Below are 72089 nucleotides of genomic sequence, written 5' to 3' on the forward strand. Positions count from 1 at the left end.
TATCAATGCCAAACACATGTTAATATTCCGATTCTGTCCACCACATGTATCACTATAAATAGTTACATGTTTTTTATTTCTAGCATTAAGTTTTAAATGTTTAAGTAGGCATGATGAAATTTCTTGTGAACCTCTTCCTGCTGTTGTTTCATTCCATACATAAAAATAACCAGAATCTTTTTCAAAATCATGAACTCCAAAGTTGTAACAGTAAAGATTTCTTTTGTAGTACGCATCAGAAACCGTTAAGACTGGGAAGGGTAAGGCTTTCTGCAGATCTATACTACAAGCATAATGTTCTTGGTTTTGTTTAGCCATGTCACGATCAATTTTCATACACTCTCGAGCTAATTCAGCCTTCCTTAGATGAAGCTCATGGTCTCTGTCAATTATTCTTTTGTCTTCTTGACTCAAATCAGGATTTGATATTTTAATTTTATATGTATCGCAAGATTTACAAGTGTCCTTCTTAGGAATGTAGAAGTGAAAGTTGAATTTTGTGTTAAATATGTAGCGGTAATAATGTTCCTTTACTGGATTTCTCTGACTTTCAGTACACTTTTCAACATACAGTTGATACATTTTTCTAAGATTTAATGAGTCACACAAATACCTCCTGTTGGGATTATGTTTCCTCGTGTAATGGCTCTCGTATACCGGGAAAGACTGGATATGCCGTTTAACATAATTTATGTCATCTTCTGACATTTTCCGACTAGGACAGCCATTTAAGCCTCTACGGTCATATCCTGGAGACTTACCGTCATCCGTCTTTTTTAGAGCACGGGCAAGCCTCCCTTCAGAAACATTAAACGTGGCAAGAAAATATTTCTTGCAAACCATTACCGATAGCTCATTTTTTGGTTTCAAAAAATATTTATTTGAAGAACCCCTCATTGCACCTCCTTCCTTTCTTGGCCTCCTTTGCTTGATTGCATTTTTTTGTACCAAACCACATAAAAGCGTGTTCTGCCGTTTGAAATCTCCCATTTTCCAGAACGAATCGAACAAAGACTTCCGATCTTCTAGCGTGATTTTTTCATTGCATTTCATTTTACAGGAACAGGGGCTATCTTCAAAAGATTTTTTCTCAATAATTTTACCTTTCTTTGTAACATAACGCTGTCCAGAATTTCGAGCTTGCTTTGAAATATTTTGTTTGTGATGTAAAGGGTTTCGAATTATTTTCCTACTTTTATTTTTATTAGAGGGGCCCGATACTGGTGTTTCATCTTCTGAACTAGAAGAATATAATACTATCCTTCTACTACGAGGGAAACGATTTTCAAAGTTAGGCCTAGGCCTGTCTTGATCTTGATCTTGGTCAGGATTAAAATCTGGATCCCTGTCTACATCATCAACATCCTCAGACAAATCTGAGTGATCAAAGTCCATTAAAACATCATATCTGTTGTTAAAATTACCTGACATGATGTAAATTATTTAAACATATTATAAAACTACAAAAAATTCCAAAGGTAAACCTAGTTACCATAACCTCAAATTTTAATGTATACTGTAAGTAGTTAAAGTCACTAAAATACCTTCTGTCCTGAGTAATTAATAAAAACTAACACTCCACTTTTATCTATATACTCTTTAAAACATTCACATTGTTTTAAATAACTACTGTGTAGCTCACTTAAGCAAAACTGCAATCCACAGACACAAGTTCAAAATGTAAACAAATACAGACTGTGACTTATGCCACTTTCATTCTCAACAGAACTCATACATCTGTAAGAAGTGAAAGTTTGTGCTGCTCCTGGTGAGTGATTCCTGAACTAATGACTTAAGCCATTTTCATTCTAAACAGTACTGTATCAGAGGATTCCAGAAATGGCCCTAACTCATTTTTTTTAATTTTATGACTTATGCCACTTTCATTCTCACCGGCTCATATATAACTATAACACCATATAAAATTGTTAAAACATTATTGTTACAGTAAACTCCTTGTTTGTACACCTTGGAGCTGGACCCTTGTCTGAACACTGGAAAATTAGTAAACTATTGTAGTATTGTACTATCATTGACTATTGAATAGTCAAAGGTACTATTATACCAAACAATAAACAAATACACGCAATAAAATCCGTTCTTACCGTACTAAACCAATATGTTGTTACTTGTTGGTTCCACTCGCAGAAAACCATCTAAGTTAGAACCAAATGAGAAGGAGTCTACTGTCCGTAAAAGCATAGGTGGAAATGGTAGCGCAGTTTTCAAATGTTAAGCTGTGCATCCATCATGTGCATAGGAAATACCTTTGATTGGATGTTGGCAAATGTTACCATTGATTTGAGTTTATCATTCTTTGACCAATAAATAATAATAAATCTAGCTTTTTTAATATGTTTAGCCAATTCTCTATTGGAAGAAAATATATTGTAGTCATATTAATTCAGATTTGTCTGTGAAAAACCTTGTGTCTAGAAGTAAAATTAATAAATATTATAAATTAAATTGTAAAAACATGTTTTTAACAGTACTATTAATTGCACTGTATTTACTAGAACCATGCTCACCATAGAGAAGTAAAAGAGAAATACCGGCACACTTGAGATTGTTCTTCACACTGAGGTGAAAAACACCTCTTCCATGTGCTATGATATTGCTGGATTATGTTGTTTCATATGTTGCGTTTGGAGAAAGATTGTGCTTAATGTTGTAGGTACCCCTGATTTCTGCTGGCTTGGTTGATTACAGCCTTCGAGGCTTATTTTAATATTTTGAGAAAATTAAATTGCTTTGCTTTTAAGCCTATGTTTAAATCACACCAAACATTTAAAAAAATTTTGGAAAAAAACTCAGGCCTAGAGCGAATGCTAAGCTTAAAATGTCAGTTATATAAAATCATTTGTATCTTAAAATTCAATTGGCATTTTTATCACTGGGAACTATACTCGAGCAACTTAATTACCTATCTGAAATAAGATAGCCTAAGAAATAAAATTATCATCTCAACTCCACAATAATTCTCTATTCTACTATGTATGTGTGTATACTTTAACACAGTCTTAAAGTTAAAAAAAAATCTTGAAAATTAAAAGTTTTATTAATTATTAAAATACAATTCATTTATGAGTTTTAACGTATTATTAGTCATCAGTTCCTTAGATAATTCAGTTTTGAGTGGCAGAGGTGTCATTGAATTATGATTATAAAACATACTCCCAACTAACAGTAATGCTGAAATTGCTACATTATGTTCAAATATCAATCATTAAGATGGGGACTCCACTTAGGTGCGTATTTTAACCCAAATATGAGTGAAGGATGAGTGTAGAATGGTGTGAGATGATCTGTGTAGCTTTGTTACTGACTAAGATCAGCTGTTTCATTAGCCAGGATCATTTATTTAAAGCCCAATGATCAGGAACAGCTTGGTCCAGTTTCGAACCATCAAAAAGCTACTGACTTTTCTCAGGATCGAACCGGCGACCTTTTGATTAGTAGGCGAGCACCATAACCACTCAGCTACCCAGCCAGTTATCATGTTCAATATGCAAAGAAATGCATTTATTTGTTTATTACTTACATAGATGTTTATATTCATATTCTTTATGAGTAGATTTTAATTTATTCTTAGTTTACTTGGTGTAAAATTATAAAATCGTGATTATTGTTTAGTTGTTATGACTTTGTTGTTAACATTCAAAAATATATTGACAAGCACAGGCCTACTGTTTCTATTCTAGAACCCAGAGACATATCTTGAGTGTGTGGTTGTTTTTATGGTATTCGTTGATTGACATAAAGAAGAAAAATATTCCTATTTAGGCTAGATCAAGAATATTTAAGCGGTGAACAATTTATTTTGAATTCAAAAACATGTTTTACACCTTAAAAACTTAACAATTTGTCAGATAACAATTTGTCATATACATATTCGATGAGTTTATTTATTTACTAGCAGAGTACCCGTCATACGTACGGGGTTGGCGTATAATTTTTTAAATCCATGTGTGTAGCCCCTGAGCTGTTGGACATAATGTAAGACTAAATTACTTACGTAATTCCCGTCACAGCTCAATAAAATATGTCTATTCATGACATGTTTCGGAGTTAAAACACCATCGTCAGCTTCAGGTACATGTAGAATTGATCAGTTGTTAACATCGTCAGAAGATAAACACAGTACGAACACGAATAAATACATAAAACAATTAAACATTTAAAAAACAGGCCTGTTCTAACAAAGATGACCGACCGCACAGGTAGCAAGGGACAGACTAGACCAGCTTATGCTTATCAGTTGTGTGAGAGAGAAAGAGATATTAGGCAAGGATCAGCTGTTGTAGGATGGACAGAGTTATTGATGAGTGAATTAAAAATGGTGTGGGAACTGAATTGCAGTTTTTCGTTTAATATAGTCTCACGGGTGCTAACGTTTTTAAAACCTTTGTATATTTCATACTCCTCTAGAGTGTCCATCTTTTCCCTTTTCTGCAAGTGCGTAGAATTTCCAAGCTGTCATCAATATTTCCCAGTGTATGATTGAAGTCTATTAAATGTTGTGCGAAGGTGGATTTTTGTTTGGTTAAGCTGGAAACTGGTCTGTGCTCTTAAAACCATGTTTTGACTACTCACTGTCCCACTGAACAATGAACATTACCAACGTGAAGTAGCTATTATCAAACATATAGCCTTAGCAAATGGTTTTAAAAGTAATATTGTGGATAGACTAATCCAAAAACATAAAAATAAAAACAATATAACTAGAGACAACATTGCCGAAAAACCAAAATACATATGTGTTGATTATTCTCAGACCATACATGATTGTTTGGGAAAAGAATTCAAGAAAAATAACATAAAGTTGACCTTCAACACTAGCAACAGATTAAAAAAACATATTAGCCTCAAAAACGATCGCAAAGGACATACATTGTAAAACTGGCATTTATAAACTGAAATGCGCTGAATGTCCTAGTCTGTATGTTGGCCAAACAGGACGAAGTTTCAAAACAAGGTTTAAAGAGCACAGACCAGTTTCCAGCTTAACCAAACAAAAATCTACCTTCGCACAACATTTAATAGACTTCAATCATACAATGGGAAATATTGATGACAGCTTGGAAATTCTACACACTTGCAGAAAAGGGAAAAAGATGGACACTAGTGATGGGAACTATCCGATAGAAACAAACGATTCATCCGGTTGTTGCGCGCCAATCGATTCATCCGATGGTTACTTAAGTTTTCATCCGGATGAACCATCCATTCTATCACTTCTGGACACTTGCGATTCAGCCGAATAAACTATCTCATCTGTCTGTAAACCACCTGTTCCACGTTTTCATTCAATTGTAAAACTATCCGTGTCGCATTTTCATTTGTTTAACCTACAAATTAGTTATTTGACAACTGAAACTGTTCTTTATAAAATGGCGAAATGAACAATTTTTGGTATAGGCTATGAGTTAATTTTTTTACCTTATCTATCCACACAGGGGTATTAAATGGGTTATTTATTCATCCATTCTCGGGTGAATTATCTGTTCATGCTCAGTACAACAGTAGCGCATTCGCGCATATATTATTAATTACGTAGTTTAAATGATGAAGACTTTATTAATTTGTACAAACAGCCTTGATACCTTTTTCACGTAAAATTAATACGCGAGTAATAAATATCCAATATACCGAGTGGTCATAATTTAAGACACATCAAAGATTAAATAATTGACTCCTTAAATAGTGAATAACAAACCTTAAGAAAATATGAATTATTTATTTTAAATAATTTCAACGAATGAAAAATAAATAAATATATTTATAATAAAAATAAAAAAAACAGAAGAGTAATTTTCTAACTATACATGTTAGTTCTTTAATCATAAAAAATACATATTTATCTATTTATTCATGCACGGGTAAATTCTCCGAAACATGGCGCTGCATACGAACGCCAAATGCCACAATACCAAAACTATCTGATCAGGCGCGCGAACTGATGTTTCCTTCTCTAGTCGGATAGTTATATCTGTCTCCAGAAGCAGCACGGAACGGACACTCCCCACCCCACTACACTAAAAACCATCGGATGAATCATCCATCTGAAGACTATCGGATAAAAGCAAAACCATCGCCTAATGAAGAAATATTGTCAAGACTAAAACTGATGGAAACGCAAAACCAAGATCTCAGAAAACAGCTTAATGATGTCATTGGAGTTGACTATGAATATTCAAGACAAAATCATGAATCAGAAGAAGATTTTTTGGTTAATCCAATGAATCAGAAAACTCAAGAAAGAAACCTTTCCTTGAAGAAAACACATTTTGTTCTGTTAAGATGTAGATCATTCTTCTTGAGACATTCCAAACATGCAATAAGGTTCTTCATACACTCTTCGAGAGTTTCACCGTGACAAATGATATCATCAAAGAAAGTATGCTTCTACCTTTGATAATCCGTTTAACAGTTGTGACAAAATTCGATTAAACTCAGAAGGGGCTGTTTTTATTCCAAAACTGAGACGATTCATGTTGAACATTCCTTTATGGGTTGATATTGTTTGAATCTTACTTCCCTCTTCATCGACTTTTAGATGCAAATAAGCCTTATGAAGATCCAACTTACAGAAGTATCTTGATCCGCGGAGACTATGTAGGACATCATCAATGCGTCGAATGGGGTGGTTAGATGAGACAAGTTTTGAATTAACCCCACACTTGTAATCTACGCATAGTCTGACTCCTCCATCTGGCTTTGGGATAACAACCAATGGTGACCCCCAATCACTTGATGCGACTGGAGTTATGATTCCTTGAGACTCCAGGGTTGTAAGTTCCTTTTCTACTCTCTCTCGTAATGCGAAAGGGACATCACGTTCCCTAGTAAAAACTGGTTCTTCATTATCTCTGAGTTGGAGTTTGACTTCAACATTGGGAACACATCAGATTCTTTCTTCGAAAATTTCTGAGTATTTTTCGAATATATCCTCTAGAGACGGAACTAAATTAACATCAACTGTATTCATCGGTGATAGCTTTCTGTTGTCTACCTCACTGAGTTCAATTCCAAGTCCACGAATCCAAATTCGTCCTAACAAAGCAGAATGACCTGCAGGTACTATAAATAAATCAGCATTTAGTGATTTTGCATTGTAAGAGACTGAGACAGTTACTTTACCTTTAGGTTTTATTATATGATCAGAGTAGGAGCGAAATGAGATAGGAGTTGGTTGAAGTGTCACTTTAAGTCCAAGTTTATCAAAGTCCGTTTCTGAGATTAAGGAAAATCGTGCACCAGAGTCTACTTCAAATGTTTGAGGCTTGTTGTTGATAGTGACTGTAACCATGTATTTGTCTGAGTCTGGTCCTACTATGTAAAGATCTTCTACATCGTTGATTTGTGATTCCATACTCATCTGGGTGATTGGATTCATCTTCTGTGTAGTGAGACAACAGGGTGTTTGTTTTAGAGTTCTTTAGTAGAGACGTTATACACACTTTTGATACGTGGCCTTGTTTTCCACAGGAAGTGCATTTAAGATAATTCCGATTAGTTTTGCATTCATTAGACAGATGGTTTGATCGACCACATTTGAAACAAAGTCCATCAATACCCAAAGCTTTGTAGTCAACGTGTCTTTATAAGCTTTTGTTACGGAAATGTTGTGATTGAGATCTATTGGAAACGCGGTCATCATATTTGGGAGTCTTAAATTGCTTGAAACTTTGATATTCCTTTGTCTTACACCTTGAATGCCTATCAATTTTGTGTGTATCTACATTTTCACTTGATGATTGTGTGACAGGATTACAAATTTTATTTGATTCATAGCGGGAAGCTTCTAGGGCAATTGCTTTTTTGAGTAGTGTGTCAAAACTGTTGAGATTAGTGTCTTGTAGAAGTTGTTCACGTATCCAATTGTCTTTTAGTCCTCTAATAAATTGAGGGCGGAGAAATTCATCAGCAATTGAAATTTTACTTTCACATTCATTGCAAGAAGTGTAAAAATTACAATCATTCAGGTTACTTTTCAGGACTGTGACAAATTCAGAGATAGATTGATGCAACTGTTGTGAAACACTGAGGAAATAGTGTTGTGCAACAATATGAGATACTGTAGGTGACTACATCACTGTGAACTGTTCGATTAACTTTGAAAAATTTAAGTCTTTTACAGGATTGTCTGGGCCTAAAAGAGTTGTCAGATTATTGTAATGTTCCTTACCAATAGATGAGCACAGGAGTTGAGCTTTCATCTTGTCTTCTTTAATGTTCTTCAAATTGCAATAATTTTCAAAACGTTCCAAATATGATTTGAATTTATCATTATTTAAATCAAAATGTTCAAAAGGATTGATCTGAGGAGTTGAAGTTTTATTACCTAGAGCTGCAGCCAAAACATTCATGAGTCTTTCAATTTGTTCTTCATTCATTTTAAGTTGAAATGTTTAACAAAATAAAATATCTTGAAAGTAATAGAATAAAACAAGAATTGATAACAGTTTTTTACCAAATCGTCGCCAACTGAGATGACTTTCGAGTGGAAATATTAGAATATAAAAAGACAGAATGTTAAAATAGAAGTAACTGTGTTATATTAAAGATCAGAATAGAATAGTAAACAGCATTTGATAATACACATTTTGGTTGCTATGGTAACAACTACATATGTTCATAACATTAACCTTATGAGTACTTATATTCAAATGGAATTAAAGAATCTTAACAGCTGGTTCAACTAAACAATTTGATTCTGTGATGTTCAAAAGCATTAAAAAGTTAATAGGTTTACCAACAGGGTGCAGCACTATTATTTTTTAAATTTATAACAACAGCTAATTTGCAACCAAAAGGTGAGTGAGCGTAGTGAACGAACTTCAACTTGGAGGCGAGTAGCGTAGCGAACAAGCTAAACCTGAAGACAACGAGCTCCAATCTAAAGGTGAGTAAGCATGGCAAACGAACTTGAACCAGGACGTGATTGAACGATGCGAACGAGCCCATCTTGAAAATGAACGAGCATTTGAGTGACATAAAAACACATTAGGACAGAACGACATCCGTCGGGCCAGCTAGTTACTTATAAAAGTTAACAACTTGTGATTTTTCAACGTAGGGAATCAATTGAACTTAGTAGTTGATTTCGAAACTCTCTGTTTCAGAAATCTTTTGTCTTGTGTCTTGTTGTACAATAACGAAGAGAAATGCTTGGTGAATGTTGGAATCATCGCCTGATACAGGAGCAATCACTGTAGGGGCCAACAATGTTACCATAGAGTAAGTGTTAAGAAGATTCAGTGGAAACACTGTAATTTTTGTTTAAAACATATTTCTGTTAAAACAACCCAAATTAAGCATAGGTAAAACTACTCCATACTTTTGTCAATGAATATAGTGATCGGTTATCAACCAGTTCCTTTAAAATTCTGAGACTTTGCAATTTGCTTCGATCCATTTTTTTAAATCTTGGAATTTCAGAATGTATGAGTATTAACCATGTAAATCACAGTGTGTATACTGTAGCCGAGTCACGAGATGGCCCCTGGAACCTGGCCTAGCAAATTTTTGAAGGCATTACCTAGCCGGCAAACCATTGGAAACATACGCTCAAAAGGTTTTTAAATACTTAGCCAGGAAAATAAATAATTCACAAATTTTTAAAAATATGCATATATTTGAATTATAACAAACAACTTTTTACTAATTCTTTCTTGGAGTATCGTTATTAATTTATTAAAAACTAATACTGTTTTGTGTGTTAATTCGTTAATTTTCAATTACAATTTTCAAACAAACGTTAGGTAATTAAGTAGTGTATAGTACACATTTTAAAAATAAACAAATACATTTTGTTAATAAATACTGTATTATTTACAAACACATTTTTCTTCTTGAAGTTGTTGAGACATATTATAAGAAACAATTTAAATTAATAAACCATGTGACAAATAAAAATTCAAAACTAATTACGGATTAAAATATACACTTTAAAAATAAACTAGGGATGGACGAGATTGGATTTTTAGTTTGAGACGAGACGAGACGAGATTTTTTATTTCTCTTAAAATTTCGAGACGGGATTTCCCTTCTCATACACAACGGGAAATGCACGTTCAAAATTTTTACCTGATTTTGTAACATTGTTAGATGACTGTTTAAATACAAAAATAATAATAATAGGCAAGAATATTTACAATCTTTTATTAAAAAACATCAGCATAACATTTTTCACGTCTAACTTATTAAAAATGCCTACGATTAGGAAATATAGTGATATCAGTTAGGATAGAGTTCAACTTATCCTAAAATAAAATAAATCATAAAATAAAAGCAATATTAATTTTTATAAAATAGTTACTTGTTTTGACTTTTTATAGTAATAAAACATTGATCACATTGCTTACACTTAACAAAACTTCTCAAATGTTATTAAAGTAATATTATTAAAATAATTAAAGTAGTATTTACATTTAAAGAATTAATTAAATAAGAACGCCTTCGCAAAGGTAACGAAACTACAACACGCTCCTGTATTGCAGGTATTGCATTGACTTTCTGCAGGCGTTTTATTTTATTTTATTTTATTTTTTTTTTATTCTCGTCTCGATAAAAATTTCGGCCAAAAAGAAATCTCGTCTCGTGTAACGAGATTTAAAATTTCCCGAAAATTTCCCGAAATTTCGAGACTTGACCATCCCTAAAAACAAATACATTTTGCTAATAAATACTGTATTACTGTATTTACAAACTTTATTATTTACAAACTATTATTATTTACTTTATTATTTACAAACCACTATTTACAAACACCTTTATCTTCTTGAATTTGGAAAGACATTTATGACTAAAACACTTCAAATTAATAAACCGTTTAGCGAATCAAAATTAAAAATTATTTACAGAGAACAAGAAATAACTAGTCAAACAACCAAACAAGTCAAATATCAATTTACACTGAACATATATTATATCATAATTATAATTTATGGAAATTTGAAAAATAAGCGTATTTTTGCATTATTATTTAAATATACCTTTTAAAATTCTTTTTGAAGATATTTATATTAAAAACCAATATTGTTTTAGCACTTTAATTTAAAAATTGACTATGACTCTATTTATTTAAATAATAATAAAATACTAACTTTATTACTAGGTACCTACTTAACATTTGTGTAAAAGTCCAGAAAACGACTTAACAGGAAGTTGGCAGAGGCTGGGCCAGGTCAGACTCGTCTTCTTCATCTAAGGAATCAGAGCTTGAATCACTCCCACTTGCTGAACTTGCAGACTCGTCGCTATCTTCACCAAGTCGTATGATCAGTTCATCGACCGCATCCTCCATTATTCCATCTTTTGTCCAGTAATCTTTTTCAATATGTTGAACATGATCGCAGTTTTTTTCCCAATCTGAAGGAGTGACGCTATTCAATGCTTCAGTTGTCATTTGTTGAAGAGCGGTCAAGGACATGTTACCTGTAGTGTTTCTTGAGAGCACGTGTTGTTTTACTTTTGCCCAAATAAACTCAATAGCGTTAAGGTCACACATATAAGTCGGAAGTCTCAGTACATTGTGCCCGCATTCCTTAAACAGCTTATCTATTTTGTACACTTTTTCTTTAGGCTTCAGACGACTAATTGCTTCCATCAAGTTTGCTTTACGAGTGTTTTTTTCTTCGTACACTTCTCCATGCCTTTGAAGCCATTCAATCATAGCTGATTTGGTGGGTACCTTGTCTTCTTGTTGTCCATGATACGGTGCATTGTCGATTACAATGACAGAGTTTTCTGGTAGATTTGGAATGACTTGGGTTTTTATCCACTCTTCAAAATTTGTTGAATTCATCTGCCCGTGGTAGTCTCCGCTGCTGGTATTGGCCTTGTAGATAAGCCGACCTCCCTCTAAAAATCCATCCTTAGACCCGATATCAACTATTATCAATCTATTAGCGGAGTTTAATTCTGGTACAACACCATCAACCTTATCATTCTGCCAACACTTTTTATAGGTCAAATTACTGTCAACCCATGTTTCATCTAAATAAAATATTTTCATTCCCTGTTCTCTGTACTTTTATATTTGTTGAAGATATTTACACCTCCAGTTCACTATATCTTCTCTTTCCACTAAAATCTTCCTTTTGGACTTACACTTCTTCCACTTGAATCCCATTTCTTTAAGAATTCGACGGAGAGTCCATTCGCCCCATTTGAATTGTATTCTCTCTCTCAAGACTGGTAAAATCTTGCCACAAGTTGGGAAGATCTTTTTATTTACGTAAAAGTCTCTTACAACATCTAAAATAACCCGCCTATCAAATTCGTCAACAACGGCATTACGGCAATCAGGTCGTTTTAGTTTTTTACCTGGAGTGCTTAGTGTTTTTCCGGGCGTAGTCGATTTCCCTTCTCTCCTAATTCTTTTGATAGTCCTTTCAGAAACTTTGCAATATTTCGCAGAACGCTCAGTCGCTTTATTTATTGGTGATAGTAAAGTCTTTTCCTGTGCTTCCTGGTCACAACACTCGATAACACGGCGAATAAGTTCTCTTTCGCTGCTGTGCACAGTTGAACCGTTTCTTCTTACGTCCATTTTACACTTTCACTGTCAAGTTAACACCACTGAAACGATAACTTCAAACACTAACTAAAACAAGCGGTCGACTGGAACATACCGATAACCGATTGAAACAAAGGTTGACACAGTACTGAACCAAAACACTATACGGTCCAAGGGCTGCATGACTCATAGGGTAGTTTGGCGTCAATACTGCATGACTCATATTTTTGACCGGGCTTCATGGGAAATAGTTTGGACAGTTTTCTGACGAGTTGTAAATAACAACACATTTCAGATTAAATTATGTACTTTGCGTACAGTTTTAATGTTATTCTCCCAGTGGACAGGGGAATAATTTGTATTATTCTGGAAAATTTAACTGGCAAACATTCCTAAAAAGTCTATTTTCCACTATAAATCATCTAAAAAGAACATTCTTCTGCTTTCAAATCAACAATAAAACCCCTCAAACAATATAATTGAAAGTGTCAACAAGTAATCGTTCATAGGCCGAACTTATAAAGCCTATCTAGTCCCAAAATGTTTGAGTTATTTATAAAGTTAGTTTTTAACTCAGTAAAAATTTTTTAATAATTTAAAACACATAAATAATTGAAAAATGCACGCTTAATCGGTCCATTCTGAAAAAAAGTTAAATATTAAACAGCCTTTCTAATAACTGTTTATTCAATGCAATGTAAACTATTTTTATTTTTATAGTCAGATAAAGAAAGATTTTAATAACCATTTCTTTACATAATCTGCTAAAAAGTCCCGTTGAATGTTAAACGATATTTTTTTTAATTATAAAAATAAGTTGTCCCTTTAACTTGATAAAAACATAAAAATAAACAATCGTTTGCTTTCGGTTTTAGCATGCCTGCTGTCCAAAACCAGTAAAACGCCTTCAACTTTCCGCACACTTTACTCAACTCCGCATTGTATGTTGGGCCAACCGGGGGGCCATCTCGTGACTCGCCTACAGTACTACAGTGTACAATTTCTTTGTTTTGACTTAACGTCATTGGGAACCAATATAGAAAGTTTAATGTTTTTAGCCTCCGGATCACTGGTATAGTTATAAATAATGGTTTAAATACCTTATACTGTCAAGGTGATCCTTTGAAGTCGAAAGGCTACTGCAGTTTCGTTTCCCATAGGAATTTCATCAGGCTGACAAGGACATAAAATTTCGTTCCAGAGGAAGTCGTTGAAGTTGAAATCCATTGATATCACACATTTAATTACACACAAACGAAAAGACGAACCATAAATAAACATTTTAAAAACGCCGGTACCGGGAAACACGGAGGGCAGGTCTAGACTGAAGCATTATCTCAAAGTGTATTTCCTCCCCCTCCTCCTTCCTTCTTACAAGCTGACCATTGTTTTGGCTGCGACCTACCTATTCTTATTGCCATTTCGTAAATTACTAGCTGTACCCGCGGGCTTTGCCCCGTTTAACTTCATACTTGAGCTCGTTCGCATGGCTCAATCACGTCCTGGTTGAAGTTCGTTCGCTACGCTCACTCACCTTTAGGTTGGAGCTCGTTCGCTGCGCTCACACGTCCTGGTTGAAGTTCGTTCGCTACGCTCACTCACCTTTACGGTTGGAGCTCGTTCGCTGCGCTCACTTGTCTTCAGGTTAGCTCGTTCGCTACGCTACCTCGCCTCCGTGTTGAAGTTCGTTCGCTACGCTCACTCACCTTTTGGTTTCAAATTAGCTGTTGTCAAATATTAAAAAAATAATAGTGCTGCACTCTGTTGGTAATCCTTGTAACTTTAATGCTATTGAACATCATAGAACAGAACCAACTTGTTTAATTGAAACAGCTGTTATGATTCATTAATTCCATTTAAATATGAGTACTCATTAGGTTAACATGGGAAACTCCAGAGCCACTGGGGCGGAGCCCGAGAGTCCGATCAGAATAAAAACCACTTAGTTTTCCTATTTAATGCCTAAAGAATTAGTGTACCAAATTTCAGCCTCCTAGGTAAGTGGGAAGTGGGAGAATTAGTGATGAGTGAGTGAGTGAGTCAGTCAGTCAGTCAGTGAGGGCTTTAGTCGAGTAAATCCGTACGAGAACCCTAAAAAAATTGCTTTAAATTGTTTTATTGGTTATTTTGACTTAGAATTGTGTGTATTTTCCAGGAAAAAAAGTCTAATGAAATCGGGGTCTCGGAAGTCCAAAATTCAAGATGGCGTCCAAGATTTTGGTCAAATGTGTCCGTTAGCACAATAACTCAAGCAAAAATGATTGGAATTCGATGAAATTTGGTAAAAACATGTAAACCTACATTTATTTGAACGAGTTCGCGAACCAGCATGATCGGGCCATGGGAACAGGGGTTTATGGGGGGTTTTATGAGGTATAAATTGGTTTTCCCCATTTTTGACCCTAAAAACGTAAAATTTTGTAATTTATTACGAAACCATTTTAGGGCTCAGAAAAAAACAACTTAGTACATTGAAGCGTTGTCATGGGCCTAATACCTAGTTACGGAGAAAATTCAAAAAAAAAAATAAATTTAAAATTCCTATGTTATTCTTACGGAGAATAAGAAAACTTGTTGTAGTTAGCCTGTATATGAATATATTTTTATCAAATTTGGAAAATGCATTTGTTTTATACAAATCTATTTAACATTTTACTAAAAACACTTTTTTACCCTCCCTGTAACAAGCAAACCGAAGTACTAGTTAAAGTAGTACTATTTAAATAGGGAATAAATGTGATATTTTAGTGTAAATTCAATCAGGCAAATCGAAATTCGCTTAGGGTGCAGGTTTGCTGCGGCGGGGTTATTTTAATTTATGACTATTTTTTGCTTGAAAAATCCAATAATAGGTCTTAAAATAAAGATCACAAGCTTGCTAAAATTCAACATACATATTTTATTTACTTAAATAAATATCTATAAATTTTTAGCCCGAAAGGATTTTTTAGATAAGAATAGGCTTGTATTAATCGGGAATCTGAGCTATCATAAAGCCACATTTCAGCCCAATCCAACCAGTAGTTAATGTGTGATTGAACTTCAAACAAACAAACTGTCACATTTATAATATTAGTAATAGTATAATGTAGTCACACTTTCTCGTGGTTAGTAGTAGAGCATTATACAAATAATGATTCATAATTGTCATCAAGTTGTACACTGTTATGATCACTTTACGAACTGTCACATTGTTCTCCAAGCTGGTAAAGTCCACAAGCTGTAGTACAAGGTAACCCATACTTTGTTGCAGGAGCATTGCAAATTCTTGCAGCCAGTAGAATAGTTGCAGTTAACAAATCTTAAAAGAATCTCTGGAGCGACACATTAATATTTGGGTCATCGAGTCGTTTTATTGTTTTTTTTTCCAGCAGAGCATCTCAACATTATTTTTTTGACATTAATTGAAAAAAAAAAACTCTTCAAATGAATAATAGTTCTTTTCTTTTTTTAGCAGTCACTAGATTTGTGAAATAATTTTGGTTTATTTTACTTTTTAATGTGGTAGGAAAATGATTCAAAAATTTTGACCCCATGAAGGTTTCCTTTTTTTAGTTTTTTTCATAGAAGCTGAGATTGATAAATTTATAAAAAAATTATTTCTAGTTCCATATGAATGGACATTTTGTCTAATTTCCAAATTTTGTTTCAAAATTCAGGGACAAATTCATAGATATATTTCTGACTTACTACCGCGAAATGGGGAGATGCCTTCATAATAATTAATAATAATTTTTGTGGCCCTTTGGTGAGATTGATGGTGTGAAAACTGATTATTGATTCTGTGGTGATGTGATGTATTGATTGTAATTAAGTGAAATGTGTTGGCAATTGGCTGTTGTGGGTAACATGTTGCAATTAAGAAAGTGCTGTACTCTACTACCATCCTGAAATGACAATTAAATTGGGAACGTTGTTGGGGAACCAGAGGGCGGAAATCTTTACCCAGACCAGAAGCAGGCCAAGCCAGCTTTGATTACTTATTTTTAACTATTTAAAAGAACTATAGCTAACCTTCCAAACTAAACTGGTAGATAGTGTAAATGGTAATGAATAAAAAACAGGTAAATATCACTCCCTAACTCATTACTGAATCAATTTGGACTCATAAGGCGATTCCTGAAAGAATTGATACTTAAGCCTTCAACGTGGTGATTTTTGCATGTCTAGGAATGATTACCTCGTTAAGCGAGGTAATCATATAATTTGGAATTTACATTTCTGCGAATGGGGCGAAAGCCTGCCGGCTTCCCCTTAAATAATTAAACTAGCCTATCATCCTGGTCTTAGCTCTACTTAATAATTAATTATAGACTCATCCTGATAAAACGAAGGCATGTCGATCTCAGTAAACGGACAATCAGAAAATCCAACGAAGGGGACGGAGGCCGGCGACAGACAAGACCGAGGAAAACTCGATTTCGTAGCTCCTTGACGTTTCTCGAAAAAAGGCAAGCGGCAGACCGAAGGAGGCGCGCCGATCGCAAGGCCAGCGATTTAGTTGTGTGGCACTATATAAAATAGTGGCGCTGAGCGTCACAACCACCCCCCCTCAAGGTTTTTTTTTTTTTTTTTTTTTTTTTGTTAGGGAAGGAAAGTAGAGGTGTGTAGTGTTTCAAAAAGGAAGGTTGTCGCTCGAGTTGCTTCTCCGCATCATAATTTCTGGGTCCTCAGATACCTTTCCCGGTTTGGTTCAAAAGGAAGCCGAGAAATCGATGGGTGAAACAGAAAACCCCAAACCAGTCCGGCTCGACTTGGGACCTTGGGCACCTTTTTTTTTTTGGGGGATGTGAATGTTTTTGTGATTGGTTGAGCCAAATACGACAGAGATCGGGATCCACCCCCCCTGCAAAAATGAGGAAGGAATGTGGGTTACGACAGCCATGCTATCCTGTTTGGGAAAACATTTGAGCTAGAATTGCATTTTGGAAACGATAAGGTTGGCAACTGCACGCACAAATTTTTTTTTTTTTTATTATTTTTTTTTTTAATTTTTTTTTTTTTTTAGTATGCACTGTTTTGATTTTGTTTCTTGAAAGGGGAAGGTTTGGGAACACTGACTGTTCTGCTTGTTTTTGTTAGGGTTGGAGAAGGCACTCGCAGTTTGGGTTGGTTTGTTCCAGGCTGGCGGTTGTAGAGGATGAGTTGGCGCAGCTTGTGTGGCATAGACTGTTGGTAGTCTGCTTGACGCTTCGCCGCAGTGACTGCTTCGTGGCTTTGTGGGTGGTGTCTTGGAGTAGACGGGTTGTGATGTCACTTCAGGAGTTCTGCGGTCTGCAGGCACTATTGGCCAAGGCGAAGCTGCTAGCAGTGCTAACCAGGATGAAGCTGCTGGAGGCTGAGTCTGGGTTGATTCACCAGTGCTGCGCACTCTTCTCCTTCCTGTCCACTGTTCCATTCACAGGTTGTGTCCACAGCAAGTCCATTTTGCCGGATTTGCTTTCGAGGCAATCGCACTGTTGTGTTACACTGGGACTTACTTCTTTTTGAGGGATACCCCCTTTTAAAAAAAATATTGTTACTAATATTCTCAAGGTGCTTTTAATAAATTCATATATATATATATTTTTTTTTTTTGATTGTGCAGCTGCTATACTGTAAAAAAACTGAGGTTTTAAGTATTACCGAGAATATAAAAATAAAAAAGGGTAACTGTCGTGTTACTTGAGGGTGGTGAAGGGTAAGTAGCAGGGCGGTGGACCGATCACTGACGGAGTTGGCTGTGATCTGTCAGGGGCGTTGTGGATTTGACCCACGATAGGTGCCGGGTAACCAAGGCTGGACTGGTGTGGGTCGCGTAAACCGATTTTTGTCTGTGCTTTTGTGTTTGGAAGGTGTTGGTAATTGGCTGTTGTGGGTAACATGTTGCAATTAAGAAAGTGCTGTACTCTACTACCATCCTGAAATGACAATTAAATTGGGAACGTTGTTGGGGAACCAGAGGGCGGAAATCTTTACCCAGACCAGAAGCAGGCCAAGCCAGCTTTGATTACTTATTTTTAACTATTTAAAAGAACTATAGCTAACCTTCCAAACTAAACTGGTAGATAGTGTAAATGGTAATGAATAAAAAACAGGTAAATATCACTCCCTAACTCATTACTGAATCAATTTGGACTCATAAGGCGATTCCTGAAAGAATTGATACTTAAGCCTTCAACGTGGTGATTTTTGCATGTCTAGGAATGATTACCTCGTTAAGCGAGGTAATCATATAATTTGGAATTTACATTTCTGCGAATGGGGCGAAAGCCTGCCGGCTTCCCCTTAAATAATTAAACTAGCCTATCATCCTGGTCTTAGCTCTACTTAATAATTAATTATAGACTCATCCTGATAAAACGAAGGCATGTCGATCTCAGTAAACGGACAATCAGAAAATCCAACGAAGGGGACGGAGGCCGGCGACAGACAAGACCGAGGAAAACTCGATTTCGTAGCTCCTTGACGTTTCTCGAAAAAAGGCAAGCGGCAGACCGAAGGAGGCGCGCCGATCGCAAGGCCAGCGATTTAGTTGTGTGGCACTATATAAAATAGTGGCGCTGAGCGTCACATTTTAAGTTTCAAATATTTGACTTTTTATAAATGGTTTTTTATTTTAGTCTAAATTAGGGGCTATGGCCCCTACGGGCCACTAGTTATAGTGCATATTTATTGATCTGACAGTCAAAATGTGTAGTTTTGAAAATTAATCTTTTATAGTGAACATTATACATGTTATTTTTGTAATTAACTATTTGTGTTTTACTACTAAACTACAATTGAACGAGCGAAAGCGAATCCTGTTGAGTTTAAAAACAGCTGATTAACAACAGTATTACCAAAATATACCTGTTAACATTATACATATAATTTTTTTTATAAACTACTTGTGAACTATTACAAAATAAAAGAATTGAATGAGCGTAAAAAACAGTATTGAAACAAATTCTATTACTTGACTCAACACAGAATTCGCTTATGACAAATATGTGTGTGTTTGTATCTGTGGAGACGATACAGGCCACGATGAATTTTCCAAGCGTACCAATTAACAATTAAGATATGGTAATTTTCAGAATTCCCATAAGAATTACATAGTTTTTTTTATAATTATTCCACCACCACTTAAGATAATTTAATGATTAAAAATGCTAAATTGCATATATTTTTAAGGATTTACAACATGGGTATAGCATAGACTAAGGATAAAAAGTTTTGTTCCCTATAGTGACCAATATTGAAATGAGTTATTTACTACTTAACACTTAAGACAGATTTTTACCTATTTTCAACCCCATACAACACGTTTACTGTATATTATTTATATTAAATCATGAATAGCTTGTAGATAATACAGTTTCAAAGGTTTGTACCAAATTCGGTCTAAATTGGAGGTTCAGAAGAAAATGTTCAGGGAAAATAATAAGGTTTATTATTTTTTTTAATTTTTGGACGCCATATTGGAAAAACCCAATTTCCGGGACTCCGATTTTATTAGACTTTTAGTATGTAATTTGAGCCGTGACTATTTCCACCGGGCGAATGTCACGACTCATGATCAATGGTTCAAGTGTTTTTTTTTATAGTAGGCTAGTTCAGTGTTTCTCACTCCACGACCCCGAACAAGGCTGTGGGTTTTGTTCTTATTACTCCCACCGCCGACGATTCAGAGGCTCCGAGACTTTCGTTAGCGCTGCATCGGCATAAATTTTGCATCGTCTTTCATCTTAATTTTGTAGTATGTTTGCGTTGTATTTTTGCCTTTTCCTTACTTGTGTGAAGATATTCTCTACTATGCAGTAAATTAAGAGCGCCCAGCGCGCTTGATGGGGCCCGTGAGGAGGAACATGGAGTACCGGTAGTCTGCATCAGCCTTGGCGGAGTGGGAATTACAACTCTTGGCCACCCCTGGATCTTGGCCCCCCTCTTCCGTCATGCCTGCTTCCCCTCCGGTGCTGCTCGCCCAGAAACATGAACTAGTACCGCAAATTCCGCAAGTTTTAGGCCTAATTAATTATTGCTAACCACCGTCCTGGACTTGGAGATTTCGTTACCTATTTGTTAATTTGTGCACAGAGATTTATTAATTGTTTTTCTTTTTAAATTTTAAATTCTTTAGCCTAGGCTACTTGTTGATCTTTTTTAAATTTTATAATTTTATTAAATATTCTATTGAATTCTAATTTGGGGCCCCTAAAGTTTCTATAGTTACCAGATGAAATGAATTTATTAAAAGAGTCATTATATATATCATGTTGTAATTTGTTAATTTAAAGTTTTTTGAAAGGTAAAAGCTAGTAAGATTTATTTTTGAAATTTAGCCTATTTGAAAATGATTAATGAAATAATTGTAAGTTAGTAGGGTAAACGGGTATCAAAATTTTTAAAGTTTAATTGAGAGTATTTAATTCATGTATTATTGTTAATTATTGTTGTTGATGTTATTGTTGTGTTATTTTTTTAAAATGGTTAATTACAGCTCGTTTCTCTCAAATGGCGTGTTGTTCTTGAGCCTCCATCCATGGTTCTCATTTTGTTATGTAAAGTTTTGTGAGCCGCTCCTCGGGCCTGCGCATAGATCACGCTTCCTTTTCGTTAGTCTGGGTGCAGGCGCGAGGGCATGGTTCATCTGGTAGCAGAGCGTGGTTAGTGGGTTGCGTCCTGGGTGCCTTGTCGTGAAACTTGGTTTCACGACTCGGATACTTAGAGATGCGATCACTGTCCGCGTTCTGTTTTTTGTTTTGTTTTGAAGAGCCGTGGATGGATTGGTTTCTTGGAAATGTTCTGGCCTGGCAGTTTTGGAAAAAGGTCTTGTTGTTGTTGTGGTGGGGCGTAAACACATTTTTATTAGGAGCTCGCCCTTTGGCCGAGGCACCGGGTGGAATCGGTGGTAATGACTTGCATCCTTCGGGAGCAAGAGTGTCAAAAGCATGGTCATGTGTCAAAAAAAAAAAAATAAAAATAAAAAAAGGTTTGTGTGTACCCCCCATCACACAAGTGTTAGGTGTTGTCTAGTGTATGTATCGGTGTATGTTTGTGTGTGTGTACGTTCGTGGATCATTTGTTGTTGTTTTTTCTTGCGGTACTTGCGGTATGAATGGGCAGGTTCTTCTTTTGGGCCCCATCAGGTGCGTAGGCATCAACGTCCAGAAGCCTTAGGAATTAAATTTCTGTGTTTGTTTTGTGAAAAAATTTTGTTGGCTGTTATTTTGAGTCAAGTGCTGGTTGAGACTCGGTATGGCGTCAATTGTGCCGGAATATTTGAGGAAGCCGGAGCTGGTGTACGAGGTGCGGTCCCGGGGGGAGACTCCTGGAACTGATGTACGCACTTTGCGTACACAGTTCAGACAAATTGCTAGCATGCCTCAAGCTTGGGTTGAGTCGCTCAGTTTGGATGAGGAACTGGAGGCATGTAAAGAGAGGATGGAAGAGCTAAGTGGGGAAATTGATAGTTGGAGTAGTTTGCCTATGGGCTCAGCTAAGAGTTCGGCTATCACACAGCTGACGCACTGGCGTAAGCGTCTGCTCTTGGTTTCAGGGCAACCTGAAATCCAAGATGAGGACAAGAGCTGGGTGGAAGCCAGAATTCTTGAGCTGGAAGGAATTTTGGAGAGTATTAAGGCAGGAAAGTCTGTCAAGGAGAAAGTTGAAATTTTTGAAGACAACCGTTCTTCGGAAACTTCAAACGAAGTGCCAAAGTCTGTTGTTGAAGTTGTGGCTCCAGTGGGTACCCCCCAGGCTCCGCCTACGCCAAGTGCACTGCTCCAGTTGCCTGCAAATGTTCAAATGTCAAATGCAAATGTCACACCGTCCCCCTCTCACACGTCCACCTTGGCTGCGGCTACGCTGAATGTCCAGTCCCCATCTCCCTTTCCTTCTCAAGTTCATAGTTCCCCTTCCATCTCTAACTCCTTTGGCAAACTTCCCCATCCCCTTGCCTCTGTCCTGAGTGGTTTCCGGCCGGTGGACGGGTTAGATGTGAATGGTCTTTGTTTTTTTCTGGAAAGTGTTTTGCGCATGCGTGAATACCCTGGCATGTCAGACGCAACTTTGATGGAACTCATTGCTCCATACTGTCTGAAACCGTTGGGGGACAGATTGCTTGATTGTTTGCGCAGAGGCGTCACCTTTGATGTTTTCCATAAAGAAGTTTTGGAGCTTTTCATGCCCCGTCGGGTCATGGAGAAGCTGAAAGTTGAGAGAGTTTTTCGTCCTCAGCAGCCAGCCGAGTCTCTCAGCCAGTACGTGGGGGACATTCGCACGGTGGAAAGGGTCTTGCGTTTGGGGATCAGTGAGCTTGAGCTCATTGACATTGTGCTTCAGGGGTTGAAGCCTGAGGAACGCTCCCGTCTGGTTTTTGCACCACGGCCTTCTTCTTTTGCGGATCTGGACAGACTTTCCATCCTTTCGAGATCTGTCCAGGACGCTGATTTTCAGAGAGACCAAGCGGCGGGGCATCTTCCCCTAGCTGGTCATCATGCTGTCGTAGCACCCGTGGGAGTGTTGGGTCCTGAACCGCCGCAGTGGCAGAGGCAACCTGTTGTTTGTTTTGGTTGTGGGCAACCAGGTCACATTCGGCGGCATTGCCGTCAAGGTGGAAATTTTGGACGTGGTCCAAAAAACTAGTTTGCTCACAGGAGGAAAAATTGCCCAATCCTTCCTGTGAGGTTGTTGGTGATAATGTAAAGGGCAATAATTTGAATGTTTTTTCAAGTAAGTCAAAGTCTAAGTTAAAGTCAGTTAATGTTTCTGTTGCCTCCCCTTCTGGGAGTGTTGTGCCTGTGACCGAGCCTCTGCTGCGGGGGATTGCGGGCCTTGCTACCATGGGCGTGAAAGCGGCGCGCTCAACTTGCCCACGTCTCAACATCTTCATAGGTTCCACGGTGCAGAAGGCCCTAGTGGATTCTGGGTCAGCCCGTTGCCTCATTTCCTTGTCCCTTTTTGAAAACCTTGAATCGTCTGGGCTTATCAAGCAAGTTGAGCGAAAAACCCCTATCTGCTGGACTGCGTCAAATTCACCCCTTCCCATCATCTATGAAGCCCGTTTCAAGTTCAAAATTGAACATTTTTCTTGGGTTTGGAGTTTTTGGGTGGCTAAGGACCTTTGTTTCCCTGTCATTTTAGGAGCGGATTTTATCAAGCACACTGGCCTAATTTTGGATTTAGGCAGAGGTCAGTGTTTTTTCCGATTTGCGAGGCGGGTATTAATATCTTTTGCTGATGAAATTGGTGGTGGTGCTGCGGTAGTCGAGCCTGAGATACCCAGCAAGCCAACAATTGATCCGTTAGGGCATCTGACTACTTGCGAGGCTGAAGCCATCAGAACCTTGTGTTCTCGTTTCCCAGATGTGCTGACGCCAAAGCTTGGAGTCACTAACCTGTTGGAGTACGAGATTCGTCTAACAGATACCCGTCCCGTTCGCTCTCACCCATACAAATTAGCTCCACCCAAAATGGAAACTCTCAGAAAAATCATTGACGAACTTCTGGAAAATGGTGTCATTGAACCTTCCCGTTCGAGCTACGCTAGTCCAGCCTTTCTCGTCCCAAAACCCAATGGCAAGTCCCGAATGGTTTTGGACTATCGCAAATTGAATGCGCAAATTGAAATCGACTCTGTGCCTCTCCCCGATTTGCATTCTGCGTTTGATTGGTTCGGTAAGGCCAAGTATTTTTCTGTTTTTGATCTGAATCAGGCCTATCATCAGATTCCTTTGAAACCTGAGTCTCGACCTCTCACTGCTTTCTGCGTTCCGTGGAATTTGTATCAGTTCACAAGAGTTCCGATGGGTCTTGCTGTGGGGGCCCAGACTCTCACCAGACTCCTTGATTCCATCTTTCATGATGTCAAGTTCAAGTTTGTGTTCAATTACCTCGACGATCTCTTGGTGTACAGTGAGAGCTTCGAAGATCACCTGATTCATCTTGAAGAAGTCATGAGTAGATTGAATAGGGCTGGCCTTACCGTGAATCCTGACAAGGTTAGTTTTGCAAAGCCGGAAATTTCGTTCCTTGGTCATCTTATCTCTCATAGAGGCGTCTGCATCGACCCCGCTAGAACCCAGGCTATCAGGGAGTTTCCTCCTCCCAGAGATGTCAAGGGTATTGCTAGGTTCATCGGCATGGTAGGTTTTTACCGACGCTTCATACCCAATGTTGCTGAATTGGCGGCTCCTCTCAATGAGCTTCGGAAGAAGGGCGCCAAGTTTGTCTGGGGTGAAGCGCAGCAGACGTCTTTTGATCTTCTCAAGGAGGCTATCATGCAGCCCCCTGTTTTGGCGATGCCGGATTTCAATCAAAACTTTGTCTTGCAAACAGATGCTTCCTCCGTCGCAATTGCGGCTGTGTTGTCACAAGAGGTGGATGGTGTTAGGCAGCCAATTGCGTACGCCTCACGCACTTTGAGTCCCTGCGAAAAGAAAAGCTCTTCGGTGTATGAACTCGAGTGTTTGGCTGTCGTGTTTGGAGTCAATAAATTCAGACGCTTTTTGGAGCACAAGGAGTTTTTATTGGAAACCGACAACCAGGCACTCTCGTGGCTTCTTGCACATCCACGCCAGCTTGGGAAAATTGGTCGTTGGGTTGTCCAAATATCGTCCCTTAAGTTCCAAGTGCAACACGTTCGAGGCACTCAGAATGTGATTGCTGACACACTATCTAGGATGTACCATTCACCCGACGATCATCCTTCTGACCAAGAGCAACCGGGTTGTGCCGTGCTCTTGGAGTTTCCACTCGCCTTTTCTGATTTCATTCCCCATCAGCTGAAGGATCCTGAGCTGGCAAAGATCATTGGTGAGCTTCAAAATGGGGGAGCCCACCCCCCATATTTTCTGTCCCAGGGTGCCCTTTGCTGTCGCGCTCGGCAGCGAGGTAAACCTAAAGTTGTGCTGCCTAGTCTTCTAATCCCTATGGTCTTTGAGTATTTTCATTCGTCTCCTGTGGGTGGGCATCTAGGTATCCACAAGACCATTGCAAAGGTTAGGGAAATGTTCATCTGGAAGGGTATGGATCGGGATCTTGCTGCTAGGGTGCGTTCTTGTCAAACGTGCTCACTGAGCAAGCCCGCTCAAAACTCTAAGTTTGGTTTGTTGTCATCTGAGGTGGCGGAAAGACCTTTGGAGAAGGTTTTCATTGACTATGTAGGGCCTCTCCCGCGTAGCAAGTCAGGAAATAAGTTCCTACTTGTTTGTGTGGATGCCTTCTCCAAGTTTTGTTGGCTTTTCCCCTTAAGGAATGCCACTGCACAGCTCACCGTGCAGGTACTTCGAACTCACCTTTTCCAACATTTTGGAATACCCGCCACCATTGTTTCCGACAACGGAACACAGTTTGTTTCCCATCTGTTCAAAAGAATGTGCTTTGGGCACGGAATCCGCCATGTGACTACTTCCCCTTACTATCCACAGCCTTCTCATGCTGAAAGGTTCAATCGCAATCTTCGCTCCGCTCTCATAGCTTTCCATGCCGACAAGCAGACCACCTGGGATCAGGAACTCCCTTGGCTTCAGTTTGCTTTCAATACTGCTCACCATGAGAGTCACAAGGCGGTCCCTTTCGAGCTGTTTCTAGGCTATCCGCCTAACAACCCGTTAGCGAATGTGTGGGGAATTGGCGACCTTCTGCCACCTCCTGGTGCGGCTGATGTCAAGGCAACTTGGCAAGCGGCCAGGAGAAACTTGATCAGAGCTAGGGAATTGGTCCGGAGGAAGCACAATCGTGGTAGAGTAGACAACCCTTTCCAGGTGGGGGATTTGGTGTTTTGTAAAGCTCATCCAGCCAGTTCGGCTGTGGACAAGAGAGCTGCAAAGTTGTGTCATCGGTGGTCAGGTCCCCACCGCATCCTGAGGTTTTTGACACCTGTCACGGCGGAGCTTGGAGATCCGCGGACTGGAAAAGTTTTCCGGAGGGCGCACATTTCTCATCTCAAGCCCTTCCGCGGAACTCTTCCGTAGGCAATTTTCTTTCCTCTTGTGTCTGGGTGGGAAGTGCACTGGGCCAGAGAACCTGATCACTTCTCCTGTCCCCTGTGTTCTGCGAAGGAATTTCCCTCACAAAATTTTCCAGCTCTGGCCAGAGCAAACCCTGGGGGTGAGTTTTCCCCTCAGTTTGGAAGTCCCTTGGCGTTCCCCACCACAGACACTTGAGTTGTCTTTCAGGTCATTCTCTTTTCAGGAAGTGGGGGAGAGGCTTGTTTGTTTGTCCCTTTTGGAGAGGAGTGTCCTCTTTTGGGGAGGGAGGTTGAGCCGTGACTATTTCCACCGGGCGAATGTCACGACTCATGATCAATGGTTCAAGTGTTTTTTTTTATAGTAGGCTAGTTCAGTGTTTCTCACTCCACGACCCCGAACAAGGCTGTGGGTTTTGTTCTTATTACTCCCACCGCCGACGATTCAGAGGCTCCGAGACTTTCGTTAGCGCTGCATCGGCATAAATTTTGCATCGTCTTTCATCTTAATTTTGTAGTATGTTTGCGTTGTATTTTTGCCTTTTCCTTACTTGTGTGAAGATATTCTCTACTATGCAGTAAATTAAGAGCGCCCAGCGCGCTTGATGGGGCCCGTGAGGAGGAACATGGAGTACCGGTAGTCTGCATCAGCCTTGGCGGAGTGGGAATTACAACTCTTGGCCACCCCTGGATCTTGGCCCCCCTCTTCCGTCATGCCTGCTTCCCCTCCGGTGCTGCTCGCCCAGAAACATGAACTAGTACCGCAAATTCCGCAAGTTTTAGGCCTAATTAATTATTGCTAACCACCGTCCTGGACTTGGAGATTTCGTTACCTATTTGTTAATTTGTGCACAGAGATTTATTAATTGTTTTTCTTTTTAAATTTTAAATTCTTTAGCCTAGGCTACTTGTTGATCTTTTTTAAATTTTATAATTTTATTAAATATTCTATTGAATTCTAATTTGGGGCCCCTAAAGTTTCTATAGTTACCAGATGAAATGAATTTATTAAAAGAGTCATTATATATATCATGTTGTAATTTGTTAATTTAAAGTTTTTTGAAAGGTAAAAGCTAGTAAGATTTATTTTTGAAATTTAGCCTATTTGAAAATGATTAATGAAATAATTGTAAGTTAGTAGGGTAAACGGGTATCAAAATTTTTAAAGTTTAATTGAGAGTATTTAATTCATGTATTATTGTTAATTATTGTTGTTGATGTTATTGTTGTGTCATTTTTTTAAAATGGTTAATTACAGCTCGTTTCTCTCAAATGGCGTGTTGTTCTTGAGCCTCCATCCATGGTTCTCATTTTGTTATGTAAGGTTTTGTGAGCCGCTCCTCGGGCCTGCGCATAGATCACGCTTCCTTTTCGTTAGTCTGGGTGCAGGCGCGAGGGCATGGTTCAAATTTGACATACTTTTTGGAAATAAAAACCATCAAAAAACCTTTTAGAGCAATTTTTTTAAGGTTAAGGGTTTTTTTTCATATCTTGACTAGACTACTTTGCCTTTTATATATATAGATACTAGCTGTAACCCGCGGGCTTTGCCCCGTTTATTTTCTTAATTTTCAAGATTATCTCGTTCGCATGGCTCAATCACGTCCTGGTTGAAGTTTGTTCGCTACGCTCACTCACCTTCAGTTTGGAGCTCGTTCGCTGCGCTCACTTGCCTTCAGGTTAGCTCGTTCGCTACGCTCACTCGCCTCCAGGTTGAAGTTCGTTCGCTACGCTCACTCACCTTTTGGTTGCAAATTAGATGTTGTCATAAATGTAAAAGAAATAATAGTGCTGCACCCTGTTGGTAATCCTATTATTTAAGCTGTTAAGATTCAATAATTCCATTTCCAAAAGGATTTTTGAAATAAGAATATGCCTATATGTTAATCGGGAATGTGAGCTATCATCATGCCAAATTTCAGCCCAATCCGACCAGTATTTTTTGCGTTCACTTGTCACAAACATACATCCAAACTTTCTCATTTATAATATTAGTAGGATTGGATTTGAAACCTCTTTGTTCATTGAGGACATTGTGTGGTTTTTGGCGTCTTTTCGTTTGTGTGCAATTAAATGTGTGACATTGATGGATTTTAACTTCAACAACTTCCACTGGAACAAAATGTGATATCCTTGTCAGTTTGATGAAGTTCCCATCGGGAACGAAACTGCAGTAGCCTATATAGACTACAAAGGATCACTTTGACAGTATAAGGTATTTAAACCATTATTTATTAATGTAGAAAGATGATTAGTAAAATAATTCAATATTTTGATATGTTTATATCGAAAAAAAAATATTTATAAATCTATATATTAATTTGAAACTGTTTTTCTTTGTGACAGCTATTTTGAGAGAACGGCTGGGCGTAGAAACTCGGTAGAGGTGTCTAAAGAAAGGTCCTGGTCTGTAGATGAGCCATCAAGAGAGAAACATGGAGAATTCCCTCGGGGCTCTGCCCCAGTGGCCTTTAAATTCCCATACCATGTTATTCTTATGGGGGAAAACGAGGTTTTTGTCACAGCTAATTTGAGAGAAAGGCTGGGCGTAGAAACTTGGTAGGGGTGTCTAAAGAAAGGTATTGGTCTGTAGGTGAGCCATCAAAATAGAAACGAGGTAAATTTCCTTGGGGCTCTGCCCCAGAGGCCTTTAAAGTTCACTCTGCAATTTTGTTTACATTTCGACCATATGGATAATTTTACACTAATTTTAATGAACCAGCTGTTAATATTAAAATTGTATTCAAAGGTCTACTGAAACTGTCAAAATTAAATGTTTACATTATTATTTATGATTTTAAATGGATTCTCCACCGCATGGCAAGTTTTTTATAGTTTCAACAAAATGATGAATTTATGATACGTTTTAAATGTTTTGTTCAAAAATCTATGCTTTATTGCTCTTAGAAAATTTTAAATTATGAAATAAGTGTCAGATATTAATTTCAAAGGAACATATAACTATTTCTTATCGGGTTAGCTTATATATTGTAAGGTTGGCACTTGCTTTATTTCCTACTTTCAATCACCAATTATTTTTAAATTCAAGAAAGAACACCTGAGATTCATTTATTGGTATAAAAGTTTTGATAATCGGGTTGAAAATTGTGTCATAGATGAGTACGTTGAGGATGAGAGCTGTGTTCAAGTTTTGGAATAGACTAACTACGGAGTCTATGGTTTTGGTAAAGTAGGTGAACTAATGTCAATTCAAGGTATTTAAAAAAAAAATGTGTACACAGTTTTTACTTTGATGTACACATGTAGCTAGGTCGAACAACGCATCTAAACCTCACTACATACAAAACATTCGGAAACACAACAGTGTCATCACCCATTTTCATAATTTGTTACCAAGGCTGGACTAGGTTATGGATTTGGTTCCGCAAATGTTCAAGATTTGTGATAAAATTTCCTACAATTATGGTTCATTCAAATCCACGAAATACATGCACAGCTTTATGTGATCTATATGGCCAAGGCAAAATTACCCCATAAGTTAATGAATTATCAAGTAAGAACAGGATGATTAAATACATGGGTCGATGTGGCAAGAGAAGGAATTAAAATTGCTGACATCGAAGTAAGAATGTTACTGCTTTCTGGAGAATCAAATATTTTTATCAAACAAAAAAAAACTGATTTAATATGCTGATAGAATTCTGTATTTTTATGACCAAAGATGAATATTACTTATAAATCCGGATACAATCTGAATGATTTTCCTAAAGCAGATGGAATTAGTGGTTAGTAATAAATATTGACTCTTTCCGTAACATGATAGACTAATTATATGAACTCATTCTCCCATATAGTGAAAGTGGCTTTGGTATGAAACAAACTCATGAACAAACAATTATAAGACTCCTAAAAAACCTTTAGGGCAACCTAAAGCCGATGGTAGGAAATATTGTGTTAAACGAATTCATCAATCACGTTTTTTAGGGAGCACAATCGTCATACTTATTATTGCTTATCTTCCCTTCATTTAACTAAGATTTTAATGACTTCACTCTATCCATCGCAGTTAGCTGAATTTACATAAAACCTCAAGATTAACCGTCGATTTCGACGGGGTTCCACTAGTTATTAAATAAATTATTTATTACCTATTTAATATAAATTATTTATTATCTATATACTTATTTAATACGCAAGCAGGTTTTTTGTGACAATTACTCCTCCAAAACTACTGAACCGATTGACATGTTTTTGGTGTCATTGGAAAGAGCGTAACGTGAAGTTGTGCAGGAAACCTTCTTTTTAAGGAAATAATTAGAGAGTGAGGCCCTGGGGCCCTTCAAAGTTTCGTATTTCTCCATAAGGATAACATGGGAGATACTTTTTATTTACAGAAACATATGTTTGTTACTTGAAAATAGTCAAAGTCTACTACATAATAATTGCTGTGTATTATGACTGTTAATGTATACTACATTTCAATCAAGGATTGTGTACCTTAAAGTTTACTCATAATGGATCTCACTACTTTATTTTAATGCTAAATATAGTAAAATTTAGTTGAGAATAAGTTACCATGATTTAGAAAACTTTACTATAATAATTTATGTATTTAAAATCACAAGTCTTTGACTTTAATAATTCATTTGAAACTTAACAACTGATCGACAAATCAAACAAAAAATCTACTTCATGTGAATAATGTTTTTACACAAACATAGTTTCTTTTAACCAGTAACTTGATGCTTTTTTACTTGTGGGTGTATTTTGAGTTAACAGTTTTGAAAGCACCAAGCCAAAAATTTTCATTGCAAAAACTAACAGTATTTAATGAATTACTACATGAACATGGTAATTAATTGTCAGTATGCCAAGGGGAAGAAGAGTGAGTCCTCGAAAACAGACGAAGGCGGAGACACCCATCTAGAAAATCCAACTGAGTTTTTAAATATAGAGGTCAGTGGATTGCCAAGACACAGATTATACTAATAAAAGGGGGCAGTGGTTTTATTGATATTAATGCATCAAAAAGGGCCTCATTAATGGCACAAGGCTTCATGTGATCAGAACGGTTAACAAAAATGTAAAGTGGAATGTAGGCTAAGTCCTAACTGGAACAAGTGAGTAGGGACATATTTTGATTTTGAGGATAAAAATTTGCCCGTCTGAAACAAACTTAGCTTTTAATTTTAAAAAGGCTAATTTTTGGAAAGATGCTAATATCTGTTATCTTTGGCATTTGCAGCAAAAACACTTTAACTAAAGAGCAGCACTGTTCTTAGCCAGACCAATTTCGGTCATGAACAACTATATATATATATTTATGTTGTTTTAAGTAAGGCTCCTTTTAATAGGATATGCATATTCATTACAGAAAATTCTGACCAGGATAATATTCCTGAAGGTAACTTTAAGACTAACATCGTAGTATTCATGGAAGTGCTTTTGTGATAAAAATATTGTTTTTAGTGTTTATTTTTAAAAGTGTTTTCTTCAAGCAGCATTTTATGACCCTCAGAATATGCTACATAGGCCTATTGGTTTGATATGATAAAATGTTTTGTTAAATGTGTTGTAAATGTGTAAAAAAATAACTACCCTATAGGCCTAACATACTTAACCTTGAACACTTTAGCCTATTAATTTACTAAATATAATACACATACAGCTAGAAAATGGCTGGACTGCTTCCCTTCTAAGGCTTTATTATTACTATATTTAATTTTCGACGTCGAGTCAATTTATACACGATGAATTTGTTTTCTAAATTCATATGTTTTTTGCGGGGCATTGAGCCGCACAGGTTCACTAGTTTATTTATAATTTAATATAAAAAACAATCAAATAACAAGTTCTACAAAACTTACAAAGTCACTGGGCATAAAAAAAAACATTTTAAAACATTATTAAGTGACATGCTACCTCCTCAGGGGGGGGGGGGGCCTAGGAGTCAGAAGTAAATCTTAAATGTAAGCATAGGTTGAAATGCTCATCAAATTAAAGCTCTTTATTGGTAAAATACAGTGCCGCAAACTCGAACTCAAACGAACAACCGAGTCAAAAATTACATCTATTCAAAGATGCATTGCATTTGTAATCGGCTATGCTATCACAACCTACCTCCTTAGGGAGTCGCCCACTAGAAGTCCAGCCGGAAGAAAATGGATGTATAGGTTGATGTGCACATCAAATTAAAGGTCTTAATTAGGAGAATACAATGCCACAAATCAGAGCTAGAACAACAGAGTAAGAAATGGCAGCTAATGAAAGATTCAAAATGGCAGATTCAAGATATCTTTTAACGGGTTCCATTTTTGACTCGAATGTCCGTTTTAGTTCAAATTTGTGGCATTGTATTCTTCTAGTAAAGACCTTAAATTCATTGTGCATAACTTATGTTTACATTTAAGACTGACTCCTAGCATGAGGAAGTGGCACATCAATGAATGTGTTTAAATTATTTTAATGCCCAGTAACTCTATCAAGTTTGAAGCTCTACCTTTATTACTTTTTGAAATATTTAACTGTTCCGGGACTTTTCACCAACCCTGTATCGACATCTAAAGGTAGACAATAAACACAACAATAATATCTAACAAAATCATGTAATGCAATAAATGCGAGAATATAATAAATGTAACATACAAAACCTGACTAATTTACATAGATAGAGCTAGCTTATCAGACCAATCACATTCTACTTTCCAGCAGCAAAGTGTTGAACCTTCTCTAGCATTCCAATGTAAGAACTGTGCTCATAGGCAGTAGCAAAGTCAGAAACTTTCTCCATCAACTCATTTGTGACTCCCTTTTCTTCCAAAAGATTCATGAACAAATCGTAGAGATACTGAAACAGAAGATGGGACACCGATAATCCTCGTTGATTATAATGCTAAAGTGTAACTTATTAAAAATAAAATCCAAAATACTCTCAACACAGCAAACCCACAGACTAAGCAAATTTCCATTTGTCCGATTTATCATTCCAAAGGAAGTCGTTAAAGTTAAAATCCATCAATCTAACATATTTAATTACACACAAATGGTCGTGATTGGACCTGGAAATGCCCCAATATGACTTAATCAAAGCTTGGCTGGACAATCGATGGCCCTACTGGGAAAGAGCAATATCAAAGTAGAATCAATCAAGAATATGTGATGTTCAAAAGCAATATGAAAAAGGAAATGGATGAAATTAATTCAATGATCAAAAAAACCTATGAACAGGACTTCATTGACTATCCAAGCAACAATATTTCAAAAAGTGAAGAAGAGGTCAGATCAGAAGTGATGGAAGGAAAATGTCTAGAACTGCAAAATTTTGAATTCCTAGGACTTGTATTGGACAAAAAAAAATTTAAATTGGATCCTTCATATTGAACATCTTGGCCGTAAGATTTCAACAGGGATTATTGCTCTGAAAAATTTCAAAATTATGTCCTTTGGAAACATTAAAAATAATTTACTTTGCTTTAATTCACTCCAACGTCTCTTTTGGTATAATTTTATATGGAACATCGCAAGAAAATTTGGAACAAATATTATCATTTCAAAAACAAGCACTTCACATCATATTAAACAATCAAGATTGGAGAACTTCAGTGAAAGAACTATTTTCAAAACTTTGTGTTCTTAATGTTTTTGTCAATATTTTGCCCAATATATCTTTGATTTGATCTTGTTTGTAAAGAATAATTTACAAAAATTTGAGACCTTTTGGTTTATGCCACAGCTATGGGACAAGGCACAGACATAAAATCAGTTTTTCAAATCACAACTCATTAATGGGATTAAGTTTTATAACCTTTCTACCTGATAATATTTTACAAATAAGAGACAAAAATACATTTAAAATACAAATAAAAACTTTTATGTTATCTAAGCTTGTCTATTCCCTAGATGAATTTGTTGGTTGACTGTGTTGTAAATTTGCTTGACCAGTTTTTGTATTTTTATTTAGCCTTTTGATATATGGTTAGTTTTAAAAATATAATTAAATTGTATAATGCGATTCTGGTGCAACATGTTGTACTCTTGAATAAAGATTATATGACTATGACTATGACTATAACCGGGTCTTGGATAATCAAGAGTGTACTGCATCGTAATTTCTTTTGCTTAATATAGGCATTTCACATATTCCCTATATTTATTGTTTACTATTTACTATTAAATATTTAGGATTCTAATTTATACTTATAAGCCCCTTCGCAAGGATGTCAGGGTTAGTATATGAACTCACCCCATCTAACACCTCTCCAGACACAGCATAGTTGCTATCCTGCCACTCTCCCTCGTAGCAAGTCACTTCATCGATGCCAAAAATATCATCAGCTGCAACACCGTCAAATATAATCATTAGCTTATTACAATATTGTTAAAACTACTGCATTGTGCTTTCAGTGGTGCCGCGGGTATTGTTTTTGGTCAGGCTCCCCTCAATCCTGACTGTCAAAAGCCATTTAAGGGTATGCCCTTCCCAATATGAAACAAACACTGTTGCCGTTTCATGTAAATATATATCAATTTAAAATTATGCAGCTTTATTTTAAACATTTGATTAGTATCATACAAAATCTAGATTAATATCTGTGTTTTTTGCGGCAAAATTGTGATAGTTTCCTGAAATCATGATTTTTCAATGACGCAAAACAAAAAAAATCAGTGTTTTCAGGTGATTTTTTTGGCTAATATTCAAAAGTTCAAATAAATAGTTAATGTAATAAATAGCCCAAATATATTATGGAAAACGTTTTTATACTGAACAAATTATTAATACATCTTTTTTACAATTACACAAAACCATAACATACAAAAGGTAAAACGTTTTTAAACTGAACAAATTATTAATACATCTTTTTAACAATTACACAAAACCATAACATACAAAAGGTAAAACGTTTTTATACTGAACAAATTATTAATACATCTTTTTAACAATTACACAAAACCATAACATACAAAAGGTAAAACGTTTTTATACTGAACAAATTATTAATACATCTTTTTAACAATTACACAAAACCATAACATACAAAAGGTAAAACATTTTTATACTGAACAAATTATTAATACATCTTTTTAACAATTACACAAAACCATAACATACAAAAGGTAAAACGTTTTTATACTGAACAAATTATTAATACATACTTTTAACAATTACACAAAACCATAACATACAAAAGGTAAACAAGACAATTAATATTTTGTCATGTGATGATGTAAAGACAAGATGAGAAATATTACTTCTCTAACACCACCCCTTAATGTTTATCAACTTGATCCAGTCCAATTAATTGCACTAACTCTTGATGTTGTGGGCCAGGAACACCTTATGTCAAAATATCTGCTGGCATTTCTGCTGTTGGCTTATACTTCAGAATAATGTCCCCTTGTTCCACACCTTCTCTTATGAAATGATTTTGTATGTCAATATGCTTTGTTCTGCGATTCAACATGCGGTTTACTAATGGTTTTTAGGCGGATTGGTTATCATTGTAAATTACAATCGCATCCTTTTTTCCTAAGAGTTCCTTCAACAGACTTCGCAGAAATGTAGCTTCTTTTGCTCCATCACTAAGTGCCATATACTCTGCTTCTGTACTTGACAATGCCACTGTGCGTTGTTTCCTGCTCTCCCAGCTTATAGGTCCATTTGTTAACTTGAAAATATATCCTGTATCCTGTATATCCTGAGAACGCCTGTCTTCTTTGTCGTTAGCCCAGTCCGCATCAACGTATGCTTCTATCTCAAGACTCCCTGATTTTTTGTACACAATACCCCTTTCAATAGTTTCTTTTAGGTATCTCAAGATACGTTTTGCTGCCTTCCACTTCAAACTCCCGTAACAGCGTAACTTTTCTTATTGAGGACAAAATTTTATTGTCAATATCTGCCAAATAAGTATCCATTTTTTCACACTGAGTCTGTACTTGTGCTAAAATCTTCTCTTCAAAGAAACTAACCGGTTCCGCTGGCTCGTGATTGCTGTACTAACTGCGTGGTTCCTCCTACCAGTGGTGGCAACTCGCAGGTGTTACAGTCTTCACCTTCTAACTTAAGGTCCAAACGAAGGTGCCTCTCCAAGTCACCTCCGCCTCCCGAAGCCGTTAGCCTTCGTCCCTCCAGAGCTTTCCCCTGCATTGCTGTTGAATCATCTTCTAGTTTTGTCATTTCTTATGTCAATCCTGTCACGGTCGCCAATTGTCGTCGTCACTGCTACGCGATTTACGATTAATAGTGATATCACGGACAATTTCGGTAGTGATTTAAATTCAGAAATGACAAAATTCTAGATAAATTTTAACAGATAATCACGCTAACAACTTTAGTAACCAACTTAGAACACTATTTAGTTCAAAACAGCTAAAGTTTAGCTTCAGCTGTTCTCTCTGCAGGCAGATGATATTGCACAACACAATACAATCTACATTTTAAGTAGGGATGGACGAGATTGGATTTTTAGTTCGAGACGAGACGAGACGAGATTTTTTATTTCTCATAAAATTTCGAGACGAGATCGAGACGGGATTTCCCTTCTCATACACAACGGGAAATGCACGTTCAAAATTTTTACCTGATTTTGTAACATTGTTAGATGACTGTTTAAATACAAAAATAATGATAATAGGCAAGAATATTTACAATCTTTTATTAAAAAACATCAGCATAACATTTTTTTATTAATCACGCCTAACTTATTAAAAATGCCTACGATTAGGAAACATAGTGATATCAGTTAGGATAGAGTTCAACTTATCCTAAAATAAAATAAATCATAAAATAAAAGCAATATTAATTTTTATAAAATAGTTAGGTACTTGTTTTGACTTTTTATAGTAATAAAACATTCCTCACACTGCTTACACTTAACAAAACTTCTCAAATGTTATTAAAGTAATATTATTAAAATAGTTAAAGTAATATTTACATTTAAAGAATTAATTAAATAAGAACGCCTTCGCAAAGGAAACGCAACTACAACACACTCCTGTATTGCGGGTATTGCATTGACTTTCTGCAGGCGTTTTTAATTTTTTTTTTTTTTTTTTTTTTTTTTTATTCTCGTCTCGATAAAAATCTCGGCCAAAACAAAATCTCGTCTCGTGTAACGAGATTTAAAATTTCCCGAAAATTTCCCGAAATTTCGAGACTTGACCATCCCTAATTTTAAGTCAAGATGTCAGACAGTCAGAATTCAGTCTCAAACAACCGAAGCGCGAGTGTCCTCAACACAAAATTATACTAAAAAATATCTGTATCAATAAGTCAGACCTTTAAATGTGTAATTTTTATTTTTAGAATAAAATAAATAACCTAAACTTGTTTAAATGTTTAGTTTCATCGCTGCATTACGTATCATTAGACAAATTCGATTCAATTACAACATCGTTGAAGTCAGAGGGTTAGGCTTGCACTTGCCTATTGCACCAAAAAGTAGATCCGTATTATATCTGTACTATCTACCTAGTTTAAGAGTTTAAGTGCTACTATAACATGAGTATTGATTGAAAAACACCATACGCATAGTCCATGTCGATTTTGTAATATTAAAATGAATGGTGAATGTTGACTATCTAAGATAAATCAAAGTATGTAACAAGAGTTCTCATTGGTCGAGAGGCCACGCTGCACTGTCATGTCAGCCAATCGACGTTCGTGTTTCAATGGAGCAAATGACAATTGCTTTGATGTCGTTATTTGTGTGTGAGTCTATTATTGTGGGAAGGGTTTAGATAAGATACATTGATAAATATCGAGAACCGTTATGTAGGACGTGTTTGTTTAAAAAGAGTATAAAATTGGGTTAAAGTTTAAAACCGTGTGATTTTCTTTTGTCTTACAAAGACCTAGATTTGACGTTCAATTATATTAGTAAACTAAATCTTGACTTATGGCTTTATACAGGGTGAGTTTTAAATGAGTTCCCCCCCTACTTTTTTCTACATTTCTTAAGATATCAACTCCGGACCACGTCAGATCATTGTAGAGTAGTAAGTACTTCATTTTGACTGGGTAAAAATTTTTGGCCGCCATCTTGGATCCGCCATTTTGGATACAAAGTTTTTTTCAAATGTAAAGGTAGGGTTGTGACCCATTATTCCAAACTAAAATTTTACGCTGATTACAATGCTGCAAATAGTTTTAGAAAATCTTTATCCGTTCAAAGGTTATAAGGACTTTTTATAACTTTATTGTTAGCCCATTTTAACATTGTGCATTTACAAACTAAGACCATAATCTCGAAATAGTGCTAGATAAAGATAAGTATACACCACCATTCATTGTCGACCTATTTTCACTTGGTTATAACGGATGTATTTTTTTCGGCCGCCATCTTGGATCTGCCATTTTGAAATGTGACAAATTAATTTAAATGTGAAGGTGGTGTTGTGACCCATCATTTTCAACAACTTTTTTATGCTGAACTCAATGCCGCAATACGTTTTTGGATATCAAGCTTTCTTGATGAGATATTAAAATTATCTTATTTAAAATTTCAATAATTCAAAAACCAAACATGCAAATAAAAGACTGTTTGCGGCATTGAGTTCAGCATAAAAAACTAGTTCAAAATGATGGGTCACAACACCACCTTCATATTTAAATTAATTTGTCACATTTCAAAATGGCAGATCCAAGATGGCGGCCAAAAATTTATACCCAGTCAAAATGAAGTACTTACTACTCTACAATGATCTGACGTGGTCCGGAGTTGATATCTTAAGAAATGTAGAAAAAAGTAGGGGAGGAACTCATTTAAAACTCACCCTGTATAATATTTTAATAAAACATCAATTTTTCCGATTATATATCAATATGAATATTTTTGGCTCCAAACATCAATTGTTCCAATCGATCGTTGTAGCATAGGACTAACCAACACAGGCAGTAGGCTATGTTTTATATTATGGTTGTAGTTACGTCGTTTCATCGCAGGGGTATTCAATGAACATTTCCATTTCCATTTCGTTTTGTCACAAGAGCCAAAGCGCCCGGACTGCAAACCCGGTACCTGTAATTAAACACACCCGGGCCCCATGATGTAGGCCGAAGCATACGCACCGACCTTTGGCACACCATGGGAGGATGACTTAAGGTCATCAGGCTCACCGGCTGCCGAAGCACCCCTTTGGAGAGAGGGTTGCCCCTCAATCCTAACCAGGGATACCGGCTACTTGTTTAAGCATCACTCCACCTGGGTTCCCCCAGGTACAAAACCCAGAAGGACCATAGTGGAATGCCCTGACACATTTAGTGCAAGCAACACTCAGGACCTATCCAATCCCTGACAGGCAGAACCCGCCATCAAAGCCAGGAAGAAGGGGACCACCAGCAAGCTGATGGGGGAACCCCAACCACCTATTTACACCACTACCCGATCGAGGCCTTACCCAGTTGCTGGGAAACTAGAGGTGACCAAGGCGATAGATCCCTGAACACCCCCAGCGGGCTTGAACCCAGCACCCGATCTACTTCGTTTGCCCATCAAGCCCAACATCACTGCCAGGCCATCAGGGTTTCCCAAAAGGAGGCAGGAATAGAAGTGGGTCCCACCCGGATAAACCTATCCACCAAAGGTGGCGACACCCTTTGCTCAATTGAGGTTCCAGGGAGAACCCCCCACACTCTAGATAACCATACCTTCCAGTCTCAGAGACAGGGATTGGCTGATGGAGTGCGCCCAGCCGTTGCCCTCACACTGCGGAAAGTTACGTTCCCCTAGAGTGTCTCCGTGAGCTTACGGGTACTTGCCCGATTTCACCTCCAGGAAAGGCTACTTCCAAAGTCGAGGATTTGCCCCACAGAATGCTGGTCGGGCAGAGCAAGCAGGCCGAAGCCCAAAGAACCATAGTCACAGGTAGATGGGAGATTGATGGCGCACTTCCAGCTCTCCGAGAGCTAAACACCCCACCAACCTGGATGGAGGAGTGTCACTGGAGGCTCCCCCTAAGGGGCTGGCGCTTACCAGACGTCCATGGCTATTGCCTACTTGAAATGCCGATATGCAGTCTTAATTTCTTCATATGAACAAGAATCAAGGTTCTTCGGGATGAAATAATTTTGAATCTTCTGGAGTGGTTCACTTCCCACATAAGCCAATTGTAAGTATTTTCTCGCTTCCTTACTACGCTCATCTGAACCTCCCTTTCACCCAACAAACTGGTTGAAAATGTTTAATATACTCTTCTGCTGTTTCTTCACTTTTGTATTTCTCAACAAACAAACTTCTCCATTTTCCTCTCCAACTCTTCATCAACTTCCTTATCACTCTTCAGCTAGACATCCTCGTCGCCAGTGTAGTATAATCACAAAAAATAAAACAAACTAGTTACAGAAAGAACGTGCCAGGCGAGAAATAAAAGTAACGCTCAAAAAATGCCGATGATTTTTCCCGAAGGTCGCGCTAAAAATGCCGAACGCGATCTGGCGATTTTTAGGTAAAAATTTCGTAAAAATCGAATTTTGGATATTTCGACCAACGAAAATCGATGTATCGCATCTAGTAACTTTCGACTCAATGTTAATATATGGGTTAAAAGAATCCGAGTATTCATTCGGTTGTTATGACAACTGTTCGATCATTACGTTGGCACTTTTGGCTCGTTCTAAAAACGTCCGGTCGGCCGGACATCGGCACTTTTGGCTCGTTTTAGAAACGTCCGGTTCCCCGGACATTGGCACTCAAAGGGTTAATCTTCAAGCCAACCCAACACTAACTCAAATCATCACAACAAAAACAGAAACAAACATAAACCACATGCTTTCAACGAGACAATAAAATCAAGACTATTAAACATGTGATCCAATATCACAGTTTTCTTCCAACAATTTTTCATAATACTTGTGATAAATAGTTGAATAGTTAACTTACAATAGTTGTCGTCCTGATGCTCATCCTGTCCACTAGTATTTACAAATGAGCAAGTGAAGCCCATAGTCTTTTTCCCTCTCTTAATGTCAACCTCAAACTGTGGCTTGGACCTAAGCTCGATCTCTGGTTTATCCATGTTGGGAGTCATTTCCGGTTCCATGTCAGTATCAACACTGTGGTTTACATTGAAATTGATTTCTATCCTGTAACCAAAGTAAATAACGGTGTATTACTTTAAGTATTGTAATATATTTTTAAAAGTTTTATAAATAACTTTAAGTATTGTAATATATTTTCAAAAGTTTTATAAATAGATATTAGCTTACACTTTATATAGCTTATTATGATCCAAGGTTTTTTTAAAGGGTTTTCTATTCAAATTTAAATAAGTAAATAAATAATCCGTAGCCTACTTACGTTTCTTCACCAGTTGATTTGGTTAAGGTGACCTCAGATCCCTCAAGAGTAACTTTAAACCCGCAAACTTCTGAGGGGATTGTTTTAGTTTTTTGAAGCTTCTTTTCAGCAGCAATTTCTTCATTTAAGAACTCCACCAACTCTTTCTCAGCTGGAACGAAATTGTAAGGTTAAAATAATTGACCTCATCGTTAGAGAGCAAAAGGAGCTCTTTAAGCTTTAAAAGTTAGGCTGAATAAAGATGGTCAATGAGAGAAAAGAGAGATGAATAAGCTCTCGGGTCAACTAATGCTTCAGTTATCATCATAACTTCAGATGAAAGAACCAACACCAACATTAGAAATGGCCTTTCGCATGCTGTGTTTATCACAAGTCTCCTAGAGAAGCTACCTATCGCTGTCAAAACTTCTAGTACCGGTATACATAACATCCAACAACACACTTCTAGCGGATAGACGCACTAAAACAAATCATTCTAGTAAAAGGTCATTTAATTTACAGAGAATAGTTAAGTAGTGTAATCCACTAGATTCAAATCAGAAAAACTGTTGTTAAAACAGTTGTTACCTAGGTTGCTAGGATAACAAAAAAATAAACAAATGATTAAAGTAAATACAGAACACATGGTTATTGTGTTAGACAGTTTAGTGGCACCACATTAGCCCCCTGCGGAGTCTGGAAGACCGGGCACTTTAAATTTCACAGTACGACCAGATCGGGTCACGTAAGGCTTGGGTTGGCTTGAGAGTAGGGTCTTGAGTGGGAACACTGTGGAGGGTGGATTTCTGGAATGTTTATTATGGATGGGTGTATGTGTTGAAGGAGTAAGATCTTGCAATAGATACGCGGGCTTTACTCTGTCCAACGTCACCTTCACACGTTTACCACGATGGATTATAGTCATAGTTTTATCATCACGAGATACCACGGGAAACGGTCCAGTATAAGGTGGTTGTAGTGATCGTCTAACAGAGTCATCTCGCAAAAATATGTGAGTACACCGTTTTAACTCCTGTCGACGTAAGCGAACTACATAGTCAGCCGGGTCCTCCTCACGAGTTGTGTCTTGAGGGAGGTCTAGAAGTTCTCCAGGTAGACGGAGTTGGTGGCCAAAAACTAATTCGGCAGTAGATGCCTGAAGGTCTTCACGATATGCGCTGCGAATGCCGAGTAGTACGATGGGAAGTGCTTCAAGCCATGTTGAATCATTGTGGCACATGAGAGCTGCCTTAAACTGCCGATGGAATCTCTCGACTAAACCATTAGCACAAGGGTGATAGCCGCAAGTTCTGATTCGCTCTACACCGAAGGTCTTTCCAAGGGCACGAAATAATGCTGACTCAAATTGGCGTCCTTGATCAGTTGTGATGCGCAAGGGTGAGCCGTAACGGGAAAACCAGCACATCACCAGAGCCTCAGCTACTTCTTCTGCGGTGATGGTTTTCAATGGATGAACTTCTGGCCATCTGGTGTAGCGGTCGATAGCTGTTAGGCAATATTTGTATGGTCCGGATGGTGGAAGTGGTCCAATGATGTCAATGTGAACATGATCAAATCTTGATGATGGGAGTGAAAATGATCCATGGGGTGTAAATACATGACGGGAGATCTTAGCACGTTGACATTTCTCACAGGCTCGGGCCCAGTTTCGACAGTTTTGTTGAATTCGGGGCCAAACAAAGCGATTAGAAACAAGTTTTGCCGAAGCTTTGATGCCAGGGTGACTTAGATTGTGTATAGAATTAAAAACTGAGCGTCTAAGGGGCTCAGGGACAAAGGGTCGTTGTACTGAAGTTGTTGTGTCACAGTATACATCAAGGTCTGTTCCAGGAATTTTGACAAGCTTCAAATTAAGAGATGTCTCTCCCTTAAGGATCTCTTGTAGCTCAAGGTCAGAGTCTTGATGATGTGCCAAAGTTTTGGCATCTACAATGCTGGGAGCCGTAGTTGACAATGAATCCACACGAGAAAATGCGTCAGCTACTAGGTTGGCCGATCCAGAAACATGTCTTATGTCTGTAGTGAATTGTGAAATGAATGTTAGTTGGTTTTGCTGAACAGGAGGTAGTTTTTCACGTTTTTGACTGAAGGCAAATGTTATTGGCTTGTGGTCTGTGAAAACTATGCAATGATTTGCCTCAAGGTAGTGACGAAAGTGACGAATGGCGGCATATACAGCGAAAAGCTCACGGTAACAGGCTGGCCAAAGGGATTGTTTTGGTGTCAGTTTCTGTGAAAAGAAAGAGAGAGGTTCCCATGTTTTATTGTCAACCATCTGCTGGAGAGCAGCTCCTACATGGGTACTCGAGGCATCACAGAACAATGCGAGAGGGGCCTTGTGGTCAGGGTGAACAAGCAAGGTAGCATTGGAGAGATGTTCTTTGCAGGATAGGAATGCAGCATCCAATTCAGGAGTCCAATTTACAGGTTGGTTTCCACGTAGAGATGAGAGGGCATCATGGAGAGCTGCTTGTTGCTTGGCTGCTGAAGGAATGAATCTGCGGTAGAAATTCAACATGCCGAGAAAACGACGCAAACCTTTTGCAGTAGAGGGACGGGTGAATTGTTGCAGAGCCTCAACACGTTCAGGAAGTGGTCGAGTACCAGCAGACGATACCTCATATCCTAGGAAGGTAACCTTTGGAGCTTTCAAAACAGTCTTATTTACGTTAACGAGTATGCCATAATCAGAAAACCGATTGAATAGAGTTCGTAGATGGGCTTCATGTTCAGTCTCATCCTTAGAGAAAACTAAGACGTCATCTATATAAGGAAAGCAGAAGTCTAAACCAAAAACTACTTCATCGATGAAACGCTGAAAAGTTTGTCCTGCGTTGCGGAGGCCAAAGGACATGAAGGGGAATTCAAACAATCCAAAGGGGGTTGTAATGGCTGTCTTCGGAATGTCTTCAGGGTTGACAGGGATTTGTGTGTAGGCCTTCACTAGGTCGATCACAGAGAAATACTTGCAACCTCTGAGAGAATGGGTGAAATCGTGGATATGTCTAACAGGATATCTGTCAGGAATAGTCCTAGCGTTGAGAGCACGGTAGTCTCCACAGGGGCGCCATCCATCAGGTTTCTTAGGGACCATGTGAAGGGGTGATGACCAAGGTCCATCAGATCGACGTGCAGTACCATCGGTGAGCATGGCATCAAACTCGGCTTTGGCTATAACAAGCCGATCAGGAGCGAGTCGACGTGGACGAGATGAAACTGGGGGGCCAGGGGTCGTTTTGATGAAATGCAAGGTTGAATGGAGCACTTTTCTTGGTGTACCAGAGGGTCGGGTAATCATGGGAAATTCTGCCAGTATTGATGAAGTTGGAGAATTGGGTGTGATAGTTTTTATGCTGAAATGAGGGATTGAGGTACATTGACAAAGAACAGAAAGGTTTGTTACACTGTCAATCAACCGTTGATTACGACAGTCAGGAAGCAATCCAAAGTGTGCTAAAAAGTCAGAGCCTATAATCGCTGTATTAACATCAGCAATGACAAAATTCCATGTAAAAGCTCGTCTTAGCCCTAAGTTTAATGTTAATGTCATCATACCGTAGGTGTGAATGGCAGAGTTGTTTGCTGCACGAAGTTCATATTCTATATGCTTTTGGTTCTTACAAACGAATGATTTAGGGAGGCAGCATATGTCGGATCCAGTGTCAATCAAAAATGTTGTATTAGTTGTACGGTCGACGATTTGTAGGCGGCGCCCTCCAGCTTGGCAGTCAGCTGACGCCATCACGGGCTGCCTTTGGAGTTTGTCGGAGAAGTGAAATTGCATGGTGGAATGCACTTCTCAGCTTGATAGCCAAAACGCTTGTGGTACCAGCATAGATTGGTTTGCTCTGTAGTGTCAGAGGAGCTACCTGCGTGATAACGACTACTAGACAAATTCCTCTGACGTGACCTAGGTCGCCTGTCACGTAGGGAATCAACATCTTTACGCATATTTTTCATTTGCAACTCCAAAGCAGATAATTTTGATAAAACTTCAGTTAATTTTGGGTCATCAGAAAATGAAGATTTAGGATTTGGTGAATTAACGGCATTCAAAGATGTAGGCATACTAGTGAGAGAATGGCAAAAAGATGCGTTAGGTTGGACTGCTAGAATTTTGTTGGCAGTAATTGCAAGTGTGTCAGTTTGGGCACTTGTTTGGACTTGCAAAATACTTTGTACATGAGCAGGAAGTCTCTGCATCCAAATAGTTTTCAGTAAACTATCTTGTATAGTAGTCGAACCTACTAGTGATCGAAGGTGGCGTAGGAACTGAGAAGGAGTTTTGTCACCTAGTTCCTCCTCCATCAATAGCTGACGAATGCGTTGCTCCTCAGATAGAGACAACCGTCTGATTATTTCAGACTTAAGAGTAGAGTAAGGAGTTTCAACAGGTGGATCTATTATAAGATCCTCCACTTCATTAGCATAGCGCTCATCAAGATGTGAAATTACATACGAGTATTTAGTTGTTTCACTCGTGATGTGAGCCAGTGTAAACTGAGCCTCAACTTGGGCAAACCAGAGCTTTGGTTTCTCTTTCCAGAATGGTGGAAGTTTTATGCTTACCCGGTGGATGTGATGATCTTCATGTCATTCGTCGGAATGGGCTGTATGATCTGGCTGATGCTGTGGTAGAACTGGTGGAAGATCAGGTAGGTTGGCTTCTTGAGGATGTACAGAAATGTGATTTTGTTCTTGTCTTCCATTCAAATCTTGAAGTTGTCTTTGTAGGTTGGCATTCTCACTCTCTAATTGAACTAGGCGCTCCAAAAGTTCTTGGTCCATGGCGTAAAACGATAATTTGGAGAAAGGTGAAAAATAAATGAAGTTTTGGTAGAAGGTTAAAATTTAGTGTAGGAAAAACATTAATTTAGTATGAAATAATTTACTTGTTAGTCGGGGTCACCATTTCTAGCGGATAGACGCACTAAAACAAATCATTCTAGTAAAAGGTCATTTAATTTACAGAGAATAGTTAAGTAGTGTAATCCACTAGATTCAAATCAGAAAAACTGTTGTTAAAACAGTTGTTACCTAGGTTGCTAGGATAACAAAAAAATAAACAAATGATTAAAGTAAATACAGAACACATGGTTATTGTGTTAGACAGTTTAGTGGCACCACACACTGATACAATCAGAACTACAACAGCAGTTCACAAAGATGTTAAAGTTTACAGTCAACTACAAGAGTGTGATATAATATTTTGTAAAAACTGTAAAAATTATTATTTTATACAAAATAAAGATATTTTGATTTGATTTGATATGTGAAAAAGAATTTGAGTGTTGTATTACAGAGTAAAAGCATAATAGTTTAAAACTTTTACTAGTAGCAATATATCGATCCCCTTCTGTAAAAATTAATCTCTTTTTAGAGAAGCTTGACTCTTTATTAAATTTATTAGTGAAACATTTTAAAAATATTGTAATTGTTGGAGACAAAAATAACAATGTATTGGACACTACTTACAGGAAAATGCTAAATGACATACTACAGGTATATAGCATGAGATACCTTATAAACTTTCCTACTTGTGTTACATATATGTCAGAATCATCTCTAGATAATATATTGACAAATGTTTTAGATTATAAGATGAATGTTACTGAAGTGAATACCCAGATATCTGATCACGTTGGATTACCGGTAATGTTGCAGATTAGTTGCCTAAATAATAAGTTCACAAACCAAAATGCTTTGAGTCCAAATAAAATAACTGTAAAAGAAGTAAGAGACTTTAGTGAAAAACATTTACACATGTTTATTAAATTATTAGATCATGAAAACTGGATAAATGTTATGGAGAAATTCTACACTTTTTATAGAATTTTTATGTTTTATTTTAATACATGTTTTCCCTAAGTTTAAAAAACGATACAAACAATCAATATTTGGATTACAGAAGATTTGAAGAATGAAAAATCTAAAATTGTAAACATGAGTAAAATTGGCACGTAACACAAAAAATAAAATTTTATTTGATAAAGCCAAAAGTCTGAATAAGGCTTTTAGAAATATTATATTATAAATATTGATAAACTGAATAAACTGTCAAGTTGTTTACAGTACCTTAACCTCTCTTTTAGCACAGAAAACATACTACTGCTTTTCGGTACCATTCGGTGCGAAGAAAGTTTGTTTGAGATTTGATTATTGTACTGTTCAATTGTGCATTAGATAATGACCAAATGGAAATGCACATTTAATAGTGAGTTACAAGCGAAATATCCGTTTATTTAAACTTAAGTTTGAGAGGAACAAAAGTGATGTGACCCCCCATTTGTAAATTCGCGTCCTTCGCTCAGTTCCCGCTGTTTACGTGCACTTGGTGAAGCTATCCACTTTTGAGGAGATTTCTAAGTGTAGGCCTAAAGATATGTTCCGTCCAATGAACTTACAAATAGGTTAAATATAATACAAACTCAATCAAAAACCAATTTATGTTTTACAAATTATTATGTCTAGATTGCATAAAAACGCTAGTTTACAGCTATTATTTTTCAAAATTTTTCCCTGGACCCCCCCTTTCGGCTGAAGGGTATTCCATACCCCCAAACCCCCCGGAATAGGGTGTCCCTCTTCGTACTCCAAAATATATGGTCACGGTACCTATGACAGAACCTTTGAAGCAGGCTTTCTCTGCTATCTGTTTCCAAGCGTACCGTATGAGGATTTTATTTCTAGACGTTTCCTTCCAGGAGAGTCTGTTGATGTCAACACATCTGATTTGAATAGGTTGGCCAAATTGATAGATTTTTCACTTTCTGACGAGTGGATCAAGATTTATTTTGTTCACGGACTACCCAGAGAAGTTCAAAATCAGTGGAAGGCGGCAAGTTGTTTGCAGGACATGGAGGTGTCGAAAGAGTGAAAAATCTAGTGAATGGAAGTTAATCCAATGTCCTCCACTCAGATAAAAGTGGCCGTGAACAAAAGACAGGATAGAAGAAAATGTTTTATCTGTGACTCGGAAGGCCATCTAGCAAGATCATGCCCACAAAGAAAGCTGAGGATCACTTAGAATGTTATTTGATTCCGCTGTCGAGAGGTAAGACATTATGCGCCAGAGTCTTTAAACAGGCTGAAAAAAAACTAACCTTTGTTCTCCACTTGAAACTATCAATCCAAACTCTGCTCATTATTATTCACCATGACAACCAAAATATCCAAAACGTAAACATAAATCCGAACTGTTTGATTTCCGGACTGTCAGACTTGGCAAAACCATATTGGTGAAGTTGTAAAAAAATTAAATAAATAAAGCACATTTTATTTTCATTATTTTATCTAAATCTGTTGACATATCCACTCTCATGATGGTTTATTACGGTTATGTCTATCACTTGTTTAATTAAGGTGTGATCTTCTGGGGAAATTCAGATAGGAGAAAATAAGTTTTTAAAATGCAGAAGAGAATTATCCGTATTATTTTTGGACTTAAAGGAAAAAAATCCTGTAAGAATATTTTTTAAAATCACAAAATTCTTACTTTCCCCAGTATATACATATAGGCCTATAATTTGATTTTGTACATAAGACAAAATTTATCAAATTTTCCAAATAACTCTGATCTTCACAACTATAACACAAGACAAAAGAATAGCCTTACATACCCTAGACATAACACCTCCACCATTGAACATTCTCCATATTACTCTGGTATAAAATTGTATAATAGCCTGCCTAGCACCATAAAGGTTTTGACAGATTTTAAAAGATTTAAAACCAGTTTATTCAAATTGTTGTCAGATAAATGCTGATACAAGATTGGGGACTTTTTCAATTAGCTATTAGTATGCAAATCAATAGTTAGTTGTAATGGTTGAACAGTAAGTAGTTGTAGGGGAGAAAGTATAGCCTATACATATAGATTATAGCTCTTAATTAATTAGTGCTGTAAATATGCCAAATGCATAGTTATGTTTATTCTTGACTTGAAACAATTCATGTATAGAAATGTACTGTTTGAATAAAGGATTTATTGATTTGATTTGATTTGATTTGTCAGCTTGCGACATAAATTTTGCGACGACAAACGTAGAATGGTAACGTAGGAAATTAATTACTTAAGGTGCAATGTCCCTGAAGCGACTCTTGCGATAGTAGCTGAGCGACAGTAGCTGAGCGATAGTAGCTCAGCGATAGGAGCTAACCATGTCATTGTCCCTGAAGCGATTGTTCTAGAGCGATTTTGTTCATTTTGCATTTTTTCGAGTGAATTGGTGCCATGGGTGCCATGACACCAGCTAATTTTAAAACGTTTTTATTAGCTCACTTTCTTGTCCGGTACAAACTTTGCAATCAATAACTAACTTCCCGATGAGCTAGAGAATTGAAACATGAAACATAGCTCACAAATGGATGACAATGCAATATTATATCATTTAATTTTCATATTTCCCTTGGGCTAAGCTCCATGGGCTTCCGAATTTTTCATGTTTACATTTTGGAAGAATGTAGGCCTAAATAAATATATCAATTGAAGCCAGCTGTAAATAATAAAATTATTTCTAAAATTAGTAGAATATAATTATAAATAAAAATAATTTTTAACAATAATACGTTTTAAACACACTCAAAAGTAAAAATAATTTATAAATATGTGGAGAGAATAAATACTTGTAAGATTTAAAACGAAAAACGTAGGGAGCATGCAATGGATAATAATAGTTCAATAGGTGAAGATAATTCTAAATTATCATGCGCCCCACATTTTAAATCTTCAAGTATTTATTCAATACCGTACTTATTCTGTACTAACAGCTTTTCATCTTCTTCAGGGGTAGAAAACAGTTTTGTATTCTTTGAAGACATTACGACCAATAAACAAGTCTACGCACAACACAAATCGCTCAGCGACTGCGACTCTGACTCCCCTCAGAGCAGACCCGCTACAGTCGCTGTGTTCAGCCGCTAGCCGCTCCAGTCGCAGTCGCGTCAAGGACAATGGTCCCATTTGAAACAACGCTAACCAGTGCTCAACTACTATCGCTGAGCTACTATCGCTCAGCTACTATCGCAAGAGTCGCTTCAGGGACAATGCACCTTTAAGGGGAGGCGGAATCCCTATCTCTGTAATGCTAACGTAATGTACCTTTTTGGATAAACTATATGGCCTATCTCTCTGAAATTATCAGTTCTTTGTATACCTTTGATGAATGTACTGAGTTTTTTTTCAAGTTTCTAAACTGATAAATAGCTTAGATAAAAAAAATTTTTGGAGGTACTAAAAATGTTTCAAATTTCTTGTGATATATATATATATTATTTTTTTTACCAAGTAGGATTGAATTAGCCCTAAAAAAACTCAGTGTGTTTAACACTATAACATACATGTTGTTTAAAAATTTTAACTCCCTATCCCTAGTAGTTCCTGAGAAAAGTACATATCATGACAAAAATAACGATATGCGGAAAACGGCGTATAACTTAGGCCTTAGGCCTAGGGGTATATAAAATATGCGATATGCGTTATTTTGCCTACCTTAAACATTTTAGCCCCATATTTTCCTCCAATAGCTTTTCCAGTTTTCTTTCTTTCTTTCAAAGCTATTGCTGTCCCCATCACCAAGGTAACTTACCTACATATTTAATAAAAAAATATACAAATATTTCTAAACTAAAATCTCATTTCAAAAGAAGTCATTCCTCGCCTATGGATTTGTTCCAGATTTTTTTTATATGGGTAAAATATTTTTAGCACCAAAGTGTTATATATCATTCTGTCCTGGAAGAAAAGCTCTATAATTTGGAGAAATAATAAAAAAAATACAAAAAAAAATATTTACCTTACCGCTTCCCCTTAACGGTACAAAATCCCAGGAATCGCACGAGTCAGGTTGCAGGGATTTTCTCAGGAGTCGATAGTGATTAGGATAGCCTCAGTCTTAATAGCCTCAGTTATCAGAGCTCGGAACAAACCTAGCGGATTACCAGACACCACACTTTTAATCACTGCTCTAGTCAGGGAAGTTGGTGGGGAATCGATAATTTTGCCGGTACTCTGTGGGCTATAACTACTTTGCACGCTACTAACTACTTAATTAGGCAAACAGTAATTTAAGTAGTCACCCTGCTTACCTACAGGGTTAAGGTACACGTGATAACCTGAAACAGACAAAGGTTAGCTTAAGGTAGACCTAGCCTAAGTCCCACAGTCTAAATTTGCGAAAAGAAAAAAACAATAAGCTGGCTTAAGTTGCCTGTGAGAAACAAAACGAGAAAATAGGAACGAAAATAAAACTGCTGCTTGAGCTTAAAAACAAAACTAAAACTTGCACTTACTCACTTGGTCAACTTAAGCAAACATCTGCAAAACTAGACCCACAGAAACCTGTCTGCTAGGGCAAACTTAGGGACTTCAACGAACTTTAAAAGAGATTTAAAACTTAAAAGAAAGCCCCCATATTTGGTTAAGAAGTTACGTTAATTTAGAATAAATAAGTCACCAACACTAGTTGGTTAATATAACGTATGACTAGGTCTGAGAGTCAGGCCTAGCTTTCAAGTTGATCGACAAAGTTTTGCCGAAACCAAACTGGCGGAGAAATATTCAAAAAACCTAAGTTGTTTATTACACAACTTACCAGTCGACGAAATATAAATATATATATATATATTTACAACAATTTTTGCACACTCACTTTGCACCACAAAACTTGTTAATCTAACTGGCGAGACAACGTAATACGGCATGAACTTCTACTCTTCAAAAAATTATTCTTCAACGCGAATCAAAAGCCAGTACGAGAATAAGCTATAAACTTCACCTACATCCCAATTCGAGACGAGGTTAAATCACTCGCTGATTGGTCAACGAGCCACAGAAAACAGAAAAAAAACTGGCAGCGAAGGCAGGCACGAGACGCTGATCCAAGACGCGAAATCACTGAAAAGGTGGCTTGTCCTCGCTTTTTTCCCCCCGAAGCCTGTCCCAGACGTAGAACAACCAAACAACCATACACTGACGTCGTCTGCGGTCTTGGATTTAGAGGTTAGGTATGATGTCAGTTTAGTGTTGCGACTAGGCCTCCACAACAGCTTACCTCTAGCTTTTTAAGTTTCATGCTAGTGACGAGGTAATAACAAACCGTTATTTTACCCCCTACACATTTGGCCCGTTACAAGCTGATAGTTCACAACTACCCTCAACTAGGTACACCTCAAGGGCGTGTGGTGGTGGTAAAAACGAGGAGATTTAAGCTGGCGGCCCCCACTACAGTAAATAAAAGTTTACGGGCTAGCAAAATTGTATACCGGCACAAATATTTTAACAAAAATGGTACGCGTCATACACATAAAAAAATTATGTCACTCTGGTCAAAAAGTAAAAACGTTTTTATTAATATTTAAATGGAACTGGCAAAAAACTTCCAAACCAGTTGTTACGGCTATTTGTAGGCCTATTGACATTCAAGCCAGAGTGACGTCATTCGCTTAGGCCTATGTTTATTATTCCATACTGTTTCTGTTCAACATTCGTGCCACAATGTCAAAATATTCAAGTATATGGTACAAGAAAGCATAAAATTTGCATCTTGCTTGTCATATCTCACTAAAAATAACGAATAACGTAAACAAAACGCTCTCTGTCTGCTAGACTCGGTTCAGCTTTGGTAATGAACATGGATAACTTCGGACTGGCGGACATACGCGAATTGAAAGACTAGGAGCAATGAAACAGAAGATAAAATAAGTACGTTGCTGGTCAAAGTGAAACTAAGGAATAGAAAAATCGTTAAATGTACTATAGTTGCATTTTTCAGTCATTACATAACAATTTGCAAACACAAACATTTATTTTATTCCAAAAGTGCCCTTATGCAATCTATATATTTAATACGCGACATGAAACTTTGTGAACAATAAGGCTTTTTTGTTTTAAGATTTAACCCCATATATTGTATACCAAAATGTCCGTTTAGGTGTGTAGATGTGCAAACTGGCTTTAGATTTTCAAAATATATCTTTTTAAGGGTGTGGGCTGCCCTCAAAGTTCCTTCCATAAGGATAACATTGTGATTGATTTGAATGTTATTGTATTCTAAAACAGATGTCAATACATTAGTAAAAAAAATCCCAGCTGTTTTGTTTAGTTTTGAAAAATTCTCAGCAGCATTCACTTGGCGAGATGGCATTAAAATGTCAGAAATGTGGTGCGCTACATTTTAAAGAAGAACAAAGAGGACGAGGCGAAGGATTTTCATCCTGCTGCCATAAAGAAAAGTGAATCTACCACCATACCGAGAAATCTATTATATCCAGAGCCTACTTAATAGAGCAAATCAATTGAGCAGAAACTACAAAGAGAACATTAGATCGTACAACTCTGCGCTCGCAATGGTCAGCACTCAAGCTAAAATTGAAGAACATAATTGTGGAGGGCCTTTCATGTATAACGTGCACGACACTATTTATCACTCAATTGGCACCTTTCAACCGTCAGAAGGGGAGCATCCCACATGTGCCCAAATTTATATCTACGGTCGTCGAAACCGCTGTTCAAGAAATAATGCTAAACAAAGCTAATGTCTCTTGCAGCACTGAACTCATGGACATTTTGACTCAACATTTGGTTGATATTAATCCATACGCGCAAGTTTTCAGCACGATAAGCTTCGTCCTGCAAAATACTCCTACTGAACAGCAAAAAGAACTTAGAATGCGTATAGCCAACGATCGAGCTCAAGACCAACGCCGCAACTTCTAAAGACGTTGCTATAATATCCTAATTTATTATTCGTGCGAATTCGCACGGGTTCAACGAGTGTATTTTAATGGAGAGTAAAAAAAGGGGAGATTTATCACTTTTTGTAGAAATCCCCCGGATCTAAATTTTGAACGTCAAAATCCGGTATACTCGGGGGAAATCCGGGGATATGGCAACCCTACCACGGGGGCGTGTGTTGTGAACTATCAGCTGAAGAATAGTTTGGTTTTTATAATGTTTACGTTTTGGATATTTTGGTTGTCATGGTGAATAATAATGAGCAGAGTTTGGATTGATGGTTTCAAGCTTTAAAGAAAAAAGGTTTGTTTTTTTGTTGAGATTTTCAATAAAATATAAGTGGGCCTAAATTGTAGAAAGCACTGAAGAGTTTTATTTTCTTACACTAGTAAATAAATAACCATATATTTAGGCCTAGGGTAGGCCTACTTCAATATTTAACTTAAATGGGCCTATCAGTTTTGATTTGGCAGAAAACCAGAACCAGTATGTAGCTTTAAGCACTTTGCGATTTATAACAACTTTTCAAACCTAGTTTTAAGGTCAAATGGCATTTGCCAAAATTGTAAAAATTTATGCAGTTGTTTTCAAAAGGTTTCTTACTATATAGGCTAACTTGGACCTAACTTACCATTGTTTTCTCAGGAAACTCTACCAACCAAGCGCCTGGAGACTAGGCCCCATGGTGGAAGTAAATAAGGTGTGCTACTGCGCATCGTAGCCGGCTGCAGGCGGTGCGGGGGAGGGGTATCGTGACGTCACCTTGGGGGCAAACATGCCTCGCGACCATAATCGAGCAGTGACGTCGATCTAATAAAATTGTAATTTTTAATAGTAAGAACTGATAAAAATTCCTGAAACTTTGCATAGTCTTGGACTATTAACATAGGATGCTTATGATTTAAATTTTATTAATTTATTTGAATTAAAAACCGAACCACCGATCAAACTTCAAAATTTTTCATAATAAAAAAAGTTAGTCGGCTACCAAATCACGTATTATTTGGTCAGGTTTATGAGACCTGCGGGAAAGTTTTAGGGAAAGGTTCTAATTTAACTGTAGTATCGGTTGGATTTCGATAAAAGAATTACTTTTTTAGCTACGAAAAATTATATCAATCGGCAACGGAGCGCACGCTCAGCCGATGCCACCGTTTATTGGATAATAAGGCCACACATTTATTATCCAAAACACTGTAGCTACATGTTATAAGGATATACTTTGTATTCTACATATCAAATTAAATATGTAATATTAACAAGTTTTACATTAAAATGCGTTGCTACATCTTCGTTTTTATACAAATTAACTCTCTTTGATAACAGTGGCCATACAATTTGTAGGATCGGAAATGAATAACATTTCCTTAACCAAAAACATAGTTTATTACATTTTGCAATCTTATAAAAATATTTACGACCTGAAAGTAAACATCTAAAAAATTAAACATTTCATCACCTCTGGATTTTTTAAACTTTTTTAAGTTTCTTTAGAAATTTTTTTTTTTCGCCACTAGCAAAATTACATTGTCTTAGCCTCCTGTTGATTTGTTGAGGAAAACTAAAATATCGCACGTTTGGTTGCGTTTTCTTATTTTTCGAACTATTACAACAACCGTACACTGCACAATGGGGCATTTTTGTAGAAAGATGTGTGCCCTATGGAAAACTGACATCTACTGCAACTCGCGGTGAACACAGAAACAAAAACAAAACAACACATGGTCATCCCCCGCACCCGAGCCAAAGTTGCGACATAGATAACAACCCCAGTGAAATAGGATCCTAGCTGTCGAACTGGAATATCACATTTTATTATCATGGTATTGCAAGAGTGAAACAATTTTATATTTTAACCTGATAATAAATACAATGTTTAATCACCAACTTATTTTTTAACAGAGTAGGCCTATATTTTATTTTACATGATACGTTAAATACATTCCTTTGCGTTAAAGATCATTTATTATTTAAACCACTATTTGCAAACTTTGGTTTTAACTAATCAACAACGATTTGTAATACTTTAAATGCAATTTGGCAACGTTAACCCTATTCACCAAGGAGACAATATTATATATTCTCTGCGAACTATTACGAAATAACCCATATTCAAACGGGGGGAAAACACACCGAAGTCAACAAACAACAATTTTTCACATAAAAATATAAATACAGGAATAAAAATATCAATGATACTATATTCATGAAACTACATTATTTGTTGGATGGCAATGTGTGATTAATACTTGGCAACTGACTCGACTCGCAGCACGCGCTCCGATCACGCGCTCATATAACTTAGAATATCTCAGGAAATAACGCCTCTAACGGTATATAGTTTGAAGGAAAGTTAAATTTGGATCTTTATCTAAAACTTTCCCGCTGGTCAAATCCTTCTAACCAAATAGTACGTGGTTTGGTAGCCGACTAACTTTTGCATGTTTAGTTTTAAGAAAGGCCAAGTATAAAGAGTGATTTCACGCTTAAGTTTTTAACAATTACAAACTATTTTTTCACAACACGCATCGTCCACTTATAATTGATGTCCATGTCAAGTTTCATAATTTTTCCTCAATTCTAACAGTTCAAAATGTTGATGTTAATAGAGCAGTGTCACGCTGAGCTATATACACGCGCAAAGCGGTTTGCCCCCAAGGTGACGTCACGTCGCGATGCGCAGAACGGTCTCAAACTCGTCCGGCTGAGTAGCACACCTTATTTACTTACACCATGCTAAGCCCTAGTGCAAACAAGAAAACTTGTAGGTTAGGCCTAATTAGCCCGGCTACAATTTGAGTAGGCCTAGCCTAAAATGTAATCTAAAGCCGCATTTACACGGGGCCAGTAGACCACTCGGCTTAAGCACTAGGTAGGCTACCCATTGTAGGCCTAGCCCAAATCAGCTAATATAGGGCCTAAGCGTTAAATGTAAGTATAACCATTTTTTGCAGCAGTTTGTGCAAAGTTATTTTAGAATTTTTAAGGTGGGTTTGGGTCTTAAGTACCATAGGCCTAATGGTGCCGTTACTTTGTTCGCTACCGAACATCCCATCTATGCGACGCTGCGGTCATTATTGCCACAGTCCGAGGTACCGGTATTCATTTTAATATTAGGCCCTACACATAGACCGGCTATCACGTGGGTAACAGTACACGCAGACCACGGGCAAAAACCTGAAACAGTGATCATTTACTTTGTAATATGCTACATTTGTGTTTGTAAATAATATATTCTCGTTTTTTTTTTTTTTTTTTAGACAACTCTTTGAAATGTCGCATATTTGCGAAGCCCGGTCTAGAGCGAAGACAATGGTCAAAATTGTTATATTTTTCTTGAAATAACTTAGCCCAAACGCCACATTCAAGCGACAGTTAATTTTTGCTTTATAGTTTTTAGGTCATAGTAAGTAAAAAAAAAAACGATTTTTCTAAATCAGTTTATAATTGAACAAATATCAAAGTTAGGTAGGCCTAGCCTACATAGGATGACGTTTTGCTAAGTTATTTTGATAAATTATCAAATGAAAAGAATTGCACAAAAAATTACTTTTCTTGAATTATTATAAAGTTTAAAGCTTATAATGAAACACATAAAATATCTTACGACTTAAGTTAATGCCGTTTTGTTACAATATCTTAGTAAATTTTCCAACTATTGTATAATATATTATAATCTAAATCTTCTCATGTATTGGCGTCAGCCGTTGGTCAATAGCCTAAATAAATTATATTATAAATCATATGGCGTCACCAATCATCATATTCACAGACCAAGCGACGCCGAGTTGCGACAGACATCCCTGTAAATAGGTCACTGCAGAGAATTCGGGGCCTTCAAATAGACCGTTAAAAAGATAGGCTATCCTAAGCGTTTATAATGTAGCCTACTTTAAAAAATAAATGTGACAGTAGTCTATGGGTAGAAACCGGCTGTCTCATGTGTACATCACTGGTCCATATTATAAGTTTAATTTAACCCTCCGAGTGTTATTTGTTGCTGCAGCGACACATAACACACTTTATGTAGTGTTTAGTGCCGCTACAGCGACACACAAACACTATTTACGGCGAAGGCTCTATGACTGACTGAATCGGATTGAACTGGATCGAGTTAGGTATCGTTCTTTTTGTTAGATTCTAAGCTTTCTCCAGAGGTCTGTCTCAGCGCTTTATGTTCTCCGAGCCGATCGTAATTGTAGCAGACAGCTGACGTGCGTATTTGTAAACAGCTTGGTTATAACCTCGGACCGATGACTGATGTGTTTTATTACGTTTATCATTGTTTTAGTGTTAAAAATCAAAAGTAGGCTAGTGATATACGTGGTGCATTATAAGAAGATTTAAGTGATTTTGAAGGGCTGGTTGATGATCCTGAAGAAGTAGGTAGTGATATTGTTGTAAATTATCAGCCAGATTTCTAGCTATGGTTAGGCTAGATGCATTCTTAGCTAAACGCTATGTACTGAAATCTGTTTTTTGCCCATAGGCCTAACTTATTTATTTGCAAATCTACTTCCTTATAATTATTATATATTTGTAATCCTCATAAAATTAATTGAACAAAGTGGCTATTATCAAATATTTATAGGCCTATAATTTATACAATTTCATTGAGCGCGAACTTATTTTTTTTGAAAATTTTCCAAAATATTTTTTTTTTACCTAAAATTTTTTTTTGAACAAATGTTCCTTATGTTTTATATATAATATTGAAGCCCATGATTTTCCAAACAAAATGGTATATAGAACAGTATAATTAACATTGTTTTTAAGCTTCTCAGATCCGTTTTAATAAAACCTTGCAAATGAGCTAAAAATAGGCAGACATTAAGGCCAAAACAAGGGACACTCAGAGGGCTAGATGAACAATTTTGTACCGTACCATTGCGGTAGTGAACACGGGCTGCACTTTACTTTACGTCTTATCTCATTCGAATGAAAATATCGATCGATATATCGATTATTACAATATATCGAATGAAACTATAGATATTTTCATTCGAATGAGTGTAAGACGTAAAGTAAAGTGCAGCCTAAGGTTAACCTAACCTAACTAACCAAACGGTATATCGAATGAAACAATCGATAAATTAATATTTTCATTCGGTTGTATCATTCGAATGAGTGTCTGACGTAAAGTGCAGCCAAAATGTATGCCTAAAGGGATAGGTTATTTGGTCTAATGTGGCATGTAAACTCACACCATAGCAGTTAAAATGTATGCCTTGAGGGATAGGTCACACTCATTCGATTGGTTTTTTCGATTCGATATTTTCATTCGATATATCGTTTGGTTAGTTAGGTTAACCTTACCTAACTAACCAAACGATATATCGAATGAAGCAATCGATTAATCGATATATCGATCGATATTTTCATTCGAATGAGTGTAGGACGTCAAGTAAAGTGCAGCCAAATAGGTTATTGCATCACTTTTAGTAGTCTTTAGGCCTAGCCATGGTCTATCCCTACAAGGCTGAAGGCTGGAGAATAGCTTGCCTTTGGTATGTGCCTTCATACTTCCACACCCGCAGCTGCACATCGTGCTGGGAGGCGAAAGTTGAAGATTATTCGAAAAATCATTCCTGTTACACATATGCCATAATGTCCTGGCGAATTGCCTTTTAGCCGGGCCACCACTCACATTATGACGAACCAAATTGGAAAAACTTTTCAAAGAGGAAACTCTAAACACGGTTTTCACAATTCCATTCATTGTAATAAAAATCGTATTTCTAAACGAATTTCAAACAAACTATACCACCAACGTTAATCGATAACACGAAGAAAAGGCCGGTAGTTTTATCAGGGGACGAGAGTCGGTGGAGGTCGGACAAACAAAGCAAAGCAATTAGCAAGCACTAAGCAAGCAGGCAGGCCCAGGCACGGAACGGAGAGAGAGGTGGAGGTGGAGGAGAGCCAGAGCCAGGCCAGCCGCATGTAGTCCTAGTCCATGGTGGAAGGAAAAAACATAGGTGTGCTATTCCCACATATTCTGACGTCACTCGGATTGCAAACAAAAGATCATCTGATTGTAACCGTCAAATAAGTATATGTGTTTGTTTTGATTTGGTTGTTATTGTTTTTATTATTATAAAAACAATAACATTCAAATAAAAACAAATACATACTAATTTGACAGTTACAATCAGATGATCTTTTGTTTGCAATCCGAGTGACGTCAGAATATGTGGGAATAGCACACCTATGTTTTTTCCTTCCACCATGGTCCTAGTCCGGTGTTCCACCAAGGCTGAAGTTGGCTGTCGAGCATCTGACGAATGCTAGGCCATAAAACTGCCAGGACGAAACAATAGGAACACTCGCTTCAACTTACAACAGACCTCAATGTGAGACGGTGAAACTAATAATTTACCTTAAGTGTTAGCTCACCGTTTATCAACTAACATACCATGTTCACACGGCATTATCAAAGGCTCTCCACCTATGGAAATCATTTATATTTGTTACAAAGTCTAGTTTCAATAACTATTAATGACATATTTTAAGCTTTAGACCTGCCACCACCTAGGTTGTTGCTGTAGAAGTCATCGTCGAAATTTAGGATTTATTCAATTAGCTCATCGTTGTATCGCTTAACACGCCATGTTTACACGGGATTATCCAAGGCTCTCCACCTATAAAAATCATTTTTAATTGTTTCATAATCTAGTTCCAATAACTATTAATGACATATTTTAAGCTTAGATCTGCCACCACCTAGGTTGTTGCTGTAGAAGTCGTAGAATCTTAGGAGTTGTTCAATTAGCTCATCGTTGTATCGCTTAACACGTCATGTTCAGACGGGATTATTTAAGGCTCTCCACCTATAGAAATCATTTTTAATTGTTTCATGGTCTAGTTCCATTAACTATTAATAACAAATTTAATATCTTACATCTGCCACCACCCAGGTTGTTGCTGTAGAAGTCGTTAAAACTTACGATTTATTCTATTAGGTAGCGCACTGTTCACCCGTCCACTTAGCACGCAATCACACGGGATTTTCCAAGGTTCTCCGCATGAATAGAAATGATTTATTGTTTGATGTTTTATTCCTTTACCATTAAAATGTTTTATGCGTTTATAGTAGCATCGCCATTTGTTAGTTAATCTCAATATTGTTTTCCTACAGTTACCTAACAATGTACATGTTCTCTCACTCTCACTGATTTGAGAAAGCAAAGTGGCCAATTCGCTCATCAGTGAGACAATGTTAACATTGTCTTACTCTTGACTCTAATTACTTTGTCTCACTCCAGATTTGCAACGTGAAGGCACGAAATAGTGAGCGCGTAACATGCAGGCAACGTCGTATGCGCGCGAAATGTTGGCAGCACTGGATGTAAATCAGCTGGTCAGCTGTTGTACTGGATGTATTTGTCACTTCACATTAAATGTTATATTAAAATTTCACTTCTGTGTAAAAATATGTTATGTTTCTTCACCAATTTATTTGTTTTATGTTAACTGTAGGAAATAGTAGTTTACGCAACGATTGCGTTAAGTGAGTCTTTACGACACGAGTAGAAAATTTAAGGCACGAGCCTTGGCGAGTGCCTTAAAAACTTCTACGAGTGTCGTAAAGACTATTAACGCGAGTTGCGTACACTACTTTACCTACGACCGTTTTTTTAATTACTATCAATCTGGATTTAATTACTAACAATAACTACTGATAACTTTTTAGAGAGGTTATGTTTTCGTGTATTGTCATTGCCACTGAAATTGATGCAACGACTTGTTGTATAATCAGCTGATTTCCTGTAATTACGTGTTTGTTAAACTTCGTTAAATATTACATTAATAGTAGCATTCTTACCATAAATAATATTGTATCAGGTACAATTCGGCAAATATTTCATTTATTTTTGGACTTCCACCAACTTAATTAAGAATACGCGAGTATCAACATGAACAAGTCGGATCAACAATTAAATTGGTCAAATGATCAGCTGATTAGTTGACGTTCGAAGCATTACAATTTTAATTATATTCTCTCAATACTTGAACCTCATTGGTCCGTTACCTGTGTGGATATGAGAAAACTATGCGGATATGAAATGAAACTATGCGGATATGAAAGTAAACAGCTGTAAAGTGAAACTTTTCAATTCTAAGAACTGGACTGAAATGGCTACTTTAAAAAACGGTCGTAGGTAAAATATAATGTGCAACTCGAGTTCAAAGTACAATTGACTCACTCGAGAGAAACCATTCAAGGATTTCTCTCGAGTGAGTCAATTGCTCACTTTTCTCACTTGTTGCACAAATAACTATTTCATAAAAATTAACATACTCACCCTCGTGTTTACCATGCTCTATACTACTTACTGTGCAGGTGCTACAATCAGCAGTTTCCTCATTGCTGCTAGATGTGCTAGTCCTCAGCGGAGACTGGAGAGCTCTCCCCGCATCTCTGCAGTCAGGATCCTCTCACACTTCATCACCCTAGGTGTAGTTCCGTTTTGGGGTGATAGCCTTGGGGGGAAGGTGATGTGGACGGGCGGGTAGCGCGGGGTCATTATGCGCGCCTTCCTGAAAACATCGTGTAAACAAACTACTACTAAAGACGCGACTCCGCACCTACGCACGCGCAGCGGCAAACTTATCTACCTTTGGACATTGACTAAGGAAATAAAATGTTTCCCTTGTCTGTGCCTTGGACATCGAGAAGTACGAGCCAGGGCTAGAGATGTACATGTATATGTATATCTCTACTCTAGCCCTGAGTACGAGCACAGAACATATATCGATCTTACATCACTGGCTGTGAGAAGCCCTTGTGGCGAGCGCAACTAATTAAATGTTTGTTAATATTAATAATATGAGTAACATTATGCCTTGGCATTACGGATATTTCCATTAATACAATGACCTTCAAAACCAGCTTTTAAATTTTTTCTAGCGTTTGCCGTTTCGACTGTATTAATTGTTATAGAGGAGCTAAAATTTTTTTCACCACACTATGATGTTTTAGCTGTTTTACATAAGTTAATTGGTGGCTGAAAATTACGTTTTGCTGGACATGCCAGCTGTCATCGTCATTTGGGGACAGAGAAGGTTTTTATATCCCTAGGGCCGCAAAATCAGCTGCCCGCTTGCTTTCTTAAAACATGAATGCATATTCAAGACACATTATTGTGGTGAATGGTGGTGGTATAGTGTGGTGAAAAATAGCGTTCGTGCCACGGACCGAAATGGTTTTACAGCTCTCGATCGTTTTAAGTTCGAGACGACTATCTGGAGCCGGTAAAACCTCATTTTCGGCACTAGGTACGAAATATACTATATTTGCATATGATTACATTGAATAAAACGATGGAAATTTTAATAGGTAGAGGTTAAAAGGTAGAGGTTAGTCTATGTTTATAGTTAGTAGGTAGGCCATACATTCAATCTAATACATAATTATATGAAAAGAAACTCAAATAATCCTTAGATTTCCCACATACCTCTGTCTTAATCTGATATATATGCTTGAAATAGATTTAACATCCGCACACATTAAAAACTAAAAAGTAGAAAATAATTTATAAATAAAAACTTGTTTAAAACAAAACGTTTTGAAACGCACTAAAAAGTAGAAAATAATGTTTAAATATGTGGAGAGTATAAATACTTGTAAGATTTAAAACGAAAAACGTGGGGTGCATGCAGTTGATAATAATACATTAGTTAAATAGGTTAAGGTAATTGTAAATTATCTATTGCATGCACCCCACGTTTTTCGTTTTAAATCTTACAAATATTTATACCCTCCACATATTAAAAAATTATTTTCTACTTTTTAGTGCGTTTCAAAACGTTTTGTTTTAAAACAGTTTTTATTTATAAATTGTTTTAAACTTACTTGACCAAAAAATGAAAAAGTAGTAGCCAACAAACTTTTTATGTCACATATTTCAAAATTCATTTAAAAGTACCGACTTTGATTGAATATTTAAAATAGAAAATATTAACTTTTAACCTTCCCCATGAGTTGCGAATCTACAAAAATGTCGAACTCATTGTGTTGCTGAAGTGGCAATCGATAAAATTTGTTGATTACCGTAATACTATTCCCGTTGCATTTTACTTACATTTATAGTCAGTGAAATTACGTAACTCACTAACCTTGTAACTCGTATACAAATGGAAAGATGAGATTCTGATGTTTAATTGTATTATAATAATGAGCCTTATAAAGCCTCGCCTCCATTGACCGAACAGCCATGTTCATCGTTTAGTGTTCGACTGACATTTCGTACTTCCGCTGTAATCACTGTAGTTGAGCACTAAAGTGAAAGAAAACGTCGAACAAAATCAGTTGAACCATGTACGCACAAAACTGCCAAACAAATAGGCATTCTATTTATGTGAACCAAATATATAATTGACATTGGATACTGCAAGTAGACATTTAACTTATGATAACCAGATGAATCATAGACTTTGGTTCCTTCAAGTAGACAATTCATTTACGTGAACCTGAGTTTAAAATTGACTTTGGATACTGCAAATAGACATTCCATTTATGTAAACCAAATATACCATTTACTTTGGATACTGCAAGTATATATATCTCATTTACGAGAAATAGATGTATCATTGACTTTAGAAGAGTATTTCATCAATATGCTAACTCCGCTCAATATTGCAAGCAGACAACTGCATTGTACACCTAGTATATAAGTAGATTTCTTGATTTCTACCTTATTGCAGTGGTACCACCCGTTTTTTAGGGTACCTATCTATATATATAAAAGACAAAGCCCTCACTGACTCACTCACTCATCACTAATTCTCTTACTTCCCATTTACCTAGGAGGCTGAAATTTGGTACACTGATTCTTTAGGCATTAAATACGAAAACTAAGTTGATTCTGATTGGACTCTCGGGCTCCGCCCCAGTGGCTCTGGAGTTTCCCATGTTAACCTTATGAGTATTCATGTTTAAATGGAATTAATGAATCTTAACAGCTGTTTCAATTAAACAAGTTGGTTCTGTTCTATGATGTTCAATAGCATTAAAGTTACAAGGATTACCAACAGGGTGCAGCACTATTATTTTTTTTATTTATGACAACAGCTAATTTGCAATCAAAAGGTGAGTGAGTGTAGCGAACGAGCTCCAACGTAGGTGAGTGAGCTTAGTGAACGAACTTCAGCAAACGAGCTCACTTATGAAGTTAAACGGGGCAAAGCCCGAGGGTACAGCTAGTTTTCAATAAATTTATGCCTAGTACCAATTAATAGAAATTATATTTTCTTTCAGAATATCACCTCACTTTAGTCGGTTTTCCCCATCATTTAAAAAATAAATATTTTGCAAAATAGCAACAACAAAAACAAATCAAGCCCTGCACACCAGAGCGATACTCCGTGCAATACTGGAACGGGCGCGATACTTTTTCTTGGAAATTGTTTTGCGATACCAGTGGTCCGTGCGATACCCTGGTGGCTTATGGAGCCGCACAAACCAGAGCGAACCATACGCGATACCGAGACGAATGCGATACCGTAGCGATAGTATCGCGGTAATCAATCAATTTTTACGTGTTCGTAAAGTGGCAGAGCGACTATTGTAATAGTTGCAGTCGTAAAACACGTTTTATTCACTGAAATATATAATTATCCATATAATAAAGTATCTCCTTCGTAAGTGCATGAAATTTTGTGCATTTTTTGTCACTGAATTATTTTCTATTGCACCACTGCTGCTGAAGTTATCAGCTGTTATTTTTCGACTTTCTGAATATTTTGTCGAACTAACGAACCTCAATCTCTGTTGATCAATAGCTAAAAAATCGAGTTTTGCTGTGATTTTAATTTATCAGTTTGCATCGTTTATAAAAGTTGTAAATTTGTAAGTTTTAGTTTAAATATTATTTATCGTGCCTTTACTGAAATGTGACATTCCTTTTAGATTTTTGAGACACTATTATTAGCCGGTTTTTGTAAACTGTTTACCAACAACGAATATTGCGGGTTTGATTGTGAATTTTGACTTTATCAATTTCATTCATATTTATTAGTCGTAAATTTGTAAATATTTAGTTTGTTATTATTTCTTGTGCATATACTTACTAAATTTGAGGTTTGGGACATTACGTTTAGCCCGTTTTTTAAACATTTCCTCATAGTGAACAAACGTTGAAAAGTAATATATATGTTTGAGTAGAAAATGTTTTCTAGAAAAATACAAAGATTTATAAAATTCATGAAATGTTTATTTTAATGATAATTTTCCATGAACAACTCTTACTGTACCTCATTTTATCTCAAAATGTTATTGCCTTTACAAAAATATTATGTACTATTACACATTTCATAAGAAGATATTTATTTGGGCTTTATTTGAATTTTATAGCGCAAAATCGAGATATGCCATTTTTTTGTTTTTAGGTAATAACTTTCTAAAACAAAATGGTAATTTGAATCTTTTTACATTATATTTATGTTATCACCTTTAGTTACCTTTAGTTATCAGTTTTGATTGTAAGGGTATTCATCACGATCTAGAACCTAATCAAAATGGTTATTTCTATAATTTTAAAAAGGCCGATTTTTTAAGTTTGTACAATGAAATAAAAAAAATAAACTGGACTGAAATTAGACTTATTGAGGATGTTAATTTATCTGTTGATTTTTTTTATACTAAATTATATAATGTATTTGATAAGTTTGTTCCAAAAGCTAAAAAATCAATTTCAAAGTATCCTGTTTGGTTTAATCACAACATAATATCCTTGATCAAAAGAAAAGAAAGGCTAAGGAGAAAGCTAAATAAGTATAACATGATTGAAACATTAAATGAATACAAACTGGTGAGAAGTACTATTAAAGTAAATATTAAATCAGCCTATAAAGAATACATTTCAAATTTAGAAAACAATGTGTTGAGCAATCCTCAGACATTTTGGAGTGTGGTAAAACGTCTTAGAGTTAATGATAACAGTCCAACTGTTATGAAATTGGACGATAGAGTTGTGGAGGGTGGGAGGGCCATAGCGGACGAGTTTGCTACTTACTTTAAGTCTGTGTACGAGCCTTGTCAGCTGGGCAGCGACGACCTGTGTCGGCGTGCGCTCCACTCACCGACCCTGCCTGGCGTCCCGTGCCTCAATGTCTCTTGTGTCTCGTATCATGATGTCCTCTCTGCACTCAAAAACCTCAAACCTAAAAGATCTCTTGGTCCAGATGGATTACCGCCATATATTCTAAAAGCCTGTGCAGATTTGTTTGTTGAACCGCTTCTAGCTATTTTTAATCTCGCGATCACCAGCAATGTTTTCCCAACGAAATGGAAGCAAGCTAAAATAATTCCCATTTTCAAAAAGGGCCGAAGAGACATCATAAAGAATTATCGTCCAATATCAATTTTGCCTGCTCCTGTTAAAGTATTTGAATCAATTCTTCATCATAAAGTGTTCAGCCATGTCAGTAAATTTCTATCTTCAAAACAGCACGGATTTTTCCCCAGCAGATCCATTAATTCAAATCTGTTAAATTTTTCTGAGTTTTGTATTCCTGTTATTGATAGTGGTAATCAAGTTGATGTTATCTACACCGACTTCGAGAAGGCCTTCGACAAAGTTGATCATCTGGCTTTGCTTTCGAGATTGAACTACTTCGGTTTTTCTGAAGGACTCTTAAAATTCTTCTGTTCATATCTCAGGGGTCGAAAACAATTTGTATCTTTTGAGGGACACCTATCAGAACAATTTGATGTAGACTCAGGTGTGCCTCAGGGCTCAAATTTGGGACCTTTGCTATTTATTTTGTACATTGATAGCTTAAAAGATTTGATAATAAACTGCGAGTTTCTTCTATATGCTGACGATCTCAAAATATTCACTATTGTCAACAACCAACAAGATTGTGTTATGCTACAAGATGATATCGATCGATTGTTTCTTTGGAGTCGTGACAATCTAAAATTTCATGTGGATAAATGTTCTGTTGTAACATATTCAAAGAAAACACCTAGTAACCTCATCATGCATAATTATAATATTGGTGGTAGTCTTCTTTCAAGGAAAACTTCAATTAAAGACTTGGGTGTGATATTTGATTCCAGATTTACATATAATGATCATGTGATTTCCATTTGTAAGACTGCCTTCTCAATTGTTGGTCTTATCCGCAGGTTGGGCAACATTTTTACTAATCAGAGAAGTATTAAACTGTTATATTGTTCACTGGTCAGATCAAGATTAGAATATGCTTCTGTGGTATGGTATCCTAGTGTGAACTATTTATCCGATCTCATAGAGGATGTCCAAAGAAGGTTCTTGAGATTTCTTTATTACAAAACATTTGGTTACTATACGATGCTGGTCCCATACTCAGAACTTCTCACACTGTTTGAAATCGATCAGTTGAGTACTAGGCGAAAGGTGTCAATGATGTTGTATCTGAGGCGGTTGGTGTGTGGTGAGCTCGACGACGCAGCGCTGCTGTCCCGTGTGCGGTTCACGTTGCCCAGACACAATTCACGTTCGCGTTTGCTCTTCTCCCCCCACTTCTCTAGAACGAACCTTGGAATGTGTTCGCCGCTCAACTCAATGGTTAGGCTGTTTAACACAATTAATAACGACCATATAGACATATTTTTTAACTGTCACAGTACGTTCAGGAAATACGTTTTTAGATATTTAAATACTACCTAATAATTATTGTTATTAAATTAATTACTCTGTTCAGACTTTGTTGTTGTATTTTATTTATTTAAATTGTTATTGTTGTTATGGATATTTAAATAATTGCCAATGTTATTTTTTAAGATATTTATTTGTACGTTATTTATTGCTATTAGTTCGTTTTTGTCATATATTGTATTGTTGTGAGTGATTACACTAAAAATTATAATTTATTCAGCAAGATGAACTTTTACCATATTTATTATTTATAATGCATGTCAAGATTTTGTTGTTAGAATATTAATGCTACAATGTAACTGGGTTTATCCTGTTTTGCAGCATTGTAATAAAAGAAATAAATAAATATTTAGGGAAATTCGTTTTAAACATTTCGTATATCTTGAATTCCACATAGGGAATTTTTTGGATCATGCAAAAGCTTAACTTTAATCAAAATTACAAAAAAAAAAATATTTTTTTCTTTCAAATGTCAGTATAAAACCGTTCTGAATATTTATTTGGTTGAAAATTTTAAATTCTTCATGTCATTATGAACAGTTCAAGTATACGGTTCAATTGTTTTGCTCTGTTGGTTTAGTTATTATGAATTTTCGAAAATATGTCTGCAAAATCGCCAAAAATGCCTTGCCTCTACAGAGTTTGCCCATTTGTTGTACCAAGTTGCATAAAATGTAATGTGTAGCAGTTAGTTGTTGATCAGAGTCCTGTGGACAACGTCAGGTTGCGACGCTTCGGTGACTCATCTGCCGTCTGAGCCAAGTTTTGTAAAAGGCTAGTAGCGCAGTAGCCTCCCTTCGGCAGACCGGCGTTTGGGACAAAACATGTTAATTTCGTCCCCCGTTTCGGACGCTGTTTTCCAAACAGATTTTTTTGAAACTTTGTAACAATGTAGTTGAATAGTTATACTACGACCCTTATAACTCGAAAAATTGAAAATTAAACAAAAAAATAGTTTTATTGAACTTTAAAAGTAACTGAATTTACGTTACTTTTAAGATTTTTTTGTACTTATACTATTGATTTTTTTGGATATATAGTGTATGAGGAAGCTAGAACCAACATTAATCTGTAAGGAAAAAAAGTTTTAGCAATATATCTTTACGAATTCCATCAGGAGCGAGGGACGCCCGAGGCATGTTTTCAATGTTTTTCGCAGGGGTGAAGAAGACTCTTAAAAGTTCACTTCTGTGTAAAAATAGGTTATGTTTCTTCACCAATTTATTTGTTTTATGGTAACTGTAGGAATTAAAAGTATAATGTGCAACTCGAGTTCAAAGTACAATAATTGCCTCACTCGAGAAACCAATTCGACATACTCCTACTGAACATCATAGAACAGAGTCATTCTATCATTATCGAATATATGTTTAATTGAAACGGAGTCATACCTAGGTCGGGTCCGCGGAATTGGCTAACTCTGGAACTCGCTAACCCCATGTTAAATGCCCTATCTTCAAATTTTGTCGATGAGAGGAACTCGCTAACTTGTTCGGTTTCGGAATTGGCTAACTCCGGAACCCGCTAACCCGCTCTAGAACCGGGTTAGCGACTTCCGTACGAGGACGGAACTCGGTCCCTCGGCGGAACTCGCTAACTCCCAATCAGAAGCCTCGCGGGCCGTCCAATGGGAGCCAAGCACGAATATTTTTGGCCAGTGTTGCCGAAAGTGTAGTACCTATATCGTATCGGCACCATAATGTCGTATCCTACGCTTAATTAGGAGTAAGAGCAACGTAGTCGATAAAATAAATATATTTTGAAGTATGTTTAACCACAGAGAAGTTCTTATGATTATTAGAGTGGAAAATGCATTATAGTCTTACCATTGACTAACCAACACAAGTAAACTTTACATCCCATTGTAAACTTTGAAGCTCGTTTTTCGTGTCTAGTTCATGTCCGGTGACACTGATCGCTAGTGTCGACAAAATTGTGTTTCTATTATTTTATAGTTAACTTCATGATTTGTTCCTTACTGTTTGGTTATATAACTAGGGGACGTGTTATTAGTTGTGATTAGAACGTTTTATTTGGTTAAACGAGGTTTTAAATTACTGAAAACAAGAAACAATTGTAAACAAAACACGACCTCTAAAGACAGTACACCGGACAGAACTAACAATACAACTGTCTTCAGATCATCCATAAGGATGAGAAATGTACTAATATAAGGGAGTATGTTTTATATGTGGGTTTCTTACTTAAATAGTAGCTTATTGGTATGAAAAAGATAAAAATGCACATTTAATTTGGATCTATTACATGTTATGAAATATATATTTTCGTAGTCCGCCATTTGTTTCTTTTATTCGAATAAATACCATTTTGTGAACTTCTGCAAATAAAATTTTTGAGTTCGTATTATATATACTGGGCTTGTAGTAACCTTAAATCATAAATCATAATAAAATTTACACGTTAAACGTCATTACAGAATTACATTGTTGTGGTTATGTATTTTAAATAGAGCTATTGAATTTAAATAAATATTTATCAATACATTATAAAGTGGTAGGCCTAATGTATTCATGGATTGCATTAAAAGTTAGTCTATGCATAAATACAACTTGTAAATTTCTTTTATCGTAGGCTATTAGTGTAGAACCCGGGTCATCCTCTTAATTTTGTTGAATTAATATTAATTTTACGTCTTTCAGTAGGCTTACTTTTTAAAAGTCTGGAGTTTTTTTCCAGGCTGATTCTATCTTATCCAAAAACAAAGCTATTGTCTATTGTGTAGCTTAGTACTGGGGAACGGTGAACCGAGCAATGGCTTGGTATAGTTTATATCGTTTGTGAAAGCAATATAAAGGAAACCCAACACTCAAATCAGGAAAAACCGTCAATTAGTTTATTAAAAATCGTGAATTAAAATAACCCTGTCACGTTTTATTATATGAATATTATATCTTCTCCTATTTTTTACTAGTGGTGCTTAGGTGTACAATCTAAAAACTGTTTTAAAACATGTAACATTATTGCTAAAAAATTCAACACA

At 36.7% G+C, this 72089-nt stretch overlaps 1 protein-coding gene across 1 annotated transcript; it reads right to left on the bottom strand.

Moving 5' to 3' along the window:
• Positions 1 to 33003: 33003 nt before the first annotated feature.
• LOC128986322 (complement component 1 Q subcomponent-binding protein, mitochondrial) lies at positions 33004 to 60304 on the bottom strand. Its single transcript, XM_054406641.1, has 5 exons — positions 59946 to 60304; positions 41711 to 41861; positions 41294 to 41496; positions 34657 to 34748; positions 33004 to 33261 (listed from the first exon to the last, which is right to left on the bottom strand). Exons 1-5 carry the CDS (start codon positions 60160 to 60162, stop codon positions 33112 to 33114), a joined length of 813 nt encoding a protein of 270 aa, XP_054262616.1. The 5' UTR covers positions 60163 to 60304; the 3' UTR covers positions 33004 to 33111.
• Positions 60305 to 72089: the final 11785 nt, after the last annotated feature.

This window comes from Macrosteles quadrilineatus, unplaced genomic scaffold (assembly GCF_028750875.1).
Source record: "Macrosteles quadrilineatus isolate MER2022 unplaced genomic scaffold, UCM_ALF_1.0 Scaffold_2__2_contigs__length_208266976, whole genome shotgun sequence".
Classification (NCBI taxonomy): Eukaryota; Metazoa; Arthropoda; class Insecta; order Hemiptera; family Cicadellidae; genus Macrosteles; species Macrosteles quadrilineatus.

What these genes read in the sequence shown, in the direction of transcription:
- LOC128986322 (XM_054406641.1), bottom strand. Translation starts at nt 60,162, where the DNA reads ATGAATGGAATTGTGAAAACCGTGTTTAGAGTTTCCTCTTTGAAAAGT. An exon ending in TATGAAGGCACATACCAAAG is followed by an intron (nt 41,862 to 59,945) that starts GCAAGCTATTCT and finishes ATTTCGTTCCAG; the next exon opens with CTGAGAAAGAGTTGGTGGAG. An exon ending in CTGGAGAGGTGTTAGATGGG is followed by an intron (nt 33,262 to 34,656) that starts GTGAGTTCATAT and finishes CTTCTGTTTCAG; the next exon opens with TATCTCTACGATTTGTTCAT.